The sequence below is a fragment of the Telmatherina bonti genome (assembly GCF_933228915.1).
Source record: "Telmatherina bonti genome assembly, chromosome: 16".
Classification (NCBI taxonomy): domain Eukaryota; kingdom Metazoa; phylum Chordata; class Actinopteri; order Atheriniformes; family Telmatherinidae; genus Telmatherina; species Telmatherina bonti.
Window position 1 is genome coordinate 29,337,540 of NC_136614.1, and position 72,089 is coordinate 29,409,628.

The 72,089-nt window shown below is 40.3% G+C and overlaps 3 protein-coding genes across 3 annotated transcripts; all 3 read left to right on the forward strand.

The window, feature by feature from the left end:
• Positions 1–5,762: 5,762 nt before the first annotated feature.
• LOC306767044 (potassium channel subfamily K member 13-like) lies at positions 5,763–17,347 on the forward strand (the record flags this gene model as incomplete). Its single annotated transcript, XM_079254947.1, has 3 exons — positions 5,763–6,099; positions 11,962–12,749; positions 17,192–17,347. 3 exons carry the CDS (start codon positions 5,763–5,765, stop codon positions 17,345–17,347), a joined length of 1,281 nt encoding a protein of 426 aa, XP_079111073.1.
• An 8,507-nt stretch (positions 17,348–25,854) lies between these two features.
• On the forward strand, positions 25,855–33,299 carry LOC306767064 (26S proteasome regulatory subunit 4). Its single transcript, XM_079254972.1, has 11 exons — positions 25,855–25,870; positions 26,388–26,441; positions 27,022–27,118; positions 27,506–27,630; positions 27,737–27,922; positions 28,085–28,213; positions 28,375–28,471; positions 30,504–30,693; positions 31,209–31,360; positions 31,871–32,025; positions 32,967–33,299. The coding sequence occupies exons 1-11, from the start codon at positions 25,868–25,870 to the stop codon at positions 33,099–33,101; spliced, it is 1,323 nt and encodes a 440-aa protein (XP_079111098.1). The 5' UTR covers positions 25,855–25,867; the 3' UTR covers positions 33,102–33,299.
• Positions 33,300–36,406: 3,107 nt separating this feature from the next.
• On the forward strand, positions 36,407–47,201 carry LOC306767577 (calmodulin-1). The gene is made up of 6 exons (XM_079255653.1): positions 36,407–36,511; positions 40,541–40,571; positions 41,292–41,435; positions 44,708–44,814; positions 45,114–45,249; positions 45,947–47,201. Exons 1-6 carry the CDS (start codon positions 36,509–36,511, stop codon positions 45,973–45,975), a joined length of 450 nt encoding a protein of 149 aa, XP_079111779.1. The 5' UTR covers positions 36,407–36,508; the 3' UTR covers positions 45,976–47,201.
• The last annotated feature ends 24,888 nt before the right edge of the window (positions 47,202–72,089 follow it).

Below are 72,089 nucleotides of genomic sequence, written 5' to 3' on the forward strand. Positions count from 1 at the left end.
GATGAGGAAGGCTGGAAACGCCATGAGCCGTAGCAACAGAACAGCACAGTGCAGAATAACACAATAAAATGCCTTTGATCAATGAAAGACAATAAAAATTTTAGACAAATATGATACATAAATAAAAGCAAATTTTCCAGTGTTTTAGATCAAATAGAGCAATTTGTCTCTTGCTTTACAAAAACACTTTATTATCAGCTGCTACAAGTTAAGAATCTCCAATAAAGTCAGTAAATCATCTGTATTTCCTAGCAAACTTTACTTTAGGCTGTGGAGTCAGAATCAGTCACAACATGGCAGCAATCAAGTCCAAATGAGTCACGCTCACAGCAGTCAGGTTGATTTCTTCCATTATGTTAAAGCCTTCCTGTTACTATCACTGCTTCTAACACACTCATTTAATGTGGTTTGGTGTTGACCTTAACATTTAAGTTTACACTAATCAGCCACTTCATCAAGTAAACTTAATGAAGTTTACTTACTTTATTAAGTAAACTTAATGAAGTGGCTGGTTTTTAAACACAAGTGTAATCACTCCTGGTTGAAACTGGAGAAAAGTCAGTGAACATCTCAGTCACAGTTCCTCCATTCTTCCTACAATCAGTCACGAAAAATCACAAACCTTTTGGCTATTTCAGCGGCTCGAACAACCAGGTAGAAATCTAACAAATAAATCATCACTAGCTGCACATAAGTATACCCCACTGTGGCACAATGCAGCCTTCATGTTAGAAAACAAACCCAGTGACTTCTCCACCTGGGAACAGAAAGGAATCACACACCTCTGCCACTTATTTTCAGACTACCCATTCTTATCATTTCACGCGCCAGTACAAAGAGATGGGCTTAGAAGAAACCAATTTTAAAACTTTGAACTGGTATTAAAAGAAAAGATCCCTCTAAAATATGAAGCATTAGAATCATCTCCATTATTTAAAGGAATTATTTAAAAATTATACCTCCTCATTTCCATTTTAGATACAATGGGAATCCAACCTGCTAACCTTGATTTTGGCAAAAAATGTAGAAAATCATTATCTTAATGATGACAAACACCAACTTGCAGTTTGTCCCCCAACCCACACTACACCCTATGGTCCTCTCTGATGTGTGCACCTGACAGAAGTGCACGTAAGGGTTCGAGTGTGGGAAAACAGCAGAATTGACACAATGATAGTTTCTTGAGCCATTACGTCATTTCTCTGATTTCTGTAGCCATTTAGCTTTGTTGCTTCTAAACATGATGATTAAACTGCAGCAGACAACCATTCTGAGAAGAAAAAAGCGAAGGGCACCGAATAAGGCTCATACGGCAGACTCCGGCGTTGCTGCGCCAGAATTTGTTCTCATGGTTGGTAAGTGCAGTTGTACATGTTGTTCTGTCTTTCCTGTCCTCTCCACCCCAACCAGTCGAGGCAGATGGCTGCCCTCCCTGAGCCGGGTTCTGCCGGAGGTTTTCTTCCTGTTAAAGGGGAGTTTTTTCCTTCCCACTGTCGCCGCGTGCACGCTCAGGATGGGGGACTGGATCGAAGTCATGACTCGATGCAATCAGTTGGTTTCTATTATAGAATATGTATGAACTGGCTCAAAATTATGTGTATGTTGATTTGTGTATGTAAAGTGCCTTGTGACAACATTGTTGTGAAGTGGCGCTATACAAATAAAGTTGAATTGAATTGAATGGTTAGTTTAATGTCATGGGCTACTGGCTGCTGGGATGTACTTGTAAAGACATTTTTCTTTATTTTTTGCCACAGGCACAGGAGCTTTATTGCCAAATATCACCTGTTTCCCACCTTTTTTGTTTTAAAATGTCACATGCAGCATTGAATTGTGGGTAACACACTTCAGTAAAGTATGCATGGATGTAGGGCCTATAAAGCATATAAAATCAGTCACAGAACTCACATCACCCAAAGTAAAATGTTTAAAATGAGACTAAGTTGTTCAGATTTCTGCACAATGTGTATTTTAGGTGCCAAAGACAACTATCTCTGTGCCATTTAGCTTTTAGTTCTCTAATAGACACTCCACAATCCTGAGTCCCAACATCAGCTTCACCCTGTCTCCTTGGTCATGTCTCTATATTACTCATCCCAACACATTTTAAAAACCAGTAACTTAATTCTCTTGTTGTTGCTTAGAAAGTATTTCTCCAAAACTGGAAAACAAGAAGCTCCTGTCACATCGCTCACTGGATTAATTACATTTCTGAATATACTTGTGCGATAGAAAATAAAACACAACGCTCAAAAATGAAGCATGTCTCGACCTTTAAAGAGACCTGGAACACATTTATAACGTTCCTAAATTCAAATAAAATATAATTTACTCCTCACACACACAGACACACACACACAAGCACACCATCATTACCATAGCGACAGAATCTGTTCACATTTGCAAAATCTTTTTGTTGGTTTGTCTCGCCTGTCCTACTGTTCGCACACCATTGTGTCTTGTTTTCCGTCGGTTTTGTTGTTTGTTCTACATCTTGTATATTTCTGTTGAAAGCCTTTTCGTGTTCATGCACCTTCTAAACAGAATCAGAAATAAGTTGTCAAGATAAGAAGTTTAGAAACAGTATTTTAAAACTGCTAATATCCAATGAAACACTCAGTAGAAATGTTAATATTTAACGGAGATCTGGTGACTGTGGAGGCTGTTGGAGGACAGTGAACTCATCATGATGTTGAATAAACCAGCTGGAGATGATGTGAGCTTTATGGGATGGTGCATCATCCTTCTGGAAGTTTCCATCAGAAGATGCCACACTGTGCTCATAGCGGGACGTACATGGTCAGCAGCAATGCTAAAAGGTCCAAAGTGGGCAAAGAAAATACCCCCCACACCAACACACACACACACACACACACACACACACACACCATTACACCACCAGCAGCCTAAACTGTTGGTCTGAATCCACACTTTCATGTCATTTCCATAAAATTCTGCCACATTCAGATTCTGATGTGAGTGTGGGAGCTGACATAGAGACAATGATTTTTCCATCTTATTGTTTATTGTTTGGTGAGTTTGTGTGAATCGTTGCCTCCGTTTCCTGTTGCTAGCTGATGGTGGTCTTCTGCTGCTTCAGCTCATCTTCTTCAAGGCTGGATGTGTTGTGTATTCAGAGGTTGTATTCTGCATACCTGAGCTGCAATGTGTGCAGAGAAGGACTGGTGAACATGTTGCACCAGTTTAAAATCACTGCATTGGCTCCCTGTGCCTTTAAGAGTGGAATTTGAGGTTCTTTTAGTAGTTTGTGAGTGTCTTAATGGTTTCGGGTCTTCTTATTAAGTCGACCTTTTAAATTAGGAGCCCTCAGGTTCTTTACTTTTAGTTGTTTCTGAAGTTAGAACTAAAAGGTGTGGTGAGACCATGTTCCACTGTTCTGGTCCTTGTCTGTGGAACAGCCTGCCGGAGAACCTCAGGACTGCTGAGACTGTCCATGTTTTTAAAAAGAGACTTAACACTTTTTAGTTTAGCTTACAACTTCACTTATTTTTATATATATATATATATATATATATATATATATATATATATATATATATATATATATATATATATATATATATATATATATATATATATATGTATATACATATATATATATATATATATATATTAGGTACTTTATATCTTATTTTTATTGTTCTTATTGTTTTTAGATTTTAGGTTTTACTTTTTAACTCATGTGTTTTCCTTCATGGGGATTTTCCACATTGGGGGCTCCAGTATCTACTCTATAACTATCCCTTCTCTACAGACATCCAGAGTTCTTCTCAGTCTTCATTTTTCTCCACATTGTGCAACCTGAGTTGTGTCTCTGATGTACTAATTTCTTTACAGAAGCTGGCAGAAAAATACTTGGCCATGTTGTCCCCCTCCAGCTTGTCAAATGCTGCATGTTGGTGTTATGTTTTCCTTTTTCTGATCCTCCACATCCGTAGCTTTGTCTACTCTCCTTGCAGGGTCTTTGCTGTGGAGATCACCCTAGTTGGGGTGGTTGGTGGGGTCCTGCACTGCAGCCCTGGCTGTGGTGTGGATATCTGGTTCCCATGGTGATACTCTCTGTGCTCCTTGGTAAAACGGCTCTTGGTTTTTCATCACATCAGCTTTAAGCCAGATGTTTATCTCCAGTTATGTTTTTATATTTATGTTTCAGTTAAGGAGATAGGAATGAGAAGTAAGAGTGCAAAGTATAGTTGTGGGGTAGCGAGTGGGGTGAGTGCTATGCGGGTGTGTGATGATGTGTGTAAGAAGGGGTATGATCAGCTGTGTGTTATTTGTTTTATATTTGAGTGTGTAAGGGTTTTATACACATGTTCAAAATGTGTTTTTATTATGCAAAGCGTTTTGAGCTGCTTTTGTAAAATAAAAGTGCTTCATAAATAAAGTTTGATTTGATTTGACTTAGTTATAACCAGTGATTTGAGCTAGTCACCTTTCCATCATCTCCCACCAGTCTGTCCATTCTCAACAAGACATTCAGGTCCAGACAGCTGGTGCTCGCTGGATATGTTCTCTTCTTGAGAACATTCGCTGGAAATCCTAGAGATGGTTTTGTGTGGAAAATCTCTGTAAATCAGCTGTTTCTGAAACACTCAGATCAACAACCACATCACATTTAATCACTAAAATCACTTTTCTTCTTCACTCTGATGCTCAGCAGGTTGTCCTGACCATGTCTGCATAACTTCATTCTCTGAGTTGCTGCCATGTGATTGATCAGAAACTGAACAGGTGGACTTTATAAATTGCCTGTCAGTATATTTTTTTATGTTTCTGTTTATAATTGTTGGGTTTCTAATATATGTCAGTCTTAATTATTAACAGTGACTGTAGCTTTTCAGTCTTCTTATGTTCCATCTGTGTTGTAATTTTCAGTGGGAGTTGAATCACTTTTTAATGACCAATATGTGAATTATCTGTTTGTCCATCAGTCAAACACGAATACTTCACATTTCCAACATTTCGCTGCAGTTTGAACCTGCAGTCAGGTGACTTGAACGCAAATAAAGACTTGTTGCTCTGTCCGTGGTTCTGAATGGGCGCCGACGCCTCCTCGTTTGCCTAAACTCCCAATTTTCCAGAAATAGCCCTTTTGGTGTCCCTGTGATCCTGAATAATTTATCTCGAACCGTCGCTCCTGCCTGACATTTGCTCACATCGTCCCCGGGCAACCGCGGGCAGAAGCATGAATCCCACATCCGAGCGCGGAAAGGTCAAGTGATATTGATCTTACCATCCAAACACGCTCTATATTGTTAAACCTCCAAAGTTGGGATCAGGTCGAACATGAGACGGGTCTCTCTGAGTGGCATTATCCCAGCAGGCTCTTCTTCAGGTCGTGATTTGGACACATACGGTGTAAACTGGTGGTCAACCTGTGGTGCGTAAAACGCGCGCTCCGGGGCGGGGACTACTTTGGAGAGGCATCGCCGTGGAGCAGATCAGCGCGGCTCTCCGCATCTACAGGTTGGTGGAAGTATTTCTCCTCCTCTGAAGATTCACAGCTGTGGAACACATCTTAGAAGAGACGTGTGGATGGACATTTGGGCTCGTGAGCGGATCCACGACACCCGACGACTTGATTCCCAACCTGTCTCAACAACGATGAAACTACACGGCGAAGGATTTTTCAGTCATCAGCTGTCCTGCAAACATTTCCACGGAGGACCTCGCGTTTTAACCGAGACCACCATGCCACAGGTCCCTCCCAGCAGCTGCGCCACGGAGACAACAGCAACATAATGGCATGTAGGTGCCGGTGCTGCTGTGGCTCCGGTCCCATCAACGAGGATAACGCGCGCTTCCTGCTGCTGGCATTGTTCATCATCATCTATCTCCTGTGTGGGGCCGCGGTGTTCTCGGCGCTGGAGCAGCCCAAGGAGCGCGAGGCGAAGGAGCGCTGGGCGCAGAGGTTCGAGCGTTTCTCCCAGAAGTATAACCTGAGTAAGAAGGACTTAAATAACTTCCTGAGGAACTACGAGGAGGCGAACGTGGCGGGTATCCGCGTGGACACGATCAGACCACGATGGGACTTCACGGGAGCTTTTTACTTCGTGGGAACGGTGGTGTCTACCATTGGTGAGACATATTAACAGTTGTTTTAAGTGTAAAATAATAATTAAAAAAAATCATAGATTTATTAATACAGCATTAAAAATGTTAAATATGAAGTCCTTCTCTGCTTGGGGACATGATCAGTGAGTTAGGCTTTTTTTTAATATAAAGTACTCACTAAGCAAAACAATCTGACAATTTTCCTTATTCCTTGATACTGTCACTCAATCTCCAACAATAAGGCCAAAAAAGTGATTAGTTTGTGTTCAAAATCCAAATTAAGGTTATATTTGGAGATTAAAAAAACAAAAAAAACAAAAAAAAAACTCCCTCAGATCATATTTATCTTTGAAAATTTGACGTTTGCCATGAGCATCCGAGCATTGGTGCCAGTTTGGTAGAACAAATGCTCACACACCAATGCTTCCTTCCCTCAAACATCTTCTCTGGTAAACTCATTTTTACTGACTGTCAGCGTGACAAGTCACCTGATAGACAGGAATTTCAGCTAATCACAAAAATAAATGGTAAGAATGTCAGTGAGTTGTCATGATTTATATGGAGGCAGTCTATAAACACTGTTTCCAGAGGAATATGGGGCCTTAAAAGTGTACGGAATCATCCCCGTCATCGTTTCTTTGCATTTCTGCACATCCGTATTGGCTCTATCTTTCTGTCATGTATCAATAGAGTCACTGCCTCAATAAAGAAGCCTCATTTTTCTGTGTGCGAGCGAGCAAATGCACTTAGAGTTGTCATCATATATAATATATAAAAACTGATGAGTTACACTGACATAAAGTATATCTCATCAATCATGTTTTATCTGTTTTCCATATGTCAGGATTGGCTGGATGTATCTTTGGTAAGATAAACTCCGTTACAAACATAACCTTTGTGAAAGAGCATAGCATCACACGTAGGCTCAGAAACATACAAGAAGACCATTTCAAAGGCATCTGTTAATGTGTGTGTGAGCATCAAATGCAAGTTCCACTGATGCAGACACCACAGTTTTGACATCAGAGAGATTGTGATTTATTTCTGGATCAGGGAGCCGGTGCTTTGAAACATAAACTTATTTACTCTCTGGTGGACAATTAGACCTATCATCGAAAGCAATCCCATTCAGTGTGTCTCCCATTAGGCATACACAGCTCTCAGGGGAGCTTCTACAGCTTAGATTACCAGAAAAAATATTAAAAGAGACAAGATGAAAAAGAAAAAAAAACCACACAGAGAGAGAAACAAAACTGTGCAATTAATCACAACAGGTTTCACGTTGTGCCAACAGTGCAAGTAATAACATGAACCAGATTGTTAAACAGAGTAGCCAGTCGGTGATCTATTGTCTGAACTAGATAATATGTAATGACTTCCATTATAAGTTTGTAAACATTAGTGTTTCCAATATTTTTCAGTTTTAGCCTTGAGAGAAATCTGCTGATGAGTGGAAGGGTTTGTGTTGTGAATGATGATGAATGATGGAAAGTGATAATGCTGTTTGAATTAAATCAGCTTATCAAATTACCCCATAATTTAGCTTTCTGATTGGGAAATTTGCATACATTTTCGTTATCTCTTTTGTAAACTGAGGTTTTACTTTTCATTCATTCATTCATTTTCTGAACCGCTTAATCCAATTCAGGGTTGCGGGGAAGCTGGAGCCTATCCCAGCTGGCTTTGGGTAACAGGCAGGATACACCCTGGACAGCTCACCAGTCCATCGCAGGGCCACACAGAGACAAACAACCACTCACACTCACACTCACTCCTATGGGCAATTTAGAGTAACCATTTAACCTAACATGCATGTCTTTGGATGGTGGGAGGAAGCCGGAGTACCCTGAGAGAACCCATGCATACACAGGGAGAACATGCAAACTCCACACAGAAAGGCTTCTGACCAAACCCCTCCCCAGCCAAGGATTGAACCGGTGACCTTCTTGCTGTGAGGTTTTACTTATTTCTTCTCATTATGCTCAGGAAGCTAAATAGCTATTAGAAGTACGAACAAAATGCGACTAAACATCTAGAAACCGCCATCCAAACATAGATATATCCAGCCATCACTGCAGCTACTAGTCCATAAATTAAGGGGATAATTTAATATGAAAACTTTGTACTTTTGCATTTTAATCAGACATATAAATATGTAAAACTGAAAGCCAGATGATGTTTCAATATGGAAAGAGGTAAAACTGAATAAGCTGTACTTCTGCCTACCTCATTTTGAGCATACTAAATTGATGTAATTCAATGTTATTGTCATGATTTCTGTGGAATTTGGACCCAAATGCAGACAGACAAGGCAAACAGATGCAGGAGAAAGTGTTTAATTCCCAGGACAAACAGACACAGGTCGAGAAAACCAAACAAAACCAAAACATGCATGGACGACACTGAAGAAACAACAAAACAAGGGAAACACGGCGACGATCTGGAGAGTGAGCAGAGGAGAGTTAAACGATGTGAAACAGGTGAGCAACATAAGAGCGATCACCTGGCACAGGTGGAAACAATCCAGGACCTGGCCAGCAGAGCACCAATCAGACCATTACAGTTATAACAAATGAACTGTAAGTCATTGCTGTCTTGTCTGTCACAAGGATAACACAAAGAGACCAACAAGCACACCTGTCCTGAGGGAGAGGTTAGAGAGTAACCTGACAGCATGTCTTTGGACTGTGGGAGGAAACTGGAGCTCCCAGAGAACCCACACTTACACAGGGAGAAGACGCAAACTCAGCAGAAAAAGGCTCCACTTTGAACCCCATCACTTGAGCATTTCCTCATAAACTAACATATTTGCAAACTGCTATGAGATAAACCCAACAAATGGACTGGCAACCTGTCCAGGGTGGACCTCGCCTCTCGCCCGGAGGCTGCTAGGATGGGCTCCAGCTCCCCTGCGATCCTTGATCAGATTAACCGGTTCAGATGGTGAATTAATGTATGAATGAATGAATGGTATGAGAGTAACCACTAGGGACAGTGTAATGACCAGATGTAAGGTAACAAGGATCCACAGTTGTAACTGGAAAAGCACCATGAGACCATGGACCTCCACCAAGCAGCTCATTTCCACTCACATCGTGTTTTCCCCCCGATCCTCCTGCATTCATTTTATATCAATACACGACCAGATTCATTGATAATGACTCTCGAGTATCTTGGCTGTATTGTATTGTTTGCTGCTTGTTTAAGTCTATTTTTCTTGCAGTAATGGAAATGCCAAAGATTCCCTGTTTTTCCTGTTCTGGGCATATCCAGAATTTTGCCAGGATCCAGATCTATCTTTGATATCTTGTAAAACCTGTTAGGTACTTCTCTTGTGGTTTTTGGCCGAGCACCCTGACCATTTATTGTTGAGTCTATGTATATATACTGTATTTATATACTAAAAATAGCACAATGATGAAGAATCCTTCAAAACAATTCCTGGATCCACATTGTGATCCAGATTACTCCTAAAATTGAATAGAAATAAGTCAAATCGAAACCCATTCCCAGAAAAATGCCGGTAAAACCTTCTTGACGTAGGTATAAATAACTAAAAGTTTTAAAGATGGCGTGCGCTTGAGGTGCTTTATCATCTATGACACCGCTGCATTTGTTTTCTTCTGCCACTATATCAAAATTAACAAAATAGAAAACTCTTCTATTGTTGCCATGGTTATCATCTTGTTTAGACCCAAATATTTGACAACTATCTGATTGCTCTCATGTGCCTCTTATTGGAATTATACTGTGACACGCATAGTACATAGGTAAGTGTGTGAGCATCTCTGGTTGACTGTGTGAAGATGTTAAATAGCAGATTTAGAAGTGATGAAATGGAAGAAAGGGAATAGAAAAAGAATTGAATATGAAAAAAAATAAATACAAAATAATAAGAAAATAATCAATAAAATATAATGAAAGAGAAGAAATAGAAATTGCCAGATTTAATTTAGGAACACTTTATTTGTATTTTAGTCTAAATTTGTAAATATGAGTTTTATTCTCTATTTTTATTGAAGGAATATATACATATAATTTACCCTTTTGTTACACAGATTGGTTTGTCACAGTTTATTTAACATCTTAATTAGATACTTTAGTAACATCTGAACATAAATAATGCAAATTTCTTCAGCTTTGCAGTTTCCACTATTGTTAAAATGCCACCTTTTTCATCTTTCTGTTCTTTGGCTCGTCCTTCTTTCGCAAAATGTTACAATCCTTTCCTTTCCTCATGTTCAAGTGACCAAATGGTGTTCCCATTAGGGGAAAGTCCTTCCCCATCCAACACAGGTCAGCACAGGGGAGGCGAACCCTGGTCCTCGAGGGCCGGAGTCCTGCAGGTTTTCCATATATCCCTGCTCCAGCACACCTGACTCAAATCAAATGGACCCAACAGCTTATAAATATCTGCACATTGATTCGTTCACTTGAATCTGGTGTGTTGGAACAGGGAGACATTGAAAACCCTCCTCAAGTTGGCTCTTCTTGTTGCGACAAAGCACTGACTCTCAGAACTGGCTCGTTTGTGAACAACTCATCACTAGAACTTAAGAGGCTACATAAAGTTTCAGGTTAAAATGTGCATGCCATTTATTTATTTGCTGATTTTTTAAGTGCGATTCAAACAAGTTTCAATATTTAGAATGAGAAAGGAAGGATCAAATAACCAGGAAAGGTCCCGTTTAAGACAACAAGGATGCACTTAGAATGAACAACCTTATAACAACCATCACCAAAAAACTTCACCAAGGGTTTCTGGATCCAAACAGCCATCTTGACACATCACGGCACAACTGCTCACTATTTTCTTCCATTCCTTAAACACACTTTAATGGGTCACATGGCTTGTCAACATCACCTTTACTCAGGTTTGTGAAACATGAACAAAAAGAAATAAAGACACACCTATAAAACTCAGCCCATTTGGCTTAATTGTTACATTCGGAGGGAAACTCTGGCTCAATTAGCACCGTGCCAGCCAATTTAAATGAAGAGGCAATCAAATCCTCTGCAAGAAGCCTGCCTCTGGCACAGAGCCTGCTAGTCATATCGCAGACTGTGCTTTCCATTACAGCAGAAACTGGAACACTTACCTTTCTTATGCTATTTAAAAGACTCTTCTGCACCGATTTATAGCTGCTAGTATGGTAGTAAACAATGATTAAATATGCAACAGAAGTACATGGATGAAGATGTCAAAGGAAAACAAACCTTGCAATGAATCAAACTTTTAAATATTAATAATAAAAAGTAGGGTGTGCTGGGATAGAAGCAGACAGCGCATACTTTAAGTGGGCTGATATTAGCGCAGTGGAGTCCTGTAACTTTGTCTCCATTTTTGTTCACCTGCTAGCTCTCGAGAGACAAACAATTCACTGAAAAGCCGCATCTTGGAGATTAGAATGAGTTTGGGAACATGATGATGATGATGGTTGGAGCGGGGAGAAAAAGAAAAATGTGAGACAAATTGACAGTTTGGGACTGATTGCAGTGATGAGCTTGACCTGGAACGCCTCAGTCCTTATCGAGAATGTCAGAGACACACAGAAACATCGAAAGACCAAAGGAGAGGATGTCACCAATGGCAACCGGGTGTAGGGAGGCAGTGGTGTGAGTATAGTTTTAACTTGGGTTAAGTGTTCGTTTTCACTGATGAGAGCTTGGATGTGGGTATAATTTAACAGATGAAGCAGCTGGGTGAGTGTGTGATGCTTTTCCTGATCAGTCTTTTCATCCTCAACTTATATTTAAAGTTGTAAATGGGCATTGAAGACAAGTAACTGGGAATCAAATTCAGCTCCTATTACTTGTGTTAAGCTCTTCCTGTGTCGTCATGGTAGCAGTATTACCCATATCGGTTGTTTTGTGTGTGTTTGCCAGGGTTTGGGATGACTACTCCTGCCACCATTGGAGGAAAAGTCTTCCTGATGTTTTATGGCCTGCTGGGCTGTGCTGCCACCATCCTCTTCTTCAACCTCTTTCTGGAGCGCGTCATCACCGTTATCGCCTTCGTCCTCAAGTCCTGTCACGAACGGCGCCATAACAAGGCTGTGCTGCCCCAAAATGGACGGCGCGTCTCAGAAGGAGAGAGTGCAGGCGGAGCCGGGGCTGGTGGGGTAGGAAAAGGGGAGGACCTTGCCGGATGGAAGCCCTCAGTCTATTGCGTCATGCTTATTCTAGGAGTGGCGGCCATCTTGGTGTCCTGCTGTGCATCGCTGATGTACTCAGCGGCCGAGGGTTGGGGCTACTTAGACTCGCTCTACTTCTGCTTCGTGGCTTTCAGCACCATTGGGTTTGGCGATATGGTGAGCAGCCAGAAGGTGGTCTACGAGGGCCATGCCACGGTCGCATACCGGCTGGGGAACTTCCTCTTCATCCTGACTGGCGTCTGTTGTATCTACTCCCTCTTCAACGTCATTTCCATCGTCATCAAGCAGGTCCTCAACTGGCTGCTGAGGAGGCTGGAAGCCCCCTGCCGCTGCTGCTTTCCCAGGAGGGGTCACCATCCACACCGGCATCCCCGACGCAACGTGGTCGCCCCAGGCCACCTCCGTGCTCGCAGGGACCCCTCCATTGAGACGGATGCCATCAATGAGAGTGAAACTGACACTGGGCGAAGGATGTCTGGGGAGATGATCTCTATGAGAGATTTTCTGGCAGCCAACAAGGTGAGAAGTTGCGGAGTAGTTTCAACATGATGTTAGTGTCTCAGCTAATGTTGGCAGGGTAAACAAACAAAGAAGTAATCAGTGTTCAGAGAAAGGTTGATACAGGCCTCCTGTCCTCTCTTCACAGGTGTCACTTTTGTTTTTGTTTTTCTGTGGGCTACATAGTCTTTTGGTGGAACCTCAACAGTTGCACCAAACCATAAACTGTATATAAAAGATGGACGGAGCCTTGGTGATATCCCCCGTGTGTTTCTAAAAAACTGATTTAAAGCTTATTGGGCAGTTCCCACCATCACCATTTTGGCTGTGTCATGTGTGCTGTCTCCCCCAGAAAATACAAAAATGGTAAATGGACTTATACTTATATAGCACTTTTCCAGTCATGCCAACCACTCAAAGCGCTTTACACTACTTGTCACATTCACCCATTCATACACACACTTATACGCACTCATACCCTGATAGGCACATCGGGGGCAACTTGAGGTTCAGTGTCTTGCCTAAGGACACTTCGGCATGTAGTCAGGGTAAGCCTAGACTCTATCTCCCAACTTTCAAGTTGAAAGACAACTTCTCTTCGATATGAGCTACAGCCAAAGAGGTAGAACTGAGAGGTGGGATGTGAGTGTGGGGATGGATGATTGAGATCTATCAAATTCTGACCTGCCTGAAAGTGAAGAGCTAACAGGAGCTAACCAGCTAATGGACAAAGGCTTTAACTAAGTAACGCTGTTAGCCCGCTAAAAAATGCTTTTGTGCTACACTCTGCCTTCTTGCAGTGCAATATCAGGTACTTGTCAATCAAAATTATGCCAAATTTCGAGATGAAATCACTTCTAAGTGGATGAGTTATAAAAAAAAATTGTCCCTTCCCCCCCCCCCCCCCCCCCCCCCCCCCCTCCAAAGCCTATCTGAACTAAAAAACGTACAGTAAATCGTTATTTATCAGACACTAATACAACACCACCACCACCACCACCTCCACTCGGTTTCCCCCTTCCCAAATATCAGGCTTGATGACATAAAAATAATATGACAAGTATTCTACAGGCAGCAGTTTGTCTCTCTGATCCTCCAGTTCTTCTGCACTTTGTCTTTTTTTTTTTACTTTGATTGTGAGGATGACACATCTTTTCAGAGTTTCTACAATATAAAAGAAAGATGATTATTTCTTGATCATATGTTTGAGTATTTAATGGATCCAAGATGAAAAAGATTGAGGAGTTGGGCTGTGAGGAGGAAGAAAAAACAGCATTAATTTTATACAAAATTTCAAAGGGTTTCAGTGACTTCAATGTTCCTGCTTCACAGAGTAACACCCTTATTGTATCAGATCTGAGGGCAGAGTCTGGTGATAACATGAAAACTGCCTTCATTCTTGAAGAAGAGTTGATGTTACAGCGTTTCACCAGGTTTTAAGTGCATTATATGCAGAATTTTCTGTGCAGTATAGTTAATTATTTTCATTCTAGATTTACAAAGATAACTTGAGATATTAAGGTCAACCAGCTTCACTCCAGATATTTAATCAAAACTATTAAGCTGTAATATTCAAAACAACCAACTATTTTGTGTAATTGTAAGTTCAAATAATTTAAATTATTTGTGGAACATTAAAAACAAAAAAGACTACTTTCAATGCCCATTGTGACCATTAATGAGATACGCAGACAGACAGACAGTTCGGTCCATTTTCAAAGGGCTAAGCTTTCCGTCACTTGGAACAAGCAATACTACCAGAAATCATAGGTCAGTGTTGAGCTGTATAGCTGATAAGCAACTGGCGAAAGGAACAAACCATAGAAGAATAGGAACTGGAAGAAGGCAATGCATAAACCGTTAAATAAAAAGAACAAGAAGAAGACAGAAGTTGAGAACAGCTAAAAACGTTGTGCTTTTATTCTTCTACTTCTTCTGGTGTTTTTGGATGGTTGTAAACAAATTCATAGTGTTGCATTACCACAACCAACTAGTGTCAAACCGCTGAAGTGAACTCCGATGAAATAATTTAACAACTATGGCAACGTAAGAAACTCATTGAAGTGAGACAGCAGTGACACATCATATTGGACGTCCCCATTTTCGTACATAAGGGAGCATAAATGGGCGTGTAGGCAGCATTAAAACCAGACATGATTCTCTACTGGAAACAACTGCATGTGCTCAGAAACACTTCTAGAAATCCCTGTCTGTAAACACAGTTCACCCTGAAATCCCCATGTTAAAGCTCTACCATACAAACAAGAAGCCATAAGTTAATTTATTTATTTTATTCAACCTTTATTTAACCAAGAAGTCGTTTGATGTTCTACTGTCTAATTTTCGACGGAAGCCTCGAAACGGCAAGTTATAAAAGTTAACACAGATAAAACAGTTAAATAAAAACTATAAAACAGAAGTGAAACACAAAAAGTCATCTTGCGAGCAGCATTTATGGTTCAATTGATTCCTAATAAAGCTCCAAATGACCAAAAGAGACCTGAGTCGGAGTTCTGGAGGGTCTTCCAGCACCAAGGTGCAAAATAAGAGAATTCACTTATGTTATGGTTTGAGTGACTTCCAGGATCCAAGCGCAGACACGGATCAATGAGTGGATTCAGACAAGGATTTATTGGTTATGTGGACTAGAGTAGCAGACTGGCAAGCAGGCGGGCAGGCAGGTCGGTGGGCTGGCAGGCAGGCAAACAGACAAGGAAGCAGGCCGACAGGCAGGCAGGATCCTCTGGTCAAAAACAGACAAAAATCACGTTAGACGAATGATAAAGCAAGTCGGATAATTGTGCAGTTGGCCAAGAGCTGTCACCACACAGTGAATAACAATCTGGCGATGACTGGATGGTTGAGCCGGTCTTTTCTCCTGCTGCAGCTGATTGCTAGATGAGGAACCGGTGGGGATCTTGTTGCTGGGGAAAGAGGCACGTCCACACAGCAGGGCAGGCACCACAACTCACATCTGCCGATGTTTGTTGTAACTTTAAGTATGTTAGAAATGGCACTGGCTTCTCTGGACCAAAGCTTTAAAAGAGTTAGTGTCAAAGTGGACTTATGTTTAGTCGTCAGATGAATCAAACTTTTAAACTCTGCTATTATACTGTGTCCTGCAGGCTGCAGAGGACAGGGAGCATCCAGCTTCTAATCAGTAGACATTTTAAAAGCCTGCATCTCTGATAAGATGGTTTTGCATTAGTGCCCGTGGCGTAGGAAGCTCCATCAATGCTGAAAAGTACATAGAGGTTTTAAAACGTCGTCTTCAGTCCCAAAAATGTCTCTTCCAGGAAAGGCCATGCAGAGCCAAGACAGGAAGAACTGTTGTGACCTGTCAACATGGTTCAGCAACTTTTACACCTCTTCTCAGCAGCTTTTTAAAGGAAATAACAGCAGGAGAAAAATGTTACAGCCATTTGAACAAACTTTAAGAGTCTCTCCTGCTGTTCCGCTCTACTTTAAGGATGCTTTATATCAACCCGAGGGATGAAAATACAGACTGACAACCACATGAGAGGTGTCGCATCATCAGCAACAGTCAATGAAAATAATAATAACAGTGAGCTAAACGATATAATGTTAAACAAAACTTTAAAAACAGCATACTTGCCAGTTTTTTTTATTTACTTTATTAATATGCATCACATTTTTATGCATCTGCATTTTTTTTTATCATATTATATACATAACTTGGGAATAGATTGTCTGGATGTGAGTCGAAAATGGACCTAAAAGGTGAAAAATCTGATGACGGAATGTCAATTCATTCTAAATGAGGATGTTATTATTATTCCTGCGTGTAATAACCTCATCAGATCCCATGAATTTTCCTGAGGAAGTTAATTTAATCTGCATGTATTCAAGAAGCCACTCTAGACTTCCAATCACATGCATAATTTACCACCTAAACCTTACCGCAGCGTGCAGGATTTGCTAATTAAAATAAACACAAACTCAGACTGAACAGAAACACTGAAAAAGAATGAGAGGTTTTGTTTTAAGTCAGAAGAGTGGACACAAACTTAGAGATGAAAGCTCAGCGGATCAGCTGAGTTATTCTGTTTCTTCCTAAACACAGCTTCAGGGCCTGCAAGAGATGTCATGGCAACCTTTTCTGTATTGTCTAACAGTCCAAAAGTGTAAATGCAAAACAGTCAGAGCATTTTCCCATGCAGTCATCCCATTAGCCACTACGTGTTTAAAGCTCTTCGCTACATGTTGCTTTGCAGACTGGAGAATGAATGGAAAAGTTGTCTGTAGGAGAATAAAATCTTTTTTTTTTTTCCACTCATGCATGATCGGAATTGATCACCTTTTATTTTTGCTTAGAGCGTCACACCAAAGCAGAGGAAGAATCCCATCTGGTTGCTTTGTATCACATCTGTATTAATCCGTCAGGCATCACTGGCAGGACGAACATTTCCCTGTGTGCTGATTTCTTTATTTCTATCCCGCAGGTGAACTTGGCCATTATGCAGAAGCAGCTTTCGGAGATGGCCGTCGGACACCCTCGCCAGTCCGGCTCCAGCTCACGTCAGAACGGCTTCTCAGGAGGGGTGGGCGCCCTGGGCATCATGAATAACCGGCTTGCAGAGACTAGTGTGGACAGATAGGAGCCTCTGTGGGAATCTTCTTTTGAAATAAACAGAAAGCGTATGAGGCGAACGTGGACTGCTGAACCCCAGCAGCTATGAATCCATCTCAGCCTACTTCGGCTTCATGAATGACGCTCCATAGTTTGCCGGAGTCTCACAGCTGGATCAGAAAGCTGGAATGTTCCCTCATGAGGAGCTCAGTTTCCATGGTGATAAAAAAAAAAAAAGTCTGCCTGGAGCCTTGTATCTAAGCTTCTTCACAACTAACCACAACTTCTACTTTGTCTGCAGTCTTTAATGGTACTACTCAACCTTATGTATCTGTCACTGTACAGAGTATAAACAAGAGAAAACTAGCTTTAATAGTGGGTTTTACGCCACTATTACGAGGCATTTACGCCACTATTACGAGGCATGGCCCTCGTAATAGTGGGTGTTTCCTGGTTTTCAGTCTATTAGTTGTCACTACATTAAATAGCAATATGATGCTCAAAGAACTAAGAGTTAAACTTTAATATGTAATTTTTTTTAAACTTTTTCTTAACCTTCAGTCTACGTGTGACCCATATTGTAACCCGTGGAATTGCTTTCAGTCATCCCAACATGGCCTCATTTCAACCTGAACAGATAACGTCTCCAGCAGGACGATGTTTACCTTGACTGTGCTTGACTTTATCGAAGCACAAATGCAAACATGAGGACTTCTTCCCGCTGTCGAGACCTGCAGGCGGTTGCTGTTGACATAATAGGAGTGAAACCAGTACTCATTCAGCTCAGCTGTGTTTAGTTGATGTTTCATTTGTCATCGCCTGAATTTGGTGCCAGTTCAGTGCAAAGGGATAGAAACACAGATGAGAATGCTAATAACATCCCTGTAGAGGCACTGGCTTGAATCCTGCATGCATCCGAGAGCGAGGATTACTTGTTGACACTCTGTCATCCTTGAAGGAAGAGGTATAGATGTCTTCACTTTCTGTCACGCATCCATGAGGACACTGAAATTGCAGGCTAAGAATCCTCCAGAATCCACCTCACCAGCTGAGCATTTGACTCAAGAGAAGCAGATTTTTGAAAGAAGGAAGGTCGTTGTCTTTAGCGTTGTCCTGATTAAATGCAAAGCTTGCAAAATAGTAAAGGAACAATAGGAGGTCAGCGCTGATGTCCAGTTGGGACCAGAACTCAGAGGGCAAATGTTGGTGAATTAATTTTAGTTTATGACAAAAGAAGAAGCAGATTTCTTTCTGGGTCTTTTCTTTTTGGACTATATGGAAAGATTTCTTTTATCTTCAGAGGCCATGCAAATTATTTGTAGTTATAATCTACATTTAGTGACATATAAACTGCATCTTTCCATTGTAAAAAATATGCATAAATTGATCTCTGCAGTTATCTGGGCCAGTAAAATCTGCAGAGAAGGATCTTCCCGTTGTTTAAAAGAAGCTTTTGACTTTGAGGAATAACGCTGATGATTCTGATGATTGTAGTTTAAAATAATAATAAAATAATGAGAATAAAAAGATAATAGACACAGAATATAATTTTATTTCAGTTGATGAAATTGATGACAGACTATTGAATACAGCTTGTTTTGTTTTTTTTGTACTTTTTCAAAATCTATTTTCTCCTGTTTTGACTGCAACTTCATCACCTAAAACACAAGAACTTTATCTAAAGAATTTTGTATCTATTTGTGATTTTGGGCACAATTATCGTACAATTTTCTGTGAATTTTACACTCAACCAACCCCTGCATTCACAAAGCTTCAGCTTAAGTAAGAGGAGAGAAGCAGATGGCTTGAAAGCTATATATATTTAACTGGTTGTAAATGGGAGCACAGTGTTTCAAGTGCAATACTCTAATAAAATACTGACATTATACGAGAAAATTAGTTTACCAGAGTGGCTAAACTATCACAGAGAGATAAAACTCCAGTACAAATTATTTACAAGAATGTGGTCTTTTCTGTCAAATAGCTTATGGAAAATATAGATGATGCATGATTTCTTAATTTCATCCCAGTCTTTCACGTACATGTACATTTTTTGTTCATGATTTTCATAGTTCCACCACTATGATGGATGCAAATGTCCAGCCTAAGACGGCAAAATCCATTCTGTACTTCCGAAACAATCACTGTTATTTCCTTGACAGGGAATAACTACTGAGACTGAAAAGTTTAAGGCTTCAGTAACAAAAATCTTGTGAAAAAACTGGGATGGAAACGTCAAATATACAGAAAGATGGAAAGTGATTGCTTGTTCCTCAAAAGTGCGATTAAACAAGACCTCTGAAGGCTGTGTTGAATGTGTCACAGCTTGTGATGTATAGGCAGACTCAAACACAGGTCTCAACAGGAAAGCAGGTGTCAGAACAACAAAAAACACAGTGTATTAAGAGCTGCTACAACAGGAAATCAAAGAAACCCAAATAAAAAGCACAGGAAGCATAGCTTTAGTGTAAACAGAAGACTGGCTCAAAGGTGAAAGAAAAAGATTTGGCAACGATCAGAGCATAAATACAGGATTGATTAGATGAGTGGAGTAACAAGAACAGGTGGCAACTAGAGCGATCACGTCACAACACAAAGGCAACTGAGGACATCTAGGGATAATGAAGGGTAACAGAAGCCACTTCGACACGTACAAGAAGCAACAACTGGAAACTGAACCGAATGCATGAGAAAAACAGGCTTCACAAAGTAATACAAGAGCAGACAGCAACAAAATGCAGAAACAGAACAAAGGCGAAGAAAACACAACACACTAAGATAAGTCTGACGTATTCTCACCCAAAGCAGCCAAAAGAAAACACAGAGTCTTAAGGAAAAACCTTCAGAATAGGACAGCTGCAAGCACAGGACAGAGGGGAGAGAGTTCCTCACCTCTGGGCAAGAAAAGAGACACCTTACCCCTGGAAAACAGAGAGCTGGGACCATGTAGAAGACAGTATGGAAAAACTTGCCCCATGCAGTTTATTGAGATTTGCTGACACACTTCAGCTCTGTGATCATATTCACATATTGCAGAAAACGTCCCTAATATTGGACAAGTATTAGTTATAATAAACACAATCAAACCACGTATGCACAACAAAACTTTGTTAAATGTATAATTTAAGTAATAAATTGCATAATAATCCTCATTAGATCATCATTACACACAGATAGTTATTTCACATATATATTTCTACGGATAAGGATTTTTTTTCAATGCCAAAGGTTGAATTATTTTCTTTGCTTATAAAGGTCCATAAATGAATAAATAACCTCAAAGCTGTAAAGCAGCAGCCATGATGACCTGCATGAATCATCAGCTGAAAGAAGCTTCAGTGTCTCCTTTGTTATTCTTTATAGCATAACAAACAACAGGGATCATTGAGTCCATAATGCCTTGAAGGCAATATATTTCACAATTTATTTTTTTATTTTATTTTTTTTTTGCAAAGTTGTGTTTTATATCTAAAACGTACTAATGCAATGTGTATATTTGATAGAACTTCCATGTAAAAATATAAATTTACATCTAATTCTTATTAAATGCACATGTTTTTTCCAAAGTCCAAACAAATTTCTCTAACCGTCTTGATGTCATTGAGGTAACGGAAAGGCGCTTTTGATAATATAGTAGGTGACTCTTGTTACTACTGGACTACACCTGTGGTCTTAATATTAAGTCAGTACTACCAGGAAGTGTTTTCACTGAACCAAACCAAGTCAAAATGTAGTAGCTTTGCATGGAAAAAAGTCCACTGATCCATCATCACTGTTTCCATAAAAATATAGTTGTGCTCATATGTATTCATCCCCTTTCATTAAAGAAAAAGCTGAATTTACAACAATCACTCAAATAACTGGAGACTTAAAAAAGGAACAATAACTAAAATTTTACAAAATTATAATTTAGTAATATAAGACACTGTTTTTTTTTTCATTTAATTGAGTTGAAGAAAGAAAAAAAAACAAGCAAACAAATTGGTCCTGAACAAATTAGAGCACTTTTCTGTTGAACAGTGGGACAAAATACCTGTCAGCAGGTGCAGAAGTCTGACTGAGAGGAACAGAAAACACCTGACTGGAGCGGAAAAATTAAAGGATTGTTCAACAAAATATTAGTTTATGACTGATGTAATATGTAATAAATTATCTTATTTGTTTGCTTTTAAAAGAAAATATTTCTATTGAACCAGAATTAGAAAATAATGTAATGATTTTCATAAAATTTTTATTTATTATTACTTTAGTCAATTTCAGCTTATTTTACAGTCAGCTGTTTTTTCTTCTTTAATGAAAGGGTATGAATAAATATGAGCACAACTGTAGAGAGCGTAATAAGCAGGCAAGTGCTGCTGTTTCGGTGAACTTGATTAACTTTTCATCACAGAGAGCTCCTCTATAAAAGCAGTTTGCTGCTCTGCAGCTCTCAGAGGTGATAAAGGCATCAACAATGGTTTTAGGAAACACACCGTTGCTTCCCAGCAGTCTGGGAACGGTTTTAAGGACGTTTTCAAAGTCCGTCTTTCCGCAGTGAAAAAGATTGTTCACAAGTTGAAAACATTTATGACAGTTCTTGCTGGGCGTGAATGTTCCAGCAAGTTTACTCCCAAAGTCAAACCCTGCACTGTTCAGAGAAACTGGAAAAAACCAGAGACAAACAGCTCAGAATTTAAATACCTTAGTAAGACGTTAAAATCGATGAGATGAAAAAGTTGCATCTGAACAAACCGCTTGACATCTGGAACAAAGTCGTTTGGCCTGAACAGAGACGTTCGGTCTGTTTGATGTTTGTGTCTAAGATAAAAGGACCACAAATGACAGACCAGTTCTCTGTACCAAACGTCTCGAGCAGCACTGATAAACCCCACAACTGCAGGGGAATCAGAGCACCTCTGCAGATGACAGGATTCAGAGTTCCTGGAAGTTTGAGGCGTACAGTGTGAAGTAAAAAAGTAAGAGTACAGCTCCCTGTGGTGCTCCCATGCTGCTCCCATGACCACCATCTCAGACACACAACCACACATTCTCACAAACTGTATGCTTGGTTGCTATGGAGGTATCAGCCTGGATTTTTCTGGAGCTTCTCGCTCCAGGCTGGTCGTACTGCTGACGAGATGTTTGCGTAGAACTGTAGTATCTGAAGTACATCTAGACAGAAAAAAATGTATGTCTGCATGTAAATGAATCATCGAGTCTGAAGTTCAGCACATAAAGGCATCTCATAGAGGAAGCCTGGAATAGAACAGGATATTGACCACATGACACAGAAGTATACAGGAAAAATCCCAACTATGGGAGGGATTTAATGAATTCTCTCCTGCAACAACTGTCTTGTAAGCTATTCTTACAAGTATATTTATCTGTTCTTTTCTTTCACTTTCAAGATGCTGTAAAGATCTGATCAGTACAACATTAACATGTTTCGTATTCAACTCATTATGAAAATGGAAGCAACTACATCTTTAGTGAGTCTCTTAACCGTGAGGCCCACCCCCAAGGCCCTTTCAAAGATGATGACACATTAATGTGCAAAAAATGTTGTTTGTTTGTGTTTTTTAAAGTCCCAGAAGAGAGGTCTCTCACAGCCCTTGTGGATAATAAACAGATATAGTAAATATTTATGAGTATATCAGAAAAGCATTGATACAACATTTCAAAAGTGATGGACCGGTAGGTCCATCATGCCCAGTCATATTAAAATATGAAATGTCTAACAGATTGTACAATATTTTATATTTAAAATACATTAAAAGGCTGGAGCCCTGCTGGTTAAGGAGTTAAGGTGACAGCTGTGGGGGCTGTCCCTGTCTGGTGGGTTGGGATCCACCGCTGCAGCCTCACAGTTGTGGCGTGGGTCCTGTCTGGCCGGACCCGGGTGGCTCCCATGGTGACGGCCTGGGTGGTCCTGGGTGGGGGTAGCCCTTTGTGTAGATGCACCCTGAGGACATTGTTTCCTTATCTGGTGCACATGTACCTGGCCATTTGTCTTCTTTTAACTGTTATAGGGGCTAATAGGGCCCAGGTGAGGGTGGCTGTGGGTGGGTGTAAGGGGACTGTGTATGTGTGTGTGTGTGTGTTTTATCTATTTGATGTAAAGCACTTTGTATTGTTTTTTTTAAGCACAAAAAGTGCTATAGAAATAAAGTTTGATTTGATTTGAGTTGAGTTGAATAAACACCAAACAAAAGACCAAAACTCTTGGGACTGAATCGACACAGAGATTCTGAGGACATGAAAACAACATGAATATAAAAAGATCTGTTCTTTTTATTTGGCTCTTTTTATGTGAAGTCTAATAGAGAGTCACAGAAAATGTTAGAAAACCTGTGCCTACACAGATAATAATAGCTTTGAACCAATGATTGTGTACTCCATGTTCCTGTTAGTGCGAGTCTGTTTGTATGAATATGTGTGTGTGTGTGTGTGTGTGTGTGTGTGTGTGTGTGTGTGTGTGTGTGTGTGTGTGTGTGTGTGTGTGTGTGAGAGAGTGTGAAGCTGAAGCAACTCAGACCGGTATAGACTCACAAAGACTCTTTGTTAAGCCTCTATTTGGAGTCATGACAACTCTTGGAGAGTTACTGATACCACTGTCACATCCGCGGTGATGAAGCTCTAATGGAAGACACATTGTGCTGCGCCATTCATTCTGCTGAGAGGGAAAGAAAAATATAATAAGTGGGTATTTTATCATTACCTCAACAAAAACATTGAATATAAGGAATTACATTATGCCTACTGTCTATTAAGACATGTTGGAAATGAGTGAATAATTTATTTTTTTACTGAGGGGCAGCAGTGATTGGCTCATATTATTATGCAGCGCAATGCTTAATGTGTTGTGAATGACAATGAATCAAAGTATTTGCCAGCAAACTCTTCACTTTGACCTATTTATCATGCTCAGGATCACTGTGCTGTACCTTTAATATCTTTTTAATGTAAATGGACTGTACTTATATGGCCCTTTTCTAGTCATACATTGACCACTCAAAGCACTTTTACAGTACGCTACATGTCACATTCCCCCTATCACACTCACTCATTCAGCACTTCTTTTTTATTACAGAAAGATTTTTCACCATCACACTCATTCATACTCCAATGGACACATAAGGAGGGATAATAATGGCAACATGGAGTTCATTGTCTTGCCCAGCCACACTTCAGCATATTTGAGGAAGCCAGGAATCAATCCACTGACCTTCCAGTTGGTAGCCAACTGTAATTCCAGCCGTGCTTTTTGCCATTTTATTATTTCTTTTTTAATTAATTACAGTTCTTTCTTTGTTCAGCACTTTGGTTAACTTGAGCTGTTTTGAATGGGCTTTCACCATAATAAAAAATGGACTTGGCAACAACAAAAGGTTGTCACGGTGTGGTGTGGGTTTGGGGACATGCAAGACCAGGTAGAAGGCAGGTAGAAGGAAGGCAGGATGAAAGCAGATGAATGTGTCTCAACGTTATTGATCCACAACTATAGGAATTGGTTCAGCAGGTTACAGGAACACGATACAAATCATATGAACATACCAAGAAAGCAACTGAACTGAGTGGAGAACCTATAAAGACAATGCTGGCTGGACAGAAAATACATTTATGATGATGAAAAACAAAAGAAAACAAAAGAAATCAATGGTTATTTATACACTGAGGAGAGGTGTATAAATAACCAGTGCAGGTTCAGTGCACGTGTGCGCCTAACAGGAAGTAAAGAGAAGAGAATGTACTTGGACCAGTCAGTAGCAGTAATGCACCTCTGTACATTGTTTGCCAATTGCAAATAAAACTGAAGAAGAATGAAAATTATTTTTATTTATTAATATTGCTGTTGGGTTAGTGTGTAGGCATAAAAAGAAAAGATTTATTTGCAAATGTGTTTAAATATCCCATAAAGACTGGACTTTGTTTCGCTAGCATGGAAAATAAAAAATGTTAATTCCTTCATCATGATATATAATGCAATAAAATATACCAAACCACAGCTTTAATTTTTTCTTAATGCCAGTATGAACCGTATTAAAGATTGATATCTATATCTATCTATCTATCTATCTATCTATCTATATATATATATATATATATATATATATATATATATATATATATATATATATATATATATATATATACATATATATATATATATACATATATATATATATATATATATATATATATATATATATATATATATATATATATATATATATATATATATATATATATATATATATATGCATATAGATTTCATAGATGAGTTGTTATTTATGGTTGTAGTCAGGAAATTAATACATAAATTAAATAAATAAATTAAATTAAATAACTAATAATTACATTTATACATAAATTTGTGTATAGGTATAAGCTCCTCCACCATACCACCTCCTCCATACCACGACAGGACATAACAAAAAAATAGAAACTGTGAGACACTGTTTTTCGTTACTTCTCATGGGATAAACGTGACATTAATAAATGCGCTCCATAGTTTTTGTCCTACAGCGTTGCCGTATTCCCTGACGTCACATGTAAGCGACAAGAAACAATGGTAAGTGAGCAAGCAATTTTCACTGCGTCTATTAAAGTTGTTTTATTGAATTAAACCCTATTATTTGAAACTAAAATTTCAATAGCAATGCCTGGAGCTGATATATGTAGTACTGACACGAATCTTTGGCCGGCTCAGTGACTTATGAAGTAAAATTATAACGGACTAAACATTGCTTTAGCTTGCTATCCGACAGCTAGCGGTGTTAGCTTCGCCTAGCTTGGAGAAGCTTTTATTTTACTTTTCTTTTATTAAGTCTTACATTTTATTCAGACAGTCTTTGGCGTTTTATGTTTAGTTAAATTTTACATGGGATATTTTACTACTGTTGCCTACCATCTTTCCTGTTAAATGGGCTGCAGTACATATTATACATCTAGCTATCTCCGAGAAAGGACAGTAATTAAGTAATTAGATTTAGTAATGAAACTCATAGAAATTAAAACCAAACGTGAATTGGCTCAAATCATTTATCAACATCTATGTGTTTACATGTACTGATTATTGTTTCTTTTAGGGTCAAAGTCAGAGTGGAGGCCACGGTCCCGGAGGAGGCAAAAAGGATGACAAGGTGACAAAGTTTATACTGTTTTAGGCTGATAAACAGCAGATTAAGTTTTTGTAAAGTAACTTATTGATAAGTACTGTTGAATATCAAAACAATATCGAAATAAACCTCAAACAGTTAAACAGCAAAACGTGTGATGCGTTACGTTAATAAAGGTTTCTACAACTATTTAAGATTTTCATTGTAAAGTAACGCTTTTTGGGGGTTTGTATTATTCATATAATATATGTATATATTATAGGAATATATATTATATGATATATATATATATATATATATATATATATATATATTTTATTTATATATTATATATATATTATATATTATATATATATATACACATATATAGAGATATATATATATATATATATATATATATATATATATATATACATATACATATATATATTTTGGGGGTTTGTATTATTCATATATATATATATATATATATATAGTATATACAGTTGTGCTCATAAGTATGAATATATATGAGCACAACTATAAATAAATATATATATATATAACTTTTCTATTAGTTAATCTTCTGTTCTTTTTTTTTTTAATTTTTTTTTTTTATTTAAAGGATAAGAAAAAGAAGTATGAGCCTCCGATTCCAACCAGAGTTGGCAAGAAAAAGAAGAAGACCAAAGGACCAGATGCTGCTAGCAAACTACCACTGGGTAAACAATTGAAAATGCAACATACTGTATAAAAAAATTCACTTGTCTGGCAGCCTTTTCCATTGTTTTTCTAACTTTTGGTTGTTTATTCGAGCAACTACCTCATTTTGTTTATCTAGTTCATAAAGCTGTTCAATTTAGGTTTAATTTAGTTTTTCTTTTCCACTTGTCAGAGCTTTGTCATGCTTTCATTGGTTTGTTTTTTCTTGATTTCAGTGACTACAAACTCATTATTGTGTTTGGCAGAACAGTGAAAATCTATGTATCACAGTCTGATACAAATTGTGTGGGGAAAAAAAAGTAATTCTACACTGGGTGGAACACACTGATAAAATGTACTTTTTATGTTGTGTTAATATACATGTATATTACATTTGTGTCTTACAGTCACACCTCACACTCAGTGTCGCCTGAAGCTGCTGAAGCAGGAACGAATCAAAGACTATCTATTGATGGAGGAGGAATTCATCAGAAACCAGGAGCAGATGAAGCCCCTAGAAGAGAAACAAGAGGTTGGTTGTTATGCGATAATTCCCATCACCCCCTCCATCCTTTCAAGCTTTGTGTTTTGGTCATTTCATTATACAATATTGTTTCTCTTTGTTTTTTCCTGTATAGGAAGAGAGGTCAAAGGTGGATGACCTGCGGGGAACCCCCATGTCTGTAGGCACTCTGGAGGAAATCATAGATGATAACCATGCCATCGTTTCCACCTCTGTGGGATCAGAGCATTATGTCAGCATACTTTCCTTTGTGGATAAAGATCTGCTGGAACCAGGCTGCTCAGTCCTCCTCAACCACAAGGTAACAGTTGATTTTCTTGATAAAAAAATGAATAGTGTTTTTCACTCTGCTCCACCATGGCAGTGTTTTTATTTACACAGCTGCAGAAAATACCATCCAACTTTTCTTTACAAGGTGTAAAAATGGACATGTGAGGTCTTTTTCATTTGTGTTTTATTGTAGGTTCATGCTGTGATCGGGGTACTGATGGATGACACTGATCCCTTGGTGACAGTGATGAAGGTAGAAAAAGCCCCACAAGAAACCTATGCTGACATAGGAGGGCTGGACAATCAGATCCAGGAGATTAAGGTACATTATCACACTGTCATGTTGAACGAAAACTCTAACCTGTAATGTTAACATTTTTCTTCTTCTCCTGTAAGCAATAATCAGTTTGAATTAATCATTTGTGTTTGTCTTGGTTAACAATCCTTATATGTGAGGCTGACTTTTTTGGTTGATTTTAATAGGAATCAGTGGAGCTGCCTCTCACACATCCAGAATATTATGAGGAGATGGGCATTAAGCCTCCCAAAGGTGTCATCTTGTATGGACCACCTGGTACAGGTTAGTTTTGAACTGCACAATCAAAACAAAGGGCTTTAAGATAATTATTTGACCCGTGCGGACCGTACATCACTACCAACACTGCATGTAAGATTAAAGGAAAATAACTGTTAAATATAACAGATTCATAATTGCTTCAGGCCATTTCCGAGACTGTTTATTCTGCCAGTTTAATGAGTTGAAATAACATTTTTTGGTCATTGCCAAATATAAGATGCCAGTAACAATAATAACCAATTATAAACCAATAACCTTTCTAGAAAAAGTTTTTTGTTTTTAATAAATTGGTGCAAATCTTCACTTTGTCATATTGTGGTATTGTGTGTATAATTTTTGAGGAACAAGATTAATTCAATACAATTTGGAATAAGGCAGTGACATAACAAAATGTGGAGAAAGTGTAGCGCTGTTAATACTTCCTGTATGCTCTGTATATACATATATTTGAATAGACAAACTAATGTGACTGAACTCCTGAGATAAAGGAGGTTAAATACCTAACACTTCATTCAGGCAGATCTGTGAAAGTTACAGACAAGGCAGAAGTATTTATGCAAAACTTTCTATTTTTAGACAGTTGATTAATTTATAAAGAGAAGTATCATTAAAATCCTGTTTTTCTCTCATTAATATGCCATGTTGCCATAACAGCTCACGGTGTCACACCAAAGGTGCAATGATTATAAGTAACATATCAAGGGAGAATTAAAATAGCTAAAAATATTACTTTTGTTTTAGTTAAGCTCATTAAAGAGTCAGTGTTATTCTCTTAAGGCTTTATTTACACTGACAGTAAGAATGTCTAGTTTTTCTTCTGTTTTTAGTAAATCTGAAAACACCGTTCTTACACTGCTGTTTGTCAGATGACAAACTGCATCACCACTTTAAAGTGTTAGTTTTCTCACAGCGTGCCATTTTGTCTCTGAAATGTTTGAAGCTAACAGGTAAGGCACTTGGAACAACAAAAGTAAGCAACTGTATAGTTGAATAGAAAGAAACACTGAGGGAGAGTTTTTCTGATCCATTTGGCTCAGGTGCTTATGAGAAAACAAGATGGTGTTGCAACTCATGATCAGTGGTGCAACTTTAATTTACCCATTATCTGTCAGATTCCTCTAAACAGGCGATATGTTGCGCAAACCGGCCTCTGCTCAATGTCTGATAAAGTGCACCAAGTGTTTTACTAGGTTCAACTAACTCAAATTGTAATCACAAAATGTTATAAAACCACATCAAGAGTATTTCAGAACCAACCCTCATATTCACTCAACGTTCAGTTGCCACCAAATGAATGCAAAGCAGTACATGTCTGAAAAAAAGTTATTGATTCATCTCATTTGGTCATTTAGAGACTTTTTTTTTAAAGGGCATCTCATCAGGGAAGGCGAGACACTCATCAGCCCCCTGCAGCTTCACAGATCACAGTGCATGCAGTCAGTGGAATGATTGAAAACACCTTTAACATTTTCACAAACATCAAGGGAAAAGTCAGTCTTTCAACAGCGATGTGGCTGAGCTGTAAATCTCAGCACAATCTAAAAACCTAAAACCTACTTTTGTTGCTATATGTAAAGATAATGTGGAAAATGTAATTGGCAAAGTTTTGGTTTCATTACTTCCTATCTGTACATCTCAGGATTTCACCTAAATAACCTTTATCATGTTGGCTTTGTCACTAAATTCTTAGATGCAAGTTTTTCTCCCAAAAAAACTGTCCTGCGTTGCTAAATACTTTTGCATTGTCACAGCTTTCTACCTACATTTCCTAATTACTAAGGAAGTATAAGTATATGCATACTTTGTAATCTATGTTTTAACACTGGCAGTTTTATTTGTCTGAGAAATGAAACTCGCTGTTTAAACTGAATTGAGAAATGTCAGATGTACAGCTTACGCGTTCAGTAAATACAAGTAGTGATGAGAAACTGCTAAAATATCTGGGGAAACAGTAGCTGCTAGTCCATCTGAATGTTTGTTAATGAAATCTTGGAAAAGTGACTAAGCATTTTCCAAACTATTTTTTGTTAATCAGGAAAGACTCTGCTTGCAAAAGCTGTAGCCAATCAGACGTCAGCCACATTTCTGCGGGTGGTGGGCTCTGAGCTGATCCAGAAGTACCTTGGAGATGGGCCCAAGCTGGTGCGAGAGCTCTTCAGGGTGGCGGAGGAGCACGCCCCCTCCATCGTCTTCATCGATGAGATTGATGCCATCGGCACTAAGAGGTACACAGAGTTCCACTTAAAACTGTCTCGGAGTGTGAGAGCATCAGAGCAGAGATAATGAATCACCTGCAGTGCTGAGGAGTCAGAGACTGGTGTCAACATGCTGGATGGGTGTTGTTACTTGTTAAAATAATGGAGGTGATGCATGCACTAAAGGTTTTACCTCACATAGACTGGATGCTAACACCTCAGTTAAAGAGGTTGCTGATAAGAAAAGTACAGAAATACATCCTGACTACTTCTTATTGAGGGTATCGTTCAATTTGCATTTTGGTTTTAAGCATTAAGATTTGAATCTTGTGGTTTTGTTAGCTGCTCTGAGAAGATCGCTTTACGATTCTGGTCTCAGTGAGGATCAGAGAGCACTCAAAGTGCGACTTTATTCCCCAGAGCTGAGGTGAAAGTTTGTGATCAAGACCATCTGTGTGTCAGCGAGACTAAATGAGCGAGCTGATGGATGAAACATGGAGCAGATTTCATACATTTCGCCTTGTGTTTCCCGTTTTGTCATATAGGTACGACTCGAACTCTGGTGGCGAGAGGGAGATCCAGAGGACCATGCTGGAGCTTCTTAACCAGCTGGACGGTTTTGACTCGCGAGGAGATGTGAAAGTCATCATGGCCACCAATCGGATAGAAACTCTGGATCCAGCCCTGATCAGACCTGGTGAGCGGTGGTGTGATTCGGCCTGGATTCGTCTCTGACTTTGTGCCTGCTCCTTTCCTTCCATCAGTTCTGTAAATCTGCCTGGCACTTAGGAAATGGCTGTATTCTGCTGAGTCATGGCAGGCGGGGGAAATTGAAATGTCAGGGAGCCTTTTTCTGCTTTCAGGAGTGAATATTTATGATCTCGTTTGCTTTATTCATTGCTCTTTATAACAAAGATCCTTGCTAAAGGCGATCATATGCACGCCAGACATTATTTCAGTTGACATTATAAAAACGCTTCCTTTTTCCTCTGCTTTTATAAAAAAAAGAACAATTAACATTTCATCTTGGTGATAAGTTATCAGTTTGGATAATTGCCATTGCCCAGATGGTGTCAAATATTCGCATACATGGGACAACTTTCCCTTTAAATATTACTGCTGTCTATCAAATTTGTCAAATACTGGTACTTAGTCTGCTGAACAGAAAGATTTTTAAGCAGTGTTTGTTTTCTTTGGTGCTCCTCAGGGAGAATCGACCGGAAGATCGAGTTTCCTCTGCCAGATGAGAAGACCAAAAGGAGGATCTTCCAGATCCACACCAGCCGCATGACCGTGGCAGATGACGTCACCCTTGACGACCTCATTCTGGCAAAGGATGACTTATCAGGAGCAGACATCAAGGCAAGAGAAATGCTGTTAATTTCCTATAAAATTACATATTTCAAGCAGACATCAACTTTACGAGGGGAAAAAATGTACAGTTGCAGTAAAGCACACACATTTCCTGTGTAAGAGATCAAGTAAAATGAGCAACATTGCAGGGTTTATCCAGCCTTAGTGTGTCTCAGTGCTGGCCTCTTTCTGACCGCAGTCACGTATTGATTATTAAGGTCTGGGTTGTGAGCCAGTTCACATCAGTAGCGTACAGTGTGGCTCGGCAGAAAAAGGGAAAAACAAGACAAAGCTGTTGAAGGGGAAACCACTGGGGCTGATTTTTCTAAATGATTTCTATGTCAATTGTTAATTAACCAGAGTAAGTTTTCCATTTAAAAAGATGTGTTTACTGTTCATGAGGTCAGAGCTTCAGCTCTGCTGCCCTCATGTGGAAAACAACAGAACGACACTGTGAGATTTCATAAAGAAGTTCTGCTGTATATATTTTTGGACATGAATGCAGAACTCTGCTCAACATCACATTGATTGCGAGACTTGAATAAGTCTATTAGTGGTGTGAAGTTTTTATAGAGGGATAAAAGTAGAAGAAAAGCCACATAAAGTTGTTTGTTTGGTTAATATACTTCATGCAGTTCTGTCAAATCAATGAATGCTGTTGTTGTTAATCCTGTTCTTAAGCTGTTTTCACGTTTTAGTAAATGTTAGTCAGGTTTTTTTTGCATGAGTTGCTTGTTTAGTTTAAGCCGGGAAGCTAAAGACACAAAGCAGAGCTTTGTTCCTGCTGCATAATAAGAATAAGCTACCACAACCAGTTTTCCCTGTTACCACACAATGTTGCACAGCTTGGCTTTTTTTTTTCTCCCCTTCACAAAAACATTAGTATTAACTTGACTGTTGCTCCTCCCCTATTTGTCCCCTCTTTGTCTCTTTTTGCTTTGACCCTCCAGGCAATCTGCACAGAAGCAGGGCTGATGGCACTGCGAGAGCGCCGCATGAAAGTCACCAACGAAGACTTCAAAAAGTCCAAGGAAAACGTCCTGTACAAGAAGCAGGAGGGCACACCGGAAGGACTTTACCTCTAACCTGAAACTTATGTTTTTTCTCAACCCCACCCACCTCTTCTCTATCTATCCTTGTGTGAAAGAAACGAGACAGCACCTGATCTGCCTCCCCAGAAAGAGTTTTGATATATTTTGTGCATGTCTGGCTTATTCAACTCCCTTGTTACCGTCATGTGTTAAGACAGTAAATAAAAAAAAAGAAAAATATATCCAATTATGTTGCACCTCTTCTAACAGTCTGGAGAATTTCAGATTGCAGCACCGCCTGGTGACGTCTGCTTCCTGAAAGATTCCTGCATATCAAGTTAATCTGCAGCCCTCAATATCATAAACAGTTTTATTAATATTACATGTAAAGTTTTGTGCTTTCTGTGCCGAGTTTCTTATTATGGAGCCCTGCATAACAGAGAGCCAAAGGCCTGAATGACCTGCCTGTCCCATCTCTTAGAAAAACATTCATCACTAATTACTAGAATATTCCCCATGACTCCCACATAGTTGATGACAGCAATGCACATAATTAAAGCACCCTGACTGGAGCCTTTTACTCAGACATTGCCTGGAGGAGCTGCATAATGTCAATGCATTAATGCTTCACTTCAAGTGTTTACATGGACTTCTTCTCAGGAAGAGGGAGAAGCCACACGATGTTTGGTGCACGTCTTGAGTTTATGCACGCACTCATGAATATTTCCAGCAAGTCCATGAGCGAGGTCACGTAATTTTATTCCTCCCTCCTGTATTCATCTCCGCCTGGAAATGAAGTAAATCCAGCTAAGCTGCCCCTTGTTGCAGTCTGACATGCAGAGAAGCGGCAGTGTTGATTTAATTCCTCTTGATGTGGAACCATGTGGAACTCGGTGCTCAGCAGAAAGTGGCCCCATGCAGCAAACATCGAACCACTTTGCAGGGTCGTCTCTGGACTTGAGCGCTGCTGCTGCTGTACTGCAGCCCCCCTCCTTGGAAATACTCTCACCTTATTAAATCAGTCACACATTTTAAGTGAAGCTCATACATCGCAGCACATTCAGCAAATGAATGATGGGGAAAAAAAACATTGAAATCAAGTAGCTGGGGTCGCTACTTGAAGATAGGTTTATGTTCAAATAAGTCATCTAACTAGTTCACGTAAGGCAAACATGAACGTACGGCACAGATACATTTAAGAGAAAGATGAATTAGTCTTGCCTGGGCACTGATTAATCTGCATCAGACCCCTCAAGTTATTAATCAGCTTCATTAAAAAGTAAATTATTCCAGGGAAAATCATCAGCAGTGCTCCTAAGAGCCAACTATTTTAAAAAATGATAAAATAAAAATAGGGGGAGTCTTGGAAAGCTGCACAGGGGACAAAAACAGTATATCTACATATATAATAGCAATTTCTTCTGATAAACAGGGCAAAAAAACAACTTAACAAATCCAGCAAGGAGTAATGATTAGTTTTTGCAAAATAAAGAAACTTGGTTTAAGGCTGAATTAACTCCAAACTGGATCAAACGTGGAAGATTAAAATGTGCTCAAAGCTTGTTTAAATCTGATTTTGTATGGTTAACGCCACATGCACTTATTTTTAATATAAATCAGATATGTGGGTGAGATGAGTTAAAATCTGAGTGGCATTTAGAATGAAGAGGAAATTACTTTAACCTGCTTTCAAATCCATAAAATTCATTAAATACATTTGCAGGTGTGTTTCTGCCTTACCTGACACGACTTCTCCACTAGGAGGCGCTTTTGTCAGGTTAACCTCACAGCCTGTTAACAGGCTGGAGCGCTTTATGTGTGTGTGGACCATTGGGACAACAGTACTTTGCCAAATTCTGCATCGTCATTGTAGCGGTCCAGGTTACATGACCGTTTATTTCAGGAAGAAGGCCCCGCATTACTTCAGGTGAATGGCACAAGGAGAGTAAATACACTATATTCAGCCATACAAAGCTACTTTGGCTGTATAGTTAATTTCACGTTGGCCTACCAGCCTTTGTAGTAGCCAATGGTAAATGTGCGCACTTCCCATATCGAGCCTATCAAACATTCACCCGGCGCCAATGAAGACCTGTCGCATTTCCGTCCGTCTCGATAAAAACAAACAGTCACATGTTAGAAACAATCACAAGTGTATATAAAGCGGAACAAACACGACGCTCAAATGTGGGTTAATTTTTTCCCCCTTAAACTTCATTCTTTTATTTATATTTATTACATTTCCATCAAGTGCCACTGCCTGGTGCAATGCAGGTCCCGTGTAGCCAATCAGCGAGCCCGACACATAGAGGATAATATTGCAGGTCTGCAGTGGCCAATCAGAAACGACCTCACACACAGGCACCGCAAATTGTCCAGCGTCAACCAGGCTTCCTATGCTTCAGGTATCCTTCCGCCAGTGGAAGTTAGTGCCCTGTGTCAGGAAACCTAGAGTGATTTTTAAGAAGGAACTGATTATGGCCTCATAATTTAGAATGATTTACCATAGAGCTTAGTTGTTTAAGTTAAACTTTAAGAGTTTGCAGTTATCTTCTTCACCTTCCTCAAAAACAGAGAAAAGTTTTTGACATGACTGTCAAAATTAAAGAAATAAATAAATACCCGTCTTCATGGTGTTTAAAGCTTAGTTTCCTCTAACTTACAATGACTGAAAGACAAGTTCAGAGTAAAATAAAAATTGGAGCACTCTGCACGTGTATTTATTTTTTGTTTTTACCAACTAATAGACAGTTAGTACCAATAAATGAAAAAAAGACTACTTAACTAGTTGGGCTGATCTTTAAGCTACTATTTTGTTACTTCACTGCTACATATAGTTGAATCTAAATTCACAATCTTGCAAGATTACATTGTGATAGGAAAAAAAGATGGCAAAAATAAAAATTGTGCAATATTGAGAAGGTGTAAAAGAAAACGTTAATAAAACTTTAAGAAAAATATACTCAGGCCTTGATAGAGGTAATAAACCATATGAATTACTTTGGTTTTGCTCAACATGAAGTTGACCTGTAACTCAGCAATTTGAGACCTGCAGGCAACATAAACTAAGTCAATATTATTCCACAGATGACAGTATGCATGCAAGGTCAATATGAACACTATCCAGACAAAACAATATTATTAATAATGAACCACCTGTCAGCCACATCCCGAGTCATGAAGCTGAAACGAGCAGGAGGATGCTCTCCATGCACTGCAGACGTTTCAGCTCTGGTGATTGGCGTGTTTGACTGCTGGAGAGGCCTCTGCTGCTGCAACAGCTCTGAACTGAAATAAGGAAGTGAGTGATAAGTGCTAGTGCGGCGGAGGGATACACAGACAATCCCCATTCTGGCCACAGCCAATATACACACTCCAAACCCGCCAGTGGAACTCCATCTAAGGAACGAGCACACTCCTAGTCTGCCTCCACAGACCAACAAGCACACAACCCATCCGACATGGTATGTATAATCATTATTTGCAGCCTTTTAATTTGCAAAAGCGTTTTAAGCTTCGGGGCTCCTGCTTGTTTGAAGCGCAGACCCGCTGGAGCTTTCTCTATTTGCTTTTCAGTCATTGATTCCGCTTATGATCCATTCATATGCAGAGAGGAGACGGAAAACGCCCGCAAGGCGCATTTTAAGGGATAACTAGAAGCCGCATTGTGGACTCTATATGTTCCTCTTTACGGCTTTATGGATGAAATCGTGTTTGTCTTCATATTAAGGCTGAATGGGCTCCAAAACTGCGCAATTAAAGAGTATTACTGACTGCTGGGGTTGGCTGTATCAAGTAGCTGCAGCTCGAATTGAAACCTGGACAAGCCAAGAGTGGTAGCAGGATAACTAACAAGTTATTCTGGGTTATTACAGCATAATTCTGCAGCCATAAGTGTATTAGGGAACATTTTACAATCCGCCTTCAGGAGCGCAGGCGTTGGGAACATTTTCGCTTTAATGGGGGGGAGACACGTTTCTACACGTCTTTTATCTCCTCTGTCATCACTCAATGGAGAACCTGCGTGTGGCGCCTCTCGTTATGATTAAATATGGCTGGCTGCATTTGGTTTCCCCCTTTTTTTTCCCTCCCCCCTGGGTTGCACCATCTTTAACAGCTCGAACCGCGCCGTGCCGTGCCGCGACGCGACGCGCTTGCCGCGCCGTGCCGTGCCGCGCCGCGCTTGCCGCGACGCGACGGGGTGGAACAGCACTGTTGTATCTCGTCATTGTTCCGCAACGGAAACTGACCATATTCTGGCTTTTACATATTTATTTGTATATGTATTTGTGTGCACGCGGTGTGTGCTGGGAGCTGTGGGAGCGATATGGGACGCGGTAGTTCCGCCTCTCCTGCAGCCCTCTGAGGGTTTTTATCGTAGGCTGGCTTATCTATTTGTGTTATGTCGGCTGATTTGGTTGCCTCTTTGCAAATTTTTTGATGTAATGCAAATGTGACACAGCTGTGAGTTGCCCAAGAAGCAAGTTTTGATACCAGTCACTGCAAAAATAGATAAGTACATTAAAAAAAAAAGACATCAAGTTTGGTTAACTTTTAACTTCTTTATTTTTAGTATAATAAATTATGTTATTTGACATTTGAGCTCAGAATACTAATCAGTTTCAGATGTTGGAGCCACAGTGTCTCAGACTGACATCTGCAGCCGCCGAGTCTCTCCACCACCAGCTAGTCACATTAGAAGAAGTTACAAAGTGGAAATGATCTGGATGTGGAACAGAGGCCTTTTAGCCTGAGGGAGCCTAGAAGCTCCAGACCTCCACCCCACCCACCCCCCTTCTCCGCTGCGATCAAATATCCCACATATGGTATCAAGCTACGAATCAGTTTCACGTTGCAATGCAGCGCAGTAATTGGAGTGTAAAGTGGAATTGTTGTGCATGTCTGAAAAGTTTAATTCACCGGCGCGGGCCTCTTGTCTGCCGCAATCGGCCCACTGAGGTGGAAACAGGCTCCCCTATTGAAGTGGAAGTATCGAATAAGTATAGGGACCACGCCGTGGCCCCTATCCTGTTCCCATTACGCTCTTGTTTGCTGATGCATGTTTAGTAACTCGCCGCACATCTGATCTGCGGCGGTGAATAATTGATGTGCTTTGGCGGCAGCACCTAGCCGTGCCCCGTGTTCCCTGTGTCTCTCAGCGATAAAGCCCCGTTCTGTGGCGCGGGGCAGTCACCTGCTTCCACCAGCCATATGGTCTGCTGGTATCCTCGCCAACTTGTTGCGAGCGTGGTGTTGTTTACACGCTCTTCCTCCCCCTCCTGCAGATTCAGCTCAGCCCAGAGGCCAGTTTGTCCGGCCTCAAAGAGAAGGGGTGTGTGTCACATTGACTGGATTGAAGTGTGTATGCGATTGCGAGCTTGCCACGCCTCTACGTCAGAATGATAGTTGGTTTTTACATCTTTTAACATGGTAACTCTTTGGTCACCTCACAGCTAAAACAAACAAAACGCTCTTCAAGCATTGTTAGAGCGTTGTTAGAAGAGATCCATCCATGTTGGTTATTCTCTTTTATCCTGCATCCATTATCTAATAATACCTATTCCGAAAAAGGGAAGGGCTTGTTTGTATAAGGGAGATGGCAAGATATTCCTCACTGGCTCAGCAAACTCCCTCCTGCTTCCTACTGTCCTGTTTGGAGTGCCGGACCCTGCTGCCTGGGCAACAGTGGGAGTGGTTGACCCACTCGTGCCAGCAGAGCACTCCACCATCCCCAACACAGACTCCCATCCCTCTACAAGCTGTTATTTAGACTCAAAGTCTGGCAGCGAGCATTCTCTGCCCATTAGACGCCGGGGATGGTGAATCACAGGGAGTTTCCTCTTGCATATTGAGAGAGGAAAAAAGAGGAGGGGGGGTGGGGGGGGGAGGTCTGGAGGAAGAGTATTTGGTATTGGTTAAGGTGCAGGGGTGAGGAAAAATAAAAGATTGGTGGTGCTGCAGCAGTAGAAGGCCTCAGCAGCTTGGGTCTCCGCCAGGGGAGGATCCATAGCACTGAGTCACCAAACCCCACACCCTGTCCGCTTAGAGACGCCGCGGGGGGGCTGAAAGACGTGGCAAAAGTGATACAGCATGACAAAGACAGCGACCAAAAGGACAAATGAGAGTGGAAGCTAAGAAAAGTAGCAGGAAGGTGGTTGCTAAGCTAAGTGGTGTTTTGGCATCAGGGTGGCTGTTTGGAGGCCTGCACTGCCGTCCAAGCCATGAGGAGAGGGCTCTCTGTTTGTCAAGAGTTTAAGGTCAGCTTGCTGCGTTGTCATGTGGCGATCTGCTAAATCTTATCCAGTCTAAACTAATCTAGTCCTTATGCAACAAATTCAATTTGCCAGCTTGATTTGCAAAATGAAATAGCCTCACCTCCTAACATGGACCCGTAATGAGGCTCAGGTCTCTGCAGTCACAGGATTCAGGGATGACTTTGTTATTGCACGCGTTCCTGGCAGCATCCAGAGCAAGATTGCTCGTCCAAACACATAAACACGGTGATTGGATGGAGGAACTCGCTCTAAGGCACAAATGGCTACTCTGACTAATTCACAGGAAACGTGGGGATGGAAAGTACTGGTGTAGAGGAAGAAAGCCATTAAGTTGGACTCTGTGTGTGCGAAAGAGCATATGCGGCTGCTCATGTTTGCCTGTGTGTGTTCTTTCTTAGCTGCCAAGTACAGTGATGTCAGAGTGGTCTGTTAACAATGATAATAAAAATACCTTCATGCTTTATCAGGTGGGGAGGGGAGGGTGTCAGTGGGAGTTTTTTTTTTGTTTTTTTTTGGCACCAGTTTACACTTTACTGCTAAAAGTGTTGTGTGAAATTAGTTTCTTTTTTTTTCTCTTACCACAAGTTTGATGCATCTTTTTTTAAAAGGCCCTCCACTGGATACTCACTTCCAAGCAGCATGAGTCACTATCAGCCATTTAAGCTACTGTAGAAGCAACACTGTATCCCCTTAAATGTTTACTCCGGGGGGGTAGACAGCTCGTCCATTTTACATCAGCACTTTGTGTGGCGTCGCCTGCTTTTCCTCCACAGTGTGGGTCACTCCCATGGAACTAGGAGGCAAAGTTCATGCCCGGTCTTCATGAAGCTTGTTATCTTCCACGCAGCCTATCAAACAAATGCAACCTTTCTAAACTGCTTCAACACGCCTCTGCTATCATGCTCGGCTAAGTCTGATAGCAGATTTTCAGCATAATTTATTACTTTATGGCAGCGAGAAACCCGAGATGAGGCTAGCGTAAAAACTCAAAGAGTGCGGTGTGATTCTGTTCAGGGTGTGTTGTCTGGGACACATTTTGACGTTGACCCAGTCGGGAGAGCTTTGCAGCGACACTCTAGCTTCGACCCTGAACTCATGTTGAAGCTGCCGGGCAGGGAGGATGAGGAATGTGATGATGAAACAGTCTGATATTTGGAATCCTTGTTGAGTAACTTGCTTCTGTGTAACCACTTCCCCTTTTCTCACCCCAAACCACAGGCTGACCAGCTAACAGAGGAGCAAATTGCAGGTAAGAAGCCCCCCTTTAAACACACCTTCTTCCCTTTCCCCCCCCTAAACTTTGCTTTTTTTTTTGGTAAGCTTGTTTACTGGCAACCAGTGGATTAGTTCCACCCTGCATTATTCAATAAAGCTGCACAGTCGTGTAAGGTAATGTCTCTCATTAGCTGTTCTGGCTGCTTCCACGTCACATGAAGTGAAACAGAACATTGAAGGATTTGGCAGCTGTCCTCCGTTGGCAGATCATTAGCTTTTTAAAATGAGCAGGACATAATGGGGTGTGTGGGGGGGTGGGGTGTATTCACAGCAATCATGAGTCAGGGCAGAAACCAACATAGCCGCAGTGAATAGACAGTTTTCCAGCCAAACGTAGAAGTTTGAGCACCTTCTTATTCTACATATAGAAGTTGTGTCTGCTTTGCTGGGAAAACTGGAGGCTGTAGTTTATTTTCAGTCAACCCCCCCCCCCACTCTCTGTGCTTATCTCGTACTAAAACCCCAAGGCTAATGCATGCCACTGCCTCAGTTAGTTCCTTGAAGGGTGCTCGCTCAGAGAAAAGTCTTCTGCTTTAGTAAAATTCCTCAGCTGCTTTTTTTCTACATGAAGCGGAGCCGCTCTGATCACATCGCTAGAAGGAATCAATTGGACCAGGTTGCAGCGCCCTGATATAACCCTGTGTCTGCGACCAAATGGCGGCATTGATCTAACCCTCTTCTTCGCCTCTTACAGAGTTCAAGGAGGCTTTCTCCTTATTCGACAAGGACGGCGATGGCACCATCACTACCAAAGAGCTTGGCACCGTCATGAGGTCGCTGGGCCAGAACCCCACAGAGGCTGAACTGCAGGACATGATCAATGAGGTGGATGCTGACGGTCAGTATGTCATGCTCTTGATGATGATGATGATGATGATGATGATGATGATGTGCAGTAATGTTTTCCCAGAACCGTACAGTTTAAAGAGGCTTAAACTCTGCTTCAGTCAGTCAGTGGACTGGAGCATCAGAGGAGGTCTTGTGGGGATTTAGATCTTTTTAAATGCTCGTCTGAGCAAAATGTGTCGCTGGAAACACAGTGAGCGTTCATCTCTGGATGATATGCTGGCAAATTATTAAATTTACTCAAATTTTTCAAAGTCTGTTCTAGTGAGGAGGAGGGGGGGGTTGATTTTTAGGTTAATGTGATCCTCTTCTGTGACGTCCCCGTTTTTAATCAGCAAAATGACCAGCACCGCCGCTCCCATTTGTAGGACATTTAAAACTACTCAGTAATAACTCCTCATATTGGTTTTTTTTTTTTTTTTTTTTTATTTACTGTATTTTCTTTAAGTGCTTAATGACCATTTGGGACAAAATATTTGAAGATTTTATAATTAATTTCGGTCGCTGTGAAGGAGCATGACCACATTTTGATGTGATTGCATGACTTTGTTGGTGTTAAAGCCCCCTGTTCCAAATGGACAGAGGATTAGATAGAGCATCCATTACTACCCCAACACGAAACACATCAGCGGTGTTGTTGCCCATCTCCCTCATTTCTGCCAACTGTCCGCCAACTGTCTAAGCCAACTGTCTGGCCAGCTTTTTGTGGGATGACATATCCCTCTGTGTCAGCAGTTTAGTCACAATGTGTTCATCTCCATCACGGTCGGCATTGTCGGGAGAAATGGACGAGCAGGTGGAGTTTTTAGAGCATTCAAGCCTTGCAGCACCCGTTCACCAAAAGATAGTCGCTGAGACACAGAAAAATAGTTGACAGGAATCCAAGAAGTTGGCTATTTGCTCAGAAGCCGACTGTCCTTGGGCTGCAGAGGGCCTTTCTCACTGCGCTGCTCTGTCAGCTTATAGGATTTTGTAATGGGACCAGATTGATCAGGAGAAATCAATTGCACCGCAGCTTGGCTGCCCCTTTCATGAAATGTCCTCTTACTATTCTCATGCACCCCCCTTTCCTCACCCCTAAGCTGCACCCAAGAGCAAGCACACACACACCATCACTAACATCCCCTTGTTCTGCCTCTGCCTCCCTTGGCTGATGCAATCTAGGTCAGACAGCAATGAAGCTAGTAATGGAAAATAAAAGTGGTTACATAAGGCCTCTCTGCGCTCTGCACATCCAGTACCCACATCAGCAGCCATGGGATGTCAGCTGGCCCATTGAAAATCAGCTTTATTTACCAAACAAGGAGGTTCTGGCGAAGAACTGCTCTGAATGCAAAGAGAGGATGGACGGCTTGAGCGTGACAGAGCCGCTGAGAGAAACCCTCTCTCTTCGCTCTTTGGTTGAAGCTGCACTCCATGAAGATGTGGAATATTTCACGGGTCTGGACGGGTCTGGACGAGCGCGAAGCACACCTGCTCAGAAAGAAATGACGCAAAGGCTTTCGTATCCCTGACATCTCATCTGAGGAGCTGACATCACCTACGAGACGAGATCGAGCCGCGTGCGTGTCAGAAATACTACATATAGCCCCGCAGCATCACTCATCATTACACAATGCTGCCCTTCTTCTTTGGTTCAGGGATGGAAGTTGGGTTTATGATGCAGGAAAAACAAGGAGGGAGGGGGGTAAAAACAGTTAATGCACATACAAGTGTGCTGAGATCCCTCATCTCGCTGTAGTTTGCGTCAGCACCTCTTATGTGTAATCGCACCGTCTCCCACTCGGTTCACTCCTTACATTCTCTCCTCTTCGCATCTCCCTCTCTGCCACCCACTCACTTCCTTCCTCCCTCTTTTTTTTTTTTTTTTTTGTTTTTTTCCTCCCACCATTTTCTCTTTTCCTTCCCTCTGTCTCCCTCCTTGCTTCCATTGCTCCTCCTCTGCGGCCTCAGCTGGCCTGAAGAGCAGCCGAGCGTTTACCACTCCAGGGCTACTTCTCCAGCCAGTACCTCCTTCCCCTTTAAAGACGGTGGTCTTCCAGTGGCAAGCCCCCTCCTCCCAGTGGCAGCATGTGTTCCCAGGATGCTGCTGGATGTCTCTGTGTGTTAGATAACAGGCCCTTAGAACGTTACCCCGGGCCATGAGATCACCATCTGCCCCATCACATTACCGCATCCCTTTTTGTTCCACGTACACATCCACTCTCCTCTTTATCTGTCTCCGTGAGACGTGCTCGCTCATTGGTTAATCTCCCTACAATCCCACCCTAGGGTTAATCCTCATGGGTCCTTTACCCTTGGTGTCCCTGACCTTCACAGCAATCCCCTTCCACATTTCTATGTATTTCTTTTCTGTTGTTTTTAGGAACTAGACTTTTACGCAGCCTTTACTGCAGCGCCACATAGACATAAAGAAAAGTTTCCCGCTAGGTTTTCTCCCATCATCCCTCCTGCAGTGCAGCTGATGAGCCACTGAGCGCCTCATAGATCCTTTCACTGTCAAGAGGGTCTGATCCCCTATTAATCCTGTTGTGACAACAGCTACTTGGATATTGATCCTACCACACACACGTATGTGACACTGTTGTTTGTGGCGACTCTATTCAGATTATTTTTACCATCAGGATGAAGTTCAAGCAGGAAACAAGGACAAAAAGAACTCGGAGGTGCATCTCCTCCCTTCCTCGTCCTCTTTCCTTTCCTTTTAGCTTCAGTTTCTGACTGGGCCACCAGAAGAGATGAGCCTGTGATTCATCCAGACTCCCCCCCCAAAGGCCAGGCTGCGCCGTACACTGAATGTCTACATTATGGATGACTGGCCACGGGTACCCCCCCCCCCCTTTTGCAGTCCTGCTGTGCTGCATGTAACGTTCCCATGGCTTCCCTGAGGAAGAAAGGGAAACATACACATATAAACACACACCCCTCCTCCTCTCAGCCTGCAGCCGTTTATCAGAGGAAGGAAGGTGGATGCTATAATGGTTTGAGGGCTCCTCCCCTCCCAGCGATTAGTCGGTCTCAAGCCGGTCCCTCTCTGTCAGCAGTGTGTCCAGAGAGACAAAGTTATGGCCCCTAGGATAATGAAAATGCTCCTGTTGTTTACAGAGAGAAAGAACAGAGAGCTCGAGCACTAAATGAGTATTTTCAGTTGGATGCTTTTCATCAGCTTAATGCTGGTTATATTTTCTCGACTTATCAGAGTTAGCTTTTAAGTGATTGCAATTTTTGGCTGATTAAATGAGCCCCATTGATCACCTATTTCAGGTAATGGAACCATCGACTTCCCAGAGTTCCTGACCATGATGGCCAGAAAAATGAAGGACACAGACAGCGAGGAGGAGATCCGCGAGGCTTTCCGGGTATTTGATAAGGTAAATGTTATTATTAGGGACAATGATATAGATACTAGTGTGTTTTTGTTCGGAAGTGGGCGGGATAATATAAGTTTGTACTTCCTCCCACTCCTCATCGGATATGTAAACAGAATATTTAGTTGTCTTTAGTTATTTATGTCTGCCTACTATTGTATGATTATTATTTGCTTATTACATGTTGGAAAAAAATAATTTAAACTAAATAAGGTTTAACCAACAAATTGTAGGTATAAATAAGTAACCCCACAACACTGTCGTTCTTGTGGAAATGAAACATTTCCCTCATTTGATTCCAGGACGGGAATGGCTACATCAGCGCCGCAGAGCTCCGTCACGTCATGACGAACTTGGGTGAGAAGCTAACAGACGAAGAGGTGGACGAGATGATCAGAGAAGCAGACATCGACGGAGACGGACAGGTCAACTACGAAGGTAATATGGCGGCTGTGAAGCGGAGCTCAAATAGCTTCAGATTCTAGGCCAGAGCGAGAGCTTTTATTAAACAGGGAGACCAGAGCGCCTCATTTTCCGAGCTGCGCATTTCTCTGAGGGCGACTCCGAGACAAGTTAGCCACACTGTATTCGTTATTAGGAAAGGGAAAGAGATGGAGGCTGCAGAAAGGCATCCTTCTGAATTATCATCAGTGAGCTATGAGGCTTTTCACCCTTTCTTCCTCCCCCCCTACTGCCAGTCCCTCATCACATTACACAAGAGACTAATTTTCTAGAAGGTTGTTGATGTATTGGTTAAAAAGTGCCCTACTTCTACATTTTTACTGCATCACAGACAGATGTATTCCACGGATGATTAAAACCTCCTTTCATTTCAATTTTTTATTTATTTATTTATTTATTTATTTATTTTTTTAAACGTTGTGCGTGCATATTGTGGTGCCGCTGCAAGCATAGCGCATAAGGTTTTTAATCAAACGGGCTTAATGAGATGAACATGGAAGCTGTTTGGAAAGGGGACAGTAATTAGGATGTGTGTTCTGAACCCGCTCAAGTTGATTAAAAAATTAATAAAGCATTTAACAATTTAGCAGGTGACTGCTCTCACTGGCAACAGGCTGTGCCAAAGCTGTAAACCTGACGACCTCATTGTCCTCTTCCCTTCTTCTCTCTGCAGAGTTTGTACAGATGATGACTGCAAAGTGAACCCTGCCTGCCCCATCCTGCCCCCTCTTAGAAGAAAAGAAAAACAAAAAAAAACAAAAAAACAAAAAAAAAGGGGAAAAAAAATCAAATGTTTTACTTACCTCTTGGGAAAAAAAATGTTCATTTATTCATACTGTTTCTGTATAGAAAAATAATTGAATGTTGAAATAAAATATCCTTCTGTCCACACAGGAAAAAAATATACAAAAAATGTCTGCATGAAAATGATGGTTAGTGATCCTGTCCCCCCCCCCCCCAGAAGATCAGTTTAGCATCAGTACTTGACAAGTAAAAATAATAACAAACCCTGTACCTACACCTTCAGACTAAAGCAAAAGCATTTGGTGAAGTCCTTCCAATTCCACATGCTAGTGGTAAATGTCTGGGCTGGCCATCTCTTCTTTCTGTTTTCTGTTCTTCATGCATGCAGCTTGAGACCGGAGCACTAACCCGACCCGTTCTCCTCGCCTCCCCATCTCTCCTCCGGGCTACCAGAGCGTGCTGATTCCACTATAAGCTGTCCTCTTGTTGGTTTGGTACAGTTTTTTTTTTGTATTTAGAGAGGAACCCTGTACTGTTAAGATGAGAGAATATAACAGGTTCTAACTCAAGCGTTAAAGTGGAATGGGACTTAATTGTATGCTAGATAAGAGGGAAAAAAAACCAATGTACAAAAAAAACAAAAAAAAAAAAACATTTTCAAACGTTTGGCATGTTACTTTGTTTTTGTTATTTGGATGGCCATCTTAGTAGTTGTTTGTCCTTCCCTTTCTTTAAGGAGGGGGGGCTTAAAGAGTCTTATGGTGAGCTTTTTTTTTTTTTTTTTTCTTTCTTTAATATTTTCGCTGAGATGGAGAGTCTGTCCTCTTTTCTTGCAAGAGAGATTCACTGGCCTTCACTTTCTTTCTTTTTTCTTCTGTTTTTCGACTCGGACGAGAGCGTAGTGAGGGGTGTACTGTGTTCGCAGCGCATGCTGTTCGGAGTATCAGCGCACAAGTCTTCGCAGCTGTTCATCTGAGTTCAGTTTACATTCATTCCAAGTTGTACATGCTAGTCTAATTTTTTTTTTTTTTTTTTCAAATAAAAGACCATGAACTTTATCATGTCTTATGTCATTTTTCTTATGCTTGATTGTGAAAATGATCTATAAAGACAGCATAACAAGTCTGTATGTTGTTTACCGACTAGACAAATGTGTCAACAATAAATGATTATAATCATCTCCATGTGCCGTGTCTGGGTGATGTTGAGCAGGGCTGTGTGATGCTGTGCACCACTGCGAGGCAAAGCCAGCTTTTTGTGGAGAGAATAAGCTGCTCGCAGGGGAGGGAAAGGCAGCCGAGTGTGTTTGCTCTTGCGATCAGCCATGGATATACATACACATCTATGACGCCTCTCCTCTCAAGACGACCCAGCTGGTTGCTAGGAAACAGAAGCATGCTGTAACTGGGATGTTGGGGTTTTTTGAAAAAGGCAAGTGGGAGTTTGAATAAACCCTCCTGCTTCTGTCGATGACTCCATGTTAGCTTGTCCTAATAAGGCAAACCAGGCCATAGCGCCAGTATGCTGTGGACTTATTTGCACACACGTTCACACTTAGGACACTGGTGGTCAGCAGTGTTTCCCCTCAAAGCTATCACACCTAAATGCCTAAAAAAGAACAGCGAGAGTTGCATCATTTTACTGTATTTGGATTGTAATTTGAGAAAGGGAGAGGCGAAAAGACCAGCAGAGACAGCTCTCCACCCACCAATGCAGCATGAACTGCTTACCTTATACGAACCCACATGCTACCCATGAACCCACAAAAGAAAGAAGAAACCACACACACATTCTGCTTTTAATGGAACAAGAATAGTTTATGCATTTTTCAAACCAACATTATGTAGATCTGCTTTTTTAAAAAGGGGGGGGTAGTACTAATCTGTTAGTCAAGCTTTGCTTATAAATTACCCAGATAAGCAGGTTGGAGTGAAGGAAAGGCAACAGGATGAAAACGCTGCACAACTGTCATCTGCTAATAACAGCCATGGCGTCTGATTTTGAAGAACACAGGACAAACACTCAGAGCTTTCCTTCTTGACTCCTCCCTGCAGCACCAGATGAGCCAATAGTTAATGGCATACTTCTGACTGACAGCAGGGGATTGAAGATGTGCAGCTGCAAGATGAATGAACTATCAGGGCCTTTCAATTCCTTCACTTCCAATATGAAAAGACTTGTATTTACTTCTTTGAGAGTTATATTTCAGTATAGGTTGAATGATGTAATATGATGCCATGAATGTGTCACCGGGTCAAAGGAAGGAAATGATTTATTACGTACTAGTGTGTTGGCATGAGAAGTTACAGAGTTTAGAGTCTACATAGATAAGTGCCAGGTGTAAACATAGATCCTATATTCATCTTAAAGAGGAGTGAGAGAGTGAATCAGTCTGAATCCAAGTTCATATTTATTTCACAGACTGGACCTAATCCCTAAAGATGACTTTCAGGACAAATCATTGGCACAAATAGAGCAAAAATAACTCAAGTGTAAATAACAATTTCTGCGATGGACTGGTGAGCTGTCCAGGGTGTACCCTGCCTTTCGCCCAAAGACGGCTGGGATAGGCCCCAGCTTCCACGTGACCATGAATTGGATTAAGCAGCTAGGAAAATGAATGAATAACAATTCATGCTAACATAGCTTGTTAGCTTGCTTAGTGAGCATGGAACTCAGTACGTTTAGGGCAGGAGTGCCCAAATTCGCTCCTCGAGCTCTACCAACCTGAAACTTTTAGATGTAACCCTTGTCTAACATACTTGAATCAAACGAATGGCTCTTTACCAGGCCTCTGCAGAGTTGGATGCAGAACATTCAGGTCTGCTGGGCAAAGGTTGCATCTAAAAGTTGGCGGCTAGTAGAGCTTTAAGACCAAACTTGGGCACCCCTGATTTAGAAATATTCAGTTCGATCCTACAAGGTTTGTAGGTGTTCTATGTTTTCCTGTTTCAACACACCTGAATCAAATCATATAGATCTAGCAGCCTTGTCAAATTCAGCACAAAGACTCACTATTTGGAAATAACTCATAACTTATTTGGAAATGATGAGTCTTGATGAGTGGAAAACCTGCTGGATTTTGGCCTTTTAGGACCAAAATGGGTGCACCCAATTTATGTGATAAGGGGAAAAATATTGTTTGTCTGACTAAAAATAGACTTGAAGTACATCTAACCATGTTTGTCAAACGGTTTATAAAATCTCCAGACAGTTTAGCTGAAAGTTGAATCACCCCAGCATGGAGACCTTTTAATGGACTCAGACTCTAGATGCCACGCGAATTTTCCACATTTGCTCCCTAAAGGTACGGACTAAACCCCAGAAGTAGACCCTCTGTAAGTATGAATATGTATGACAGAAGAGAAGTGGAATTTTTTAAACAATATCAAGGAAATCTGGAAGGACTTGTGCATTTCTTGGCTGTTCGAACAACAGGGAAAAACCTTTTGGTAAAAAGTGAATGTGTAGATCAAGTACAGTTACTCCATTAAGATCCCCGCTGTCTGGGTGACACTGAAGGGGGTTGTGTTGGTTATGGGGGGTGTGTTTGCATCTGGGAGGGACGTACAGAGAACAGAGAAATGACATGCTGACATTGCAGAGGAAACACTGGATTTTATTCCCAACAATATTATATATTTTGGTAAACAATTATCAATCTGACCTTAAATTCTACGTATCCACGTTGCTGTCCAGCTTTACGTGACACAACGGGTAACGTTGTAGCTAGTTAATGCTAACGGACTAAGAAACATTGGGCTATGGTGTTGCTCAAAGTAATTGACTAATATGCCAGATATTGTTAAATGTAACATTATTTATTCAAATCAGGGCAATAATGTGGCAAGAAAATAAAAATAATTCTGTCAGAGACACAAATAGATCACTTAGACAGTGTCCTGTAGTCTAGTTGTAGGAAAACTGTCAAATACATGACAGAATGGAAAACAAACAGGCTTTGCAGTAGTTTTTTTTTTTACCAACTTTTGGTAAAATATAATAAACTAGATTAGTGTTTTATCTTCCAGTTCTACATTCCAGTGTAAATGGTCAGTTGTCACTTCAATCACTTCAATGCTCTGACATCTAAGTAATGTAAAAAACAGAAGAACTTTGAGATCGCCAGATAATCAGCAACTGGATATCATTGTTTGACATCATTAGTCCAGATATCCATGCAGCAGATTTGAGGCATTTAGGACTTGCCAACGCCACAAGATGTTTCGCAACACACAAAACAGAAGCTGGATTAGTCTGTGATCCCAGAAGATAACCACAGTGGACAGCATGCATACCATAGCTATGTAAAAGTAGCAGTGTACGGCAATGTCACAACATTTTATAAATCTTATTCAAGCTAAATTTTCCATCAGTCGTGTCAGTTCATGATGTAATTTGTCAATAAAAAACTAAAAAATAAACACTTTTACTGAAAAATTGGCTCCTATCATAGAAGAATCATGCACAGACCAGTTTATAGACCTAGATCAGTTCCCTTACTGTGCTCACTGATAGGAGTAGTCCAACTAAGTGGTTTAGTCAAGCTTTAACTGAATTTTATAAAGAGCAATTAGTAGCTGTTTTTTGTTCCCTCTCTGCATGTAATCGTACCATACTTGAGCACTCAAATACGGTACAATCCACCTTTGAATCTGAATTTAATTCCAGCATAAAGCCAGTTAAAATTCCCATTAAATTCAGTGTTAAATTAATTTTTAAAAAGTCTCACACAAGTTGCCAATTATGAGCCAGTATTAGAGATGAGTTTTTCATTTCCCAAAAAATGGACAACTGATAAATGAACATCCCTGGGGAGGGGCAAAGTTCCCATCAAACTAGCCATTTCATTGGAACTTAAAATTTCAATGCAACAAGGGTCCAAGATATCTTCAATTCCAATTAGCTTTTTATTTGAAAAAGTCGGCTTCTCTTATTAAATGCTATGTCTATGATTTTTTTTCCAGAGGACATCGACTGTAAACACGGTCACTTCTGGCTGTAAAAAGATCAAACCCGTGACTGAATTAGGGGCTTCAAAACAGCATTTCACATCGCTATATGCAGAGGTCACATATAGTCTAGGGTTTCCAGTGGCAGATTTACAGCAGCTAACAGCAGCTAGCAACACAATGACATGATCATAAAATGTTCAGCTGAATGAAACATACCGACAAGATGACGATTAAAGTTTTTTGTAAGTTTTCTTAAATTAACTCTGATAACATAGCTATAGCTATATTGTTCGTTAATTCATTTATTATCCAAACTGCTTTGTTGGATTAAGGGTCGCGGGAAGCTGGAACCTATCCCAGCTGTCGGTGGGGAAGAGGTGGAGTACACCCTGGACAGGTCACCAGTCCATCGCAGGGTATAGCTATATCATATTGAAAAAAATTAATTTAACTATAAACTGCTGAAGTCAAACAGCTTAATGCAGTGTTTTCTAACCTGTTTTCCCTGAAAACATCCATCATGCAAAGAAACAAAAAACTATGCAACCTCATACCAGCGCCTTGATTAAACCATACTTGGCTTTATGCTTTAATTAATTGCCTCTTAGCCACAAATGATGTAGTTTGTCCAATTTTTTTATTTTAGATAGAGCACATATTCCCTGTGATGGACTGGCGAGCTGTCCAGGGTGTACCCCGCCTTTTGCCCAAAGACTGCTGAGATAGGCTCCAGCTTACCCGTGACCCTTAATCGGACTAAGCGGTTCGGATAATGAATGAATGAAAGAATAAAGCCCATATTAATGTATTTATTAGCATGTAGGTTTTATTTTATTTTATTTTTTTATTGGGACGAATCATCTGCACATGTAGCAATTCTCACATGTTTTAATACATGAAATGGTGCAGGACAAATCAAGGCTACCACGGAAGATATGAACTACTCCGTAGCTCTAGTAGCTCACGGATGTCACCAAACCAAACAGTATGTGGAGAAAAGTTGATCGGATCTTAAGATAGGGCCTACCAAAAAGACACACTACAGAACTTTTGCCATTTTCCCCGTCACACACTCAACATCAACAGCTAATTCAGACCGACCCTTTCCGTAGGCTGTCAGATCAGCCTGTGAGCAAAACAAGTGGATTGAGACTCTTCCGCATTAAGCCCCGCCTCCCGCCACGGCACTACATCGGGAGAGCGCACCGCAACTGCTTTCGCCGTCATTGTAACGTCTCATAAACAGAAGGATTAGGCAAATATGAACTCAATAAAAAAAAAACAAAATACAATGTCAACACATAGCATACAGCCCTACATGTTGGAACCTGAATCAGAGCCTGAAAACGAAGTGGAAAACAGCAACCCACAGCAACGAATGCAGCAGGATGTCTCTCTTTGGTAAACTCACCAGCCATCGTTGGAAATAACTTTATCCAACGTTTTCCACCCGCCTGATGTATTTGTACATGCCCTTGTTAACCAGTAGAAGGTAACCAATCACTGAACCTTATCCCCCGGGACGTCACAAGGATTTCCAAGTAGAAAAAAAACTCTAAAACAACGCGTTTTTCGTCGCCATTGGAAACCGAACAGAGAGCGTGCTGGAACTCAAACTCAAACTCAAACATGCGTTTAGGTGATAAAAAACAGTGTCGTTCACATGTCTGATGAGGATTCAACACTGTAACACTGTAGAAAGCTCAGAAAACTCCAAATACCATAATAGCACCCCTTTAAAAAAGTTACGTAATGCATCTTTAAATTAAAAATAAAGACTTATGAGATGTGTAAACACATTTTGTCCAGATCCAGTTTTAATACTCTGGGACCTGGTTTCCAAAATGAGTTCTTTCAGGCTTCTTATACACTTGTTTCCACGTCAACAGAAAGTCCAAATGATAAAGCAGACAAACCTCAAATCATCTGTGAGTGTGTACATGACCTTAATTTTAACAATCACACGGGCTGTGTACAATCAAAACCTGGAGGACACCCTGTGCTCTTTTTGAGGGTCACAAACCCTTTTTTACCCCCATGACACATTGTCATGCAGTGCTCACACAACACAGGACCTTTTCTTCTTTCCCTGAAACCAGCACATTGTGTTCTACGACAGTCAAGAGGTGGATTTTCGCTGCCGGTCTTTGCTTAAACCAACAGACAGGTAAAAACTTAACACGTCCCGTTGACCAATCAGAACGGAAAGGGGGTGTGGTTTCAGTGTAGATGCTGCAGGTTCTCTGGAAAAGGCCTCTCCACCTCTCAGGGGGAGGAAGGGATACCTGAGCACCCTGGGGGTTAAATTAGGCACATCAATATTTCATGTGTAAATGAAGCAGCACACTGGAGGGAGTAATGCGAGAAGGATTGACCGGGCACAGATATCACGTATCAGCGCCCCTGGAAAGAACAGGCATGCTTATGAGACCGGCCCATGACATACAGCAGGAGTGTGTATCCGTATATAGAGTGTGTTTGTGTGTGCGGGGAGAGTGTAGACAGGACACGTGTAGTGACATGGAGCCCTGTTTGTTGGTGTATCATCCAGCTGCATGAGCAAGTTAAGGAAGTGGATGAGGTGAGCTAAGCTGAGCAAGACACAACACTGATATGGGAAGCTTCTGGCACTTTCTAATGACACACACACTCACTATCACAGAATTCATTAGCTCTAGCTTAATGTGGTTGATTTTAAAAGAGCATGTAAAAGTGGCAACCCTTTAAAAACTCTATGATAAGGAAAGACGTGTAACTTCTATAACAGGTCAAACACACTTAACTGCATTCCCAGAAACTTTTCTACCACCTTACTGTATTTCATCTACCCCTATAAAATGAATCATCTTTTATTCTGTATTTTACTGCATTATTTATATCAAAAACAAACAAAAAGTAAAGACATCCACAGGAATTAGCTTGTAAGGTAAGTCATGATGCGTTTGCAGCCTCGCTGCTTGTTATGGGCCTCGCAGGGTCGTTTTCACCGTGTTGCGTTAATGACAGCGATGGAGATGGCGCAGCAAAGCGCCGCATGGGGGTTTGGCACTTCTTGCTCCTCGTACTCTGCAATGCACCCACTCATCCACACACCCACCCCCATCCCAACAAGCCCCAGCTAAGCTCCCCTTTAAATCAGTCCTGGTGTCTTTTCAATTACTGGGAGCAGCGTGCGTCTCTCCCTAACTCTTTCTCTCAACCTCTAATAGCTCCATCTCTTGTTTTTCTTTTTTTTTTTTTTTTACCCCCCTCCTATCGCTGTCATTCCCTTCGTCTTGATTTCTTGCTCCGTCTCGCTCTCTTGTCCTCTCCCTCCCTCTTCTCCCCTCATTTACCTTGCTCCCTCGTCTCTGCCTGCTCCATTTGTCTTACAGTGCATTTTTATTTTTATGGACTCCAATCACTCTTCTTCTTTTTTTTTCCTCCCTCTCTCCTCTCTTCTTCCTCCAGCCCCCTTTATGGTGCGTCAGTGTCACCGTCACCGTCTTTGGGCTCTTCCTCATTGGCGCCAGGCCGTCCCTCTATTTACCTAGAAGAATAGGCTCATTCATCTTTGATTGTTGTGAAATATTACAGCAGTGTCACGACAACCAAGCCTCCCTGAACCTCATGCAATATTCAGAGGCGATGATACAAGATTCCTGCTAATGAAAAAAACAGCAGGCAATACAAACAGTCCTTTAATAATAGCCTGGCAGAACAGCCTGCTCCCTGTTGATCTCAGGAGCGCAGTTAACTGGTTGTGGTCGGAAAGTCCTTGTATATCAATGATGGGCCCCCGGTGGGAAGGCACCTCTGTCCGATCTGGAAGGCCAACATGCATTCAGGTGTATTTAGCATGGAAGGGTGTGTCCATGCTGCTGATCCGTACTGCATGGGACACTCGTAGAAAAACACATGACTAATAAAGCACGTGTTTGTCATTTTTCTAATCATTATTGAGTGTACAAAACAACCCCCTTTACTTCATCATGGAAAAGTGTGTGAACCTGATCTAATGACTCCTCCAACAGCTACTTTGAGTTAGTTGTTTCAGTCAAAGAGCTGGAAATGATAACTGATCAAATCTTAAGAAAGATTGGCCAATGAAAACTGCACATCAATCTTGACCACGACAAAGGATCCCAGACTCGTCGTATGGGTGCACAAAGCTGGAGAAAGTCATACAACCACGATGAGTGAAGCTTCTGCAATACAACATGTTTATTTGACTGAAAAGTTTGTGACAGGCGTTCAGGACAGAGGTTTGAGCTGAGGATAAAAACTTCACTTCAGAGCTGATTCCTGTGGGTTTCCTTATATAGGCTATGATGAATTGGCTTTCATTATGTTTTTTTTCTCTGTCTGTAAAGCGTCTTGAGATGGCATGCCGTGATTTGACGCTATATAAATAAAGTTGAATTGAATTGAATTGAATTCCAAACAGAAAAAAAAGATTGATCTGTAAATCTGCTTCTGTAAATTTCATGGACACCTGCAACTGATGCAGGCACATTTGTACATTCAGAGAACAAGCAATACTACCAGCGCTTGCAAAACTCACCATCCATAACTGAGGATTAATTGGTTGAGTGTTTCCATGTTTTTATGTTGCAGAGCTAAAGCTTGCCTGGAAGCTAATGCCATGTAAATATCAGTTACATGGTATGATCATGCAAAAGCTTAGAAAGCAGACTGTAACTTCTGTCTTTATTAAACAGGTGGCCTGTGAAGGTCATACCAAAAGCACAGTGTCCAAACAAAACAAAGCAAAACACACATGTCTAATGAGAAAGGGTTGTCTTTTTACAGTCACAACAGTTAAGGAAGAAATAAAGACCATGCAAAATTGTAATTGTTATTTTGAAGCACAGAGTAAGCATTGTGGTTTGAAGTTGCTATCTGGGCTCCACCCAAAGAGTGAAACATGTTTGGCCTCAATATGACCCGAATCTGCAGTTTTTGTTTGGCCCGTATTTGACCTTGACATGTGGCATTGAGTCGATGTGAGTGTGGAGTCAAAACTCAAAACTTAGCCACATGAATGCTGTAATGCATGGCTGGGATGGGTCTTTAGATGTGGACCTTATATTTGGTGTCCACAAGACACTCTCCATAGCACATGTCCAGTCAGCAAGGGACATTGGGACCACATCAGGCCCATATTACACTTGCTTGTGCTGAATTATAAGTACCAAAGTAACCAGAATTAGGTCCAAATGTTTCTGCTATGTTGAACAAAAACTGACACTTAGGAGAGACTTAGTGATGCAAAACAACAAAGACAGATCAGACAAGTAATGAGTGCCAAAAATGGTTGAAGAATTAAATGTTTTAATTTGGATAGCACAAAAAACTTTCATTAAAAGTAACAAAACATGACCCTTCAAATCTTCAAAAAATGCCTCGTCATCTGTTAAAACAGGGTTGGCCAACGCGGTCCTCGTGAGCCGCAGTCCTGCATGTGTTTGTAGATTCTGTGCTGCAACACACCTGACTCAAATCAATGGGTAATCAGCAGACTTGTGAAGAGCTTGACATCCAACTCTGCACATGTCTGCTGATTAAGTCTGATGTGCGTCAAGTGTGTTGCAGCAGGGAAACTCCCAAGCCGTGCAGGACTGCGGCTCTCGGAGACCAGAGTTAGCCACCCCTGTTGTTAAAAAATGGCAGTGAATTGATGCTTTTATCAAAGTTCACTCTTTGTGCCTTCTATTTCCTGATTATTTGTTTTAGAAAATGAAAATCACCCCTTCTGTGCTTAAATTTAAAAACTCAAAGGGAAGGGTGTGTGATCCAAGTCCATATAGGTCTATTTATTAGCAGTGATACAGAGACATATGTGCTGTCATATGGGCTACAAGTTAAGTTTCAGTTTTAGATCGTTCAGTTCAAGAGCAACGTCTGGTGGTTTTTTTAAGCTCACATATTACACCTTTAACTTTATTAAGAAGCTGAGGCTTGAGATGAAACAACTGGTCTATGAGGATGTGCCAAAAATGTTGATGATTGAATTTTGTTGGGTGGACTGATCCAAAATTCCTCGTCTTCAATGAGCAAATCTCATTAACAGGAAACTGGAGTTACCAAATGCAGCTGTTCATTTAGTAAAAGATAAAAACAGACCACGTATCTGTGTTGTGACTTAAAAATGAAGAATTCAGTAACTTTCAAAGTTGCAGCTCTATTTACCAGTAAAGGTGTGGAGACGTCTTACTTCTGGGATCCATTACAATGCAGCCAGGACTGATTCTGTCTTCATGTCATATAAAAACATTAAATATGAAATTCCAACATCTGATGTGTTTACGTGTGGTGGGAAAACAAACTCCGACCGGTTTAATCTTGCAGCTCTGACTCAACTGAGTCTAGAAAACTAGTAGGTGTGAAAACTTCTCAAATAACAAGCTTGCATCCCAAACTATGGGCTATGCCTGCAGTTTATACTCTAGGTAAAGGACTCATGTAGGCCACAGTTGTGCTGTGTCATTGCATCAGACTTGTGAACTTTTATACAGTACAGATATCCATGACTGTATCAGAAGAACTTAAGCATCCATACCTAAACCTAACAGCCAACATTATCAGCTTTGTTTGGATAATATCCCTGCCCACAACAAGCTACGATTAACTGCCTCTGAAATGTATTTATAGATGAGAAAAACATCAGAATTACGGTCACTTGACCAGTTCCTCTTTGTGCACAGGATTTGCCGCAGTCTAATGACGCAGCACACTAGTTTATAGGCCAAACAAAATCATATACATAGAAGGAAAAGCAAATGTGCCTTGCACTTACTGTATGAGCCTACACACCACTGAAATGATTGGTCAAAATGGGACATGGTGGTGGTGGTGGGGTCTGGAGGTGCACTGCATGAGCAGCTCATCCAGCCAGGATAACATCCCAAATGCCTAAATCAATGCAGAAACTGCAATTCACGCACAGAGAAAAGATGCAGACAAGGGATTGAAGAGAAGAGGGGAGGGAGGGAAAAATGAGGCAGAAGAAGAGAAGGAGGAGGAGGAGCATGTCAGAGAGAAAGCGTTGAGCTGGGATCCTCCTGCGAGGGATTTCCTCCCTCTGATGTTCAACCCCCCCTCTCACCACCTTTATCCCACCCAGCCAAATTCTTCTTTTTTCCTTCCTTTTTTTTTTTTTTTACCGCAACGTAATCTTCCCTGGCTCATTGCATATTCCTTACAAATGCTCAAGCACTGCACACGGCTATCTTCCCCAGACCAACTGAGCCATGTCCAGCCCTGTATGCACAGCCACTCACAGCAAAGCCTCTGCAGATTGGCACCAACCTGACACTGGAGAAGAGGAATGGTGAGGGGGAGAGAGAAGGAGATATAAAAGGGCAAAAGAAGATGGAGGGGGTTGGAAAAGGGGGCCAGTCTTGCAGAGGCAGTGCAGAGGCAATACGATGCAAATGCAACATAATGCAGCGGTGCTGGTGGAGGCACTGCAGATGAGACAGGGCAAGGACATCCAAGAGAAGGCAGCCACCAAAGGCCCCATAGGCATGAGGAACGATGCTTGTGACATCCCCTTGACCTCGATAGACGTGCACTATATTATAAATTACGTATTAGCACGCAATGGGAACATGCAACGGCGTCTGCAAATGAAAGTGAGAATGGTCGGAGCTTATCACCGTCAGTCACAGATGAAAGACTGGTTTGACATGACATCAAAGCCAACCACTAGCCCTGCCTCCACCGAGCACTCACATAAACATTGACAAACTCATGCATACGCGCTCATAAAATCTGCACACACATGCCCAGCTTTTCAATTATTCAATAGCAAAATACACACCTTCTGAACAAAACACAAACGGCTCAATTGTACCTTAAACAAAAGAAGTCATTACACAACCCAGCTGGGGCTTAAGTAAGGCAGACATGGCAATCTATGCTGATGCAGTACAAGGTAATACAATTTTTACAAGTTAGTCTACATAGAGTCAGAAAAGCACAAAGCAATCCCTCTGCTCACTCAGTGAACAAGTCTGAAGGAGGTTGCATTAAATGTTATCATCCTCTTTTTTTTTTTTCCTGATTTAATAATTCAATAAAGCTAAACTCAAAAATGGCCTGTGCTCTCTCAGCATCACCAGGAACAATTCAATTAGTCAGACAACGTGTTGTGACAGCCAGGTTTATGCTTAGATCCCGTATTTGTTTGTCCTGGTTTTTATAACCCTTCAGCTTCAACCACCTCTCTCTCCTTCTGTCACTCCTTTTTGCATTGACAGTATATTTGTGTGCCAAGGAAGCTAGCCGACTCAGGATTTTTTTTTTTTTTTTTTTTTGTCCTACTGTGATGAGCCGCGGGCTACATTTTGTGCTGTGGGGGTAAAAAAAAAAAAAAAACTGCTGTCAAGGGGGTAGCTGGAAGACACAACATGGAGAAATGTGATGGGAATGGAGAGGCTCTGCATCTGGATAGTATTTTATCTGAAAGATGCTGACAGGCGACTGTATGGGAAGGGCAGAGCATTCGTTTCGAGGATGGGTCGGTCAGCCAACCGTCAGCGTGGGCTAATCCAAAGCTGAGCTGATTGACAGAGAATCAACTGTCAGCAAGTAAAGAAGGGATGAAAAAAAAAAAAGCTTTGTTCTCCACAAAACACAAATGCTTCTGTGCTGAATAGCATCTCCTTGTAGACTTCCAGCAGAACTAAGAGGTGACAATTAGCATATTATGTTTATGCATGGAAAGTAGATTAATTATTGTCATTTTACAGTTTATGTTGCAAGTCAATGACATAAGCTTGCAGTGTTATGGGCACAAGCTAGTCCCCCAGTATTGTCACTGCTCAACTTAGCATATAACACATAAACATTTGTGAGTTGGCGCTAAAAACAAGGTGTGCTGTACTTGGTTTAGCAGCATATTCCATAAAATACATTCACTTCTATCTATCAGTGCATTTATATGCAAACACATTTCAGTTAGAGAGTTAGTGCAATCACTTTCTTAACTATGTATTTTATTATTATGTAAACAAATGCACGACTGGTACATATTTGTAACAAATGAAGTTGTTGTATTCAGTCTGACATCAGCAAAACATCTCCGCTTTACTGTCCACTCATAAACGTCACAGTCAGTGAAAGTCTTCAGGCTGGGAGGCATGTTTATGTGGCCAAAAACTGCATTTGAATATGAATGACAGGAACAAATGTATGAGAAAACTATTTGGTTATAAGCCATACTTGTGTGAAAGAAAATGCAAATGATGCTATATTTCGACGAAGTTAGTTAGAATAAGACAGGGATGCCTAAGTCCGGTTCTCAAAATCAACCATCCTGCAACTTTTAGATGCATATCTTCTTAACACACCTGAATTAAAGTCCATCATCCAAATGTCATTCAGCTCTGTAGAAGCCTGATAAGAAGCCATTAATCTGATTTATATATGCTGGAGAAGGGTTGCACCTAAAAGTTGCAGGAGTTGCTCTCGAGGAAGAGACATGGCGCCCCTACAATTAAGGTGTTGTATCATTCTGTTTCCCTTATATATGCAAATAGAGGTGGATAAAAGACCAAAAACACATCTTTAGGATAGTATTTATAGAATATAAAAAATTATATAAACATGTGTTAAATAATGTAGATTGTTTCTTTTACAAATGAGGGACAGCGTTAGTAGTATGTTGTGATGGAGATAAAATATTGCAGTGACCGAAAAAATCTGAAATAGAAGTCAATCAATCCAAACAGTTTTAGAAATATCTAATGGGACGAGTTGTAAAGTGGTTAAAATTTATTTGAAGCTGCTGAAATCTGCATTTTATAATCACAATTTATAAAATGATGCTCAAAAATGGTTATATAAACTTACCTACATTCACTTCTACTGATGACAAAGTACATTAATAAAAGTACATTTATAGTATTCAAATGACTGTAAAGTACAGACACATTTGTATAACTTATATAATTTACATGGATCAGGTTTATATATTTCGCAAAGTAAATTTGAACACTATCATGCCAGTCATGTCATCTGAATGCTGCCTAACATAAAACTGCTGGCTATTGACACTTAAAGCTCATTAGCATGGGGAATATCTAGCTACTGTGAGGGGATTCTTGTGCAACAAAAACCGGCTGGATCAACTCCTTAAAATACCTAAAGATTTTTAAGCAAGCTTGGGCAAGGACCACATCTGTTTAGTACAAAGCCCTCCCAAAACTACATAACATTTAGATAAGAGCTTCCGACCTTCAATTTACAGACTCATAGTCATAATGGCATACTGGGAGCATTAATGCATTTAACTTACATAGTGGTGCAAATAACGCTAAACAGCATGTTGAGTAAATCACTATTAGAAATTCTAATGGATGACTACATGCTAATAGAGTCTAATAGCACATGGAATAAGCTATTAGCATGTAGCAATCCACATAGTTATAAACATTACATGTTGAATTGTAAGCTATTAAAATGTGGAATAGCGAGCAATTCCTCAAGCTAATATAGCAAAACAGCATGTAGAACAGATCGCTAATCCACAAGTTAATGGACTTTAAGAGTAGTGTGGAATAGTTAGCTATTGGCATGAGAAATAGAGAACTAACAGTTATGCTAATGAATCTTAATTGAATGTGAAGAGTGAACTAATAGCATGTGAAATATAAGCTTTAGCTAATCTACATGCTAACAGTCTTGTTTTTTCATCCACTGACTACACAACTATACATTGGACATGTGCTCTAACAATGAAAATGCAAGAGAAGTTTTCTCATGCAAGATAGAAGAATGATTTGTCACAGTGCTGTGGTTTTTCTGCCAACTTTTCCCAAAACTTTAGCTGACTGTTTTCTCTATTCCCAGCCAGAACCACCGAAACAGTAGTTCACACTGCCGCCTTACATGAAATAATAAAAGGCAGTTACTTTTTCCTATTATGAATTTGAATGTAAATAAGTTACAATACATACAAAATTCATGTTATATGTTTTACTAAAGCAATATAAAAGATATTTTCTGCATTGTCAAAGCTAATCTGTATTTCCTCAAATGACTCATTTCATTCCTGCATGTGTGTTAAGTTCGCTCAAATGTGTTAGATAAACAGGAACCCCCACAAACCTTGGTATTTGCTTTAAATAGCTTAGTATTTTATTACAGCCTTCTACAGGGTGAGTGTGTGTATGCATGCAACCACAGAAAGAAGGCTGAACAGCAGCAGTGTCCTCTTCGCCATGTCCACCCACACAGAGGCCTAGTCACCAGGTGGGCGGCTGGCAGTTCACTTTCATTGGGCAGCTGAGGCCGTTTGTCCACTGGAAACTGCGAAAGTGCAGTTTTCCCAGCCAAAAGAAGATGATTTCCATTTCCTCATCTCCCTACTCAAACACTCCCTTGTACACAATGACGAGCAGAGACCAACTCAGAACAGATGATTACCTTCATCTCTGTCATTCTTTCAAGAGCCTTCATGCACAAAGAATATTTGGTTGTGGGTCTTTGTGTGTTTGGGAGGACTGTTAGGTCTTGGTTCATTGGTACACTGCTCAAGATAACGGAAAAGATTAGATTAATGGAATGGAAGTCTGTAAGGTGAAAAACAATCAGACATGGAACTGTAAAAATGTATACCTTAGTAGTTCACATCGTGGGAAACAAATACTGATGCTTGGACAGTTAGAGGCCTATAGTGTGCCAAGAAACTATTCCCCACACCAACACCAGCCAGAACCATTGACATACACAGGATCCTTGTTTTTATCTTGTGAATCGATGTGTCTGTAAAGTGCCCTGAGATGACACTGTTGCGAAGTAAGCAAATAAAGCTGAATTGAGTTGGATTGAATTGAACTGTTGATGCCAAATTCAGATCGTACCATCTGAATGTGAAAGCTGAAATGGAGACTCATCAGACATGGTAATGTTCTTCCAATCCTTTATTGTCTATCTATGGTTAGTCTGTGTGAATCCTACCCACAGTTTCCTGTTCTTGGTTGAAAGAAGATGATTGTGTGTGAAAATCCCCATAGGTCAGCAATTTCTGAAATACTCATGCCAGCCTGTCTGGCATCAACAAACATGCCACCTTAAAAGTTTGAATCCCCTTTCTTTCTCATTCTGATGCTTAGTTTTAATATCAAGTCATTTTCACCGTGTCTACCTGACTATATGCCCTGAGTTGCATAAAAGATTAAGGAAAACAAATTAAGTTGTGTGAACCTTAACGCTATGACTTGTTTTGATTACACAAACCTTCGGTATGCACATTCCACTATCCTGAAGGGTGACATACTACAGTTCACAACCTTGGTTTTCACCCTGGCACAACCCATTGTTTTGCTTAATGGTACCACATCCAAACCAACAAATACATGACACATTTGCACCGACTGGACTAAACTAAAGAAACTGGATTTTAGACAAAAGAAAAAAAAAAAAAAAAAAAAGATAAATGTATGCAGATTTAGGTTTGTTGTCGCTATAGGTTAACTAACTTCTTCTAGGTTCTTCTTCTAGGTTCTTCTTAGGTTAACTAAAATCTGAAATAGAAGTCAATATATCCGAACAGAAGGTGACATTTGCCTTGCTTGGCTCTGCTGGAAAGGTTGCAGATGTGCAGGTTTACAATCAAGACTAAAATATTATTATGATCATTCATCTCTATACTGTGCCTCAATGATAAATCAGGAGCTGAAATTTGTGTTTTCCGATATTTAAATGATAAACGTGCTGAAATGCTCCAGACATTAAGGTTAATGCTCTTTATCAGGGATAAAAACCACATTTAAAAATAGTTTTTATCCATCTAACATTATTTAAAGACTGAAAAGCAAGATATAATCTTATTATTATAATAAGATAATAACATAAAAGATTTTTTAACTCTAATCTTAGATCTTAAATTACCTTAAAAAGCTTTTTGGCCTGTTTCCAGTCGACTGTCATCCATCAGCAGCTCAACTGTCAGCAATTGGCCGTCTGATGCAGAAGCTGAGGGGAAAATTTTTACAAATACACAGAAGAACAATTCAATAAAATACCAGCAAATCTGGCATACTAAACATTATATGCTTAAAAAAAAGAAGACAATGGAAAGAAAATGTCTTCAACGCCTCAAATCCACACCAAACAACTTGGAAAAACTGCAAAATGAAGGTCGCTCAAAAGTCTCTCTACATTACTGAAAATGTGTAGAAAGATTTTAGAAAGCTCAGCAAGCAAAACAGTGCAAGCAACACGCTCAACACTGAGACTTTAATGGGAAGAAAAGATAAAATTTCCTTGTAAAATTAAAAATTGTTTTTTGTTTTTTGTTCGTCTGTATGTAATTTTGCAAAGAAATGCATCTTTCTAAAGATACAGCCTAACTGTATCTGTAATGGCTCTGTATCAGGAAGCAGTATGCAGCACAGATACCTTCACATCTAACAAAGCACCAAAGATATTAAAAGATAATGGAACAACAAATGCCGGTATTCAGACATAGTTTTGCTCATTTCATCAAGGCAATGCCAAACAATCGTGCTGTTGAATACATTACAACAGCATGGGTGCCCCAATGTAGAATAGATGGATATTTTTTGAGTCCTAAATAAAGACAGAATTATCATATTTCAGTTTGGCAACACAAAATTTTGCATGTGTTTCAACATCAACAAGGCATTAGTCATGTACATTTCCATATCTGATATTGAGCTCAGTCACTTACTTCATCTTTCTCTATATCCCTGCGTTTCCTCTAATTACTGCCTGGCAACTAATGAGGATTCTTTCATTAAATACAAATAACAGCCTGGTCCTTAATTAGCAGCCTCTCTGGCTTGTTTTTGAAAACACTGTGTTATAGAACACGTCTAATAAAGAAGTGGTTGAATCTGACATTGAGACAAAGATTGCAGCACCTGACATCAAATGGTGAGAGTAAATCATCACTTAGTGCTATTAGATCTGCATCTCTGAATGCAATTAAATGACATTAAATTAATAAATGAAATTGTGATACGGAAGCAAACAAATGTGTGTTTAAAAGTTTAGTCACCTCCTTTACAAAGCATTTGTTTTTTGTGACTTCTAACAAGTAGCTATAAAGCTGTGAAATCACCAACATACAGATCACCAAAGCTGATCTGGCAAATCTGTTAGCAACATTAGCTGATTTAATCATGCAAACGCACTTTGTAACTAACATGCAGCGGATTCTAAGTATGTCTGACTGGAGACTGCATTTTGGATCGTTTCAACTTTTTCCACCATGTTCAGGCCATCAGGTTTGGGGTTGGAACAAGGTGGAATAATGCAGTGGTTCCCAACCTAGACTCCCAAAGTGGGGTATCTCAATAATCACAAGGGGTCTCCAAAGCTTTGGCGACTTTATTTTACCAAATGGTTGAGATATAAGTCAATGGTAATGGTAATGGCCTAAATTTGAAACAAATCCTCAGTTTGGGTTTTACATACCCAAACTAATTGGTAGAGATAGATCCGGCAGGTTTATTTCCATAATTTTATAAAGAAATCCATCATAGACACTGCAAATTTACCCCTACCAAATGGTAATCCAGGACCTTTAAAGGTTAAATTAGGGTCATGTACACACAGAAGAAAGTCATTTTTATCAAACTGGATTGTTTGGCTCACATGGAACCAGTGTTTTAGGAGCCTGGAAAGACTTGCACCATTTCATGAATGAATTGTGTCTGCCAAATGCTGCAACTGCAAGGCTATATGTTGACAATTTTTGGACAAAAATTTTGTTAAATGATGTTACTGACATTTAAAATTTTAAAAATCTTTTATTACGGACAAATTTAATTTAAATTCTTACTATTACATCTAAATCTAAGCATTATGTTACATTTTTATGTTGAATATTTGCACAAGTGTTCAAATCTATATGGAAATGTCAATTCCAAATTAAAATTTTGAATCTAAATTTTAAGTATAAAGACACATCTACTCTGAAAATTTCATCCAAATCAGTTAAATGGCAATATTTTTTATTGAATCAATGTCAACACAATGGGAACGTTCACATCACTTTTTTTTTAACTAAGCTAGAGAGATACACAATCGACCAATCAGAGAAGGTGTGTTGACAGCGTCACCAGAGCCAGGCAGGAGCCATGCAAGTGTCACTTTGTCTTTGCTCCTTCATTCAAACTTTGTATAACCATGGCCAAGAAACCAAAGCAGCCATGGTCCAAGTTCAGTTCATGGACAAACAATTAAACTCCCCATGTTGTATTCTTTTTTCTAAAACAGGATGAACCCAGTTTGCTCTCTTTTTCTTCTCTTTGTCAGCATCAGCACAATGTTTTCGCTTGATATGAAAACCATGTTTCCGTTTTCCTCCTTGTGACCGAAGGCCTTAAATCTAAATATTACATCTGCATAATATGTCAAAATCTAAAAATTTTAAATCTAAAAGTTATATCTTACATCTTATGTGACATTTAAAATTTAAAGATTAGATGAAAATATTAAATTCTGAGTTGAAATGTTTCAGCTTTATGCTAAGTCCCCCATCCCTTGTCATGTCGATGAACACACAAGGACCAATCCACTTCCACACCGCTTGACCGTGGATTAGATTCAGCCGAGGCTGTACATGACAAGTTCAGTGAAGATCCAATGTGCAGTTGTGCAAGCTGTACTTTAAAATACACTCCCATTGCTACCACAAATTTTTAAAAGTGTAAAAATATTCCAGGGACATTTGCTGTTAGCTAAGCAGCTAGCTAACCTCTGCCAGTGAGGCTCAGTCAGAGGCGCTGCACTGAACCTCGCATTTGTGTTGCGATTTCACCCTCATTCTAGAGAAGATTATTTTAGCGACTTAGAATAATGTAGAGATCCTACTTCATAAGAGACAAAAATTATTGCAAATAGAGGGTTTGCAAGTCCAGTTTTAAACCTCAATCATTTCTGGGGAATTAATTGTTTTGGTAAATACAAACTTTAGAGTTAATTGACAGTAAAACTTCAATATGGGGAAGATTATGAAGACACTTCATGTCTATTGTCACAGAGAAGTTAAAATAAAAATGTTGAAAGTAAATATTATTTGTTTTATAAGGAAGGAAAGAAGGAAGGAAACTTTAAACAGCACCTTATAAAAACCACAAAGTGCTTCACAAGAGTTTTATGCTTAGCTAAATAAACACTGCAGAACCAAAAGTCGATGCCCTGAAATAATCAAATTATAGAAATTGGGTGGGTGTCATTTAACTATCAAACAATAGAAATGTCATTAAATAGGTAACAAAACCAGAACGTCTTACTTAACTGTAACAGCGTGATTATTGTAAAGCCTGTGTGTGAATCTATATGGGCAGACGGCCTGACATTGAAGTTGTTGCAGTGTTATTTTAAACATAATTTGATAAATGTGTGATGTACTGTACACTTTTATAGCTTAAAGGTTACCACCTGCTTCATTAACACAAATGTTTTAGTTCTCTTCTTTTGAATAGGTGCCTCGACTTGACAAAATGAGGCTCGATCAGAATACTTGACACAAAGCAACCATATTTGTTTATCCAGAGGAGAGATTAGCTCAGGCTGGTCTTCTTGGAAATATTTCCTTTTCCACAGAATGGTCTAAACATAAAAAATCAGAACATAAGGCATTCCTGTTTGAGTCTTCCTATCGAGGGCTGTAAAAACTGATTATTTCAAAGGTCACTTCTAATTTTCCGTGGGGTGGTAAAGAAGTCGCCTCCATCTGTTCCAGCTTTTGTCTGTTCATCAGGGCAGGGATGGAAGTCCCAGCACAGCTTTATTCAAAATAAAAGACATACATTTATCTTTTTGAGGTTCTTTTTCATAATAATCATTAATAACCAAGGATACCAGAGCTGGGCTTAGTACCACAAACCTGTGGGATGCAGATAAATGAATTTGTTTGTTTTGCACTGGTTTGCCTGACATTTAATGGGTCTATCAATATGTCTACTATATTTGGATGGTTTGAAGAGCATTTTTATTACATTCAATTAAAAAGTTTAACATTCTAGGTTGTGTCCCAATGTTAAAACTTTTCTTAAGGGGAAATATTTTTTATTATTTTTTTTATTCAAGAACAAATCAAAATCAAGACAGGATTTAAATCTATTGGTCTACAGACTACACACAGGTACACATTAAAGCGCCCGCACCAGATCCTTCCATCAACCGCAGGATTATTACTTCATATATGTCTATTCACCTGTGAGTCGCAGATCTGCCTGCTGAATGTAGTTCTTGATAATTAAATTTACTACAACTGTGTCTTTTCATTGTAAAGCTGAGTTCCATGAGGAAATCAAGGTCATCGTCTGGTTGCCTGGTTACTAACATTACTGACTGACTCAACTGGAAGTTTCGTTTCATCAGATGATCCATTCATTCCACTGGTACACCATTTCTTAAAAAGATGCCACAGCAGGTGGAAGTTTACAAAAGTAAGTTAAAAGGCTATTTAATCAAAATTTATCCTGATGCGTTCTTTCCCCCCCTTTAGCCACTACATCAGGGGTCACAAACTCAGGTTCTTGTGAACTTTTAGTGTTTTCTTGGTACAACACACTTGATTCAAATGACAAGTTTCCTCAACAACTTGTTATCATCCTCTGCACCTTCCTGTTGATGAGCCATTGGTTTGGGTCAATGTGTTGCAACGGGAAAACACTAAAACCTGCTGGATGGTAGCTCTAAAGGACCGGAGTTGGTGACTCCTGTAATACACTATGAGGATGTACATCCTAACGTGATCTTGGGAGCAAACTACAGGCTTACTGTCCATGCTTAAGAGTGATGAATGGCTAGTTGGAATAAAACATAAAACTGCTTTATATGAATTAAATCTCACTGCGTGGTCATATTTCAAATTTACCAGAGATCTCCTATCACATTCCTGAATCTGAGGTAGGGATTTACTAAAAATAAATCTTAAGTACAACTTCAGAGCAAATACAATAAGAATCATAACGTGACTGGTGAGTGAAGCCCACTGTTTGCCGTCAGAAATCCATCATGTTCTGAAGAAGAGCCATTTCTGACTGATATGTCCAGACAGTGACTTTTCATCTTGTGAGGGCATCAGTACATCTTTTCCTAACACACATGACTACAGTGGTATACAAATGATGTCCTCAGTGCATGATGGATGCGTCCATCGCTGAGTATTTTGGTTTCTCGTCTGGAGAACGGCCAAATTATCTATTTTTATATCAAGTCAATGACACACAGCAAGCTTCACAAAAGCTTCAAAGCGTGTTTTATTCAAGTGCTCATGGCAAACTGCCTTGTAACAGAGCTGCAGTATTGTCAGTGTCAAGACCTCAATCTGAGCATACAAAGGTCAGGCCCTCTGAAACCAGTCCGGTGCTTATGGAGGGTCTCAGACTTTGCACAAAGAAACACAGCTTGCTGAACTAAAAATATCCTTTTACTCTACATATCTCTGGGTCATGTAGAGTTTTGCATTATATGTCAACCTCAATCCCACCCCACACAGCATGCCTGCCAGGCATACCAGTGCAGGTGAGGGGGTGTACTTCATCCATGGTTACCAAGGAGACCAGCGGGGGACTGTGAAGATGAAAACCGGAGATGACGGCAGTGGCCAGCTGAAATTCACCACCACCAAAAGGGTCGTCTACAGTTTCCACAGCAGGACCTTGTCTTCAACAAGGACCAATCTCAACAACTGAGTAGCTCCAGCTGACATGTGATAGACGGCTGAGGATGAATCTGTCAGGTGTGGGCAGCCAGTGGCAGCCCAGTGAAGTAGCAAAAGCAGTATATGCAAGGAAGCTCAATGAACCACTAATCAGACACTGGATCCTAAACAATAACACAGTGTTTATGTGAGGTCATCCGAGATGGCGCATGAATAATAGAGGTGCTGTAGGCCGGTGAGAACAGGTGAACTCACCTGGTTGTGGTCAGAGCTCAGCTCAGGTGCAAAGCAGCCCAGGCCAGCGTTTACAGAGGGGGGTGAGGGGCAAACAAAGGCCAACAGGTGTAGCACCTGGGCGATCAAGAGCCAATGAGCTGGGTCACTGGCAGAACACAAGATAATGAGAACCAACAGTACAGTTAGCAGCGCTCACTATTAATGGCGGCAGTACAGCAGAGAATAAAAGATGTTTTTAGTGCTAATTGTTGTACTTTTAAACCAGATGAGTGTTAAAAAAGCGCCATTTATTTTCATAAAGCCTAAAGGGTTTACAACATTCAATTTAATAAATATCAATTTAATAAATATCAGAATGCACTCGCAGAGAAGCCAAGATAAGCAGTAAGAACATGCAGTTAGTCTCTTTTCAAATCACTTTATTTCATAATTAAATGCTAAATAATTGTAAAGATCATAAAACGATTGTGTCTAAACCATTCTATTCTATTCTATTCTATTCTATTCTGTTCTACAGTCATTTAGCAGACGCTTTTATCCAAAGCGACTTACATATGAGTGAGAACAACATAAGCACAAAATCAAACAGGAGAGGACATTGTAGGAAGATGCTAGTGGACTGTCCAGTTGGATGCAGGTCTTTCCATGAAGTGTTACAGGCTTAATGGCAGAACCATAATGGCAGATCAGCGCAACTCGAGCATAGAATAAAAACAACTATTTGACCTATCAGATGGATCGTCCTGCAGCTGTCCTCTATAGCCTGAAAACTATCACTAACCTAAAAAATAAGGAGGATATAGTGATTTTAGCTGAAACAAAGCACCTACATTTCTAAAATGAGCTTCATAGTTTTGGGAAATTACATTACAATTAAAATTACAATATATTATTGGTTCATAGTCATAAAATTGTGATTATTTCTTTGACAATAATCAAACCAAGTCATCTGTAATCATGTCATCCCTAGATGATGCACAACCAATGAAGTGTATATCTGGACACAAAGTAACTACGAAGTATTTTACACTAGCCAATACAAGGTACACATCTCGAACTGGATTTATACTCGTCTGTGTTAAGGGGGTTATGGCATCAACGCCGTAGGCTCTGCGTAGCTTCATAGAGGCTTAGCATCTCTACCAGACCTGACATGCATCCCTGCTTTCAGCGTGGTATTGCGGAAGTACTCCCTCGTGATTGGTCAGTTTGTCTTTACCTGCCTCCAGATTTCTGATGCTTCTTGCTTAATTTGTGCCGTAATGATGGAAGAGAAACTAGAACACGACACTATGTTTGAGTGTGACCAGCGTCAGCTACGTCGACCCTACTGTACACAGGTGCTGCGGGGGGATAAATCCAGTTTAATGGGTAGATTTTTCCAGCCGTTTCACCCGCAACAAATATACACTAATGTCACCAAGCACAGAGCTGTGGGATTAATCCAGCATTTTGGTGGAAGCAGAGTGTCCACCGTCTTTTTCATCTCTCTTGATTCGGAATTTCTGATGAGTGTTTCTTCTACCTAACTTTTCACAGGTAGTGTACTCAGCTGCAGCTCTAATGATCAGTGCACTGAAAGGAAACAAACGTTTTTTCATCCAACATTTCCTGGCTGGGAGGCAGTACGAGGATAAACACATCCAGAGAACAGTGGACTTCAGCAGAACCTTTTCCAGGTGATGTGCTTTGATACCCTTTCTCAACAAAACTGTGACCATTTGTTGCTCTCTGATCAACATGAACATGTCCCAGTATTCTGCTACACATACAGCCAGAGGATTTTTTATGGTATATTTTGCATATTTTTTGCTCACTTTTATATTTTACTGCTCCTTTTGCTCAAAAAAGATGTAATAAATGAATTAATCCTGTATATTTAGACATCTGTCTTTTACTTTCATTTATCAGAAATTAATCTTCACATAAAATATTTCATTTCAGAATCAAAATATCAGACCCATAAGTATTTAATTAACATACAAATGTTCAATATGATGGTGTAGTTGCAGCCGACAAACTGAATACCCACAGCTTTTCATCCATCTGTTAGATGGCTGCATGCAAATTTAATGATAAGTAGTTTTTAAATTCATGGCAAACTTACAACAAACACGAGGTAGACCCTAATGTTTGAGACTGAAACAAGTGGCAGCGTGTCTAAATCTGAACTTCTTTTGCTGTTCAGCAGCTTGTCATATTTTCATATTATTTAAGGCTGTTTAAGCATCAATATAGCTCCTCAC

Bases quoted from the DNA above. Each gene is read 5' to 3' on its own strand.
- LOC306767577 (XM_079255653.1), top strand. The intron at 40,572-41,291 runs GTAAGAAGCCCC...CGCCTCTTACAG, and splicing joins AACAGAGGAGCAAATTGCAG to AGTTCAAGGAGGCTTTCTCC. The intron at 41,436-44,707 runs GTCAGTATGTCA...CACCTATTTCAG, and splicing joins CAATGAGGTGGATGCTGACG to GTAATGGAACCATCGACTTC.
- LOC306767064 (XM_079254972.1), top strand. The intron at 27,119-27,505 runs GTAAACAATTGA...TGTGTCTTACAG, and splicing joins TGCTAGCAAACTACCACTGG to TCACACCTCACACTCAGTGT. The intron at 30,694-31,208 runs GTACACAGAGTT...TTTGTCATATAG, and splicing joins GATGCCATCGGCACTAAGAG to GTACGACTCGAACTCTGGTG.